The sequence below is a fragment of the Ranitomeya variabilis genome, chromosome 2 (assembly GCF_051348905.1).
Source record: "Ranitomeya variabilis isolate aRanVar5 chromosome 2, aRanVar5.hap1, whole genome shotgun sequence".
Taxonomy (NCBI): domain Eukaryota; kingdom Metazoa; phylum Chordata; class Amphibia; order Anura; family Dendrobatidae; genus Ranitomeya; species Ranitomeya variabilis.
In genome coordinates this window covers 1,001,604,430-1,001,676,518 of record NC_135233.1, presented here as the reverse complement: position 1 = coordinate 1,001,676,518, position 72,089 = coordinate 1,001,604,430, and the positions used below count along the sequence as shown (strand labels likewise).

Here is a 72,089-nt window from a genome sequence, read left to right as displayed (position 1 = left end):
ACTCCCTGGCTATATACCTGCTCCTGTGAACCTGTGTGGTTATCCTGCTACTCTGCTCTGAGTTCCTGCTGCATACACCAGTTTCCAGTAATCCTCCTTCATCTGCTGCTCGTGTTTACTTCCATCTGCATTTGCTGGACATGTAAGCTGTTGCTGCTCTGCTTAAACCTGAGATTATCACCCAGGCCTTCCTGGTTGAGATAAGACATTGCTTGAACTGCCTTATAAGCATATCTATCTGTGTTTGGACTAAAACAAGGACTTATTCGTGTCAAGTATCCTCAAGAATAACTGTGCTTCATAGACTTTCTGCGTGATTGCATTTTCCTCTGTAGTTCCCTATAGACTGCTAAGCTGCATTTAATATTTACACCAAGTGTTGTGGACTTGAGTTTCTCTCTGCACCTGTTTGAATCACTGTGTGATAATATAGACTTTACCACTTATAAAACTGTGTCCTGTAGTTGTCTTGTTCCACGCAAAGAATCTCCTGAGTTATCCCCTATAATTACTACAACGGTCTACTTACTTCCACCAACTTGACGTTCCACACCCCCTGGGGACAGGTCAGGTCAGCTTGGTACAGTTTTACACAGATACCCCCCTGTACAAATGGGCCCAGGATGCACGGGGAGTGAAAGGATGTGGCCCATGCAGTCTCTGACATGGCACCACAGTCATTCACAACCCTGACAAGCTGAGAGGCCCCTTTCACTAGCACCAGTGAAACAGAACCTTATCAGTCCGGTAGGACTGCCACCAGTTCCTCGTTAGATATAGCCCTGTCCGTTAACGGGATTATATCAGGCCAGGAACCAGTCCTGGCAGTATGGAAAGTTAAAGTCATGAACACAGACGTGTGTATTCGTCGATCGAAATAAAGAGGAAGGTCACAGGGTGGCGGTTCTGGTGCCATCGGATTATGGTTGCAGACTGTATGTTATGATCCGGTGGTAGGATCACCAAACTGACCTGATAGGTAAACTTGAATAGTAGGACTAGCTCCGGGAATGTGGGAACTATACCGACCGCAATCCTGAACCTATCCACACACACTAAAGGCAGCCGTGAAGCGTTACCTAAAAACCTAGACGCCTCTTCACAGCCTAAGAAACTGGCTACCCCTAGAGAGAAAGCAAAGCCTCACTTGCCTCAGAGAAATAACCCCAAAGTTTAGACAGCCCCCCACAAATAATAACGGTGAGTTAAGGGGAAAATACAAACGTAGGAATGAAAAACAGGTTTAAGCAAATGAGGCCCGCTAACACTAAATAGACAGAAGAAAGCAAGGGATCTGTGCGGTCGGTACAAAAACTATCAAAAACTATCCATGCAGAAAGTACAAGAACCCCCACACCGACTCACGATGTGAGGGGTGCACTCTGCACCCCAGAGCTTACCAGCAAGCGAAAAATCACATATAAGCAAGCTGGACTGAACACATCATATACTGAGAAACATATTCAAGGAAACAATGAGCAAAAAGAACTAGCAAGACTTAGCTTCTCAGAAATAGACAGGTCACCAGGGAGATACAGGAGAGGTCAGAACCAGTACTGAATACAACGACAGCAGGCAACAAGTAAAGGTCCAGGTGGAGTTAAATAGGAACCAGCATAGCAGGAAATGAGGCAGATGAGCCCAGCTCCAGACCCGCAGTATCGCTAAAGGCCACCAGAGGGAGCCCAGACGGAATTCACAACAGTACCCCCCCTTGAGGAGGGGTCACCGAACCCTCACCAGAGCCCCCAGGCCGATCAGGACGAGCCGAATGAAAGGCACGAACCAAATCGGCCGCATGGACATCAGAGGCGACAACCCAGGAATTATCCTCCTGACCATAGCCCTTCCACTTAACCAAGTACTGAAGCTTTCGTCTCGAAACACGAGAATCCAAGATCTTCTCCACCACATATTCCAATTCTCCCTCGACCAAGACCGGAGCAGGAGGATCAACAGAAGGAACCACAGGCACCACATATCTCCGCAACAATGACCTATGGAACACATTGTGAATGGCAAATGATGCTGGGAGGTCCAAACGAAATGACACAGGGTTGAGGATCTCCAAAATCTTATAAGGACCGATGAAACGAGGCTTGAACTTAGGAGAGGAAACCTTCATCGGAACATAATGAGAAGACAACCATACCAAATCCCCCACACGAAGTCGGGGACCCACACAGCGCTGGCGGTTAGCAAAGCGCTGAGCCTTCTCTTGTGACAACGTCAAATTGTCCACCACGTGGTTCCAAATCCGCTGCAATCTATCCACCACAGAATCCACCCCAGGACAGTCAGAAGGCTCAACCTGGCCTGAGGAAAAACGAGGATGAAAACCAGAATTGCAAAAAAAAGGCGAAACCAAAGTAGCAGAACTAGCCCGATTATTGAGGGCGAACTCAGCCAATGGCAAAAAAGTCACCCAATCATCCTGATCAGCAGAAACAAAATATCTCAGATAAGTCTCCAAGGTCTGATTAGTTCGTTCAGTTTGGCCATTCGTCTGAGGATGGAAGGCCGATGAAAAAGATAATTCAATGCCCATCTTAGCACAAAAGGACCGCCAAAATCTGGACACAAACTGGGATCCTCTGTCAGACACAATATTCTCAGGAATACCATGCAAACGAACCACATTCTGAAAAAACAGTGGAACCAAATCGGAAGAGGAAGGCAGCTTAGGCAAGGGCACCAAATGGACCATTTTAGAAAAACGATCACAAACCACCCAGATAACAGACATCTTCTGAGAGACTGGAAGATCCGAAATAAAATCCATGGAAATATGCGTCCAGGGCCTCTTCGGGACAGGCAAAGGCAAAAGCAATCCACTGGCACGAGAACAGCAAGGCTTGGCCCGAGCACAAATCCCACAGGACTGCACAAAGGAACGCACATCCCGCGACAAGGAAGGCCACCAAAAGGACCTAGCCACCAAATCCCTGGTACCAAAAATCCCAGGGTGACCCGCCAACACCGAAGAATGAACCTCAGAAATGACTCTACTGGTCCATTTATCCGGGACAAACAGTCTCTCCGGTGGACAACGATCAGGTCTATTGGCCTGAAATTCCTGCAGTACCCGTCGTAAATCAGGGGAGATGGCAGACAAAATCACCCCTTCTTTGAGGACACCAGCCGGTTCAGAAACTCCCGGAGAGTCAGGCACAAAGCTCCTAGAAAGAGCATCAGCCTTCACGTTCTTCGAACCCGGAAGGTATGAAACCACAAAATCGAAACGGGAGAAAAACAGCGACCATCGAGCCTGTCTAGGATTTAGCCGCTTAGCAGACTCGAGATAAGTCAAATTCTTGTGATCCGTCAAGACCACCACACGATGTTTGGCTCCCTCAAGCCAATGTTGCCACTCCTCAAATGCCCACTTCATTGCCAACAACTCCCAATTACCAACATCATAATTCCGCTCGGCAGGCGAAAACTTTCTTGAAAAGAAAGCACATGGCCTCATCACTGAGCCATCAGAGCTTCTCTGTGACAAGACAGCCCCTGCTCCAATCTCAGAGGCATCAACCTCGACCTGGAAAGGCAGAGAGACATCCGGCTGACGCAAGACAGGAGCCGAAGAGAACCGACGTTTGAGCTCCTGAAAGGCCTCCACGGCCGCAGGAGACCAATTCGTCACATCAGAACCCTTCTTGGTCAAATCCGTCAAAGGCTTAACTACACTGGAAAAATTAGTGATGAAGCGACGGTAAAAATTAGCAAAGCCCAAGAACTTCTGAAGACTCTTTACCGATGTAGGTTGAGTCCAGTCATAAATAGCCTGGACCTTGACTGGATCCATCTCAATGGTAGAAGGAGAAAAAAATAAAGCCCAAAAAGGAAACCTTCTGGACTCCGAAGAAACATTTAGAGCCCTTCACAAACAAGGCATTGGCTCGCAGGACCTGAAATACCATCCTGACCTGCTTCACATGAGATTCCCAATCATCAGAAAAGACCAAAATATCATCCAGGTACACAATCATAAACCTATCCAGATACTCTCGGAAGATGTCGTGCATGAAGGACTGGAACACAGAAGGGGCATTAGAAAGCCCAAAAGGCATCACCAAGTACTCAAAATGGCCTTCGGGCGTATTAAATGCTGTTTTCCATTCATCGCCCTGCTTTATACGCACAAGATTATACGCTCCACGAAGATCTATCTTGGTGAACCAACCGACCCCCCTAATCCGAGCAAACAGATCGGACAACAGTGGCAAAGGATACTGAAATTTGACCGTGATGTTATTTAGAAGGCGATAATCTATACAGGGTCTTAGAGAACCATCCTTCTTGGCCACAAAAAAGAACCCCGTACCCAAAGGGGACGAGGACGGGCGAATATGCCCCTTCTCCAAAGACTCCTTGATATAACTCCGCATAGCGGCATGTTCTGGTACAGACAAATTAAAAAGTCGTCCCTTAGGGAACTTACTACCAGGAATCAAATTTATGGCACAATCACAATCCCTATGAGGGGGTAGGGCACTGGACTTGGGCTCATCAAATACATCCTGGTAGTCCGACAAAAATTTCAGGGACTTCAGAAGGAGTAGAGGAAGCAATTGACACCAAAGGAGCATCGCCATGAATTCCCTGGCAACCCCAACTTGACACAGACATTGCTTTCCAATCCAGGACTGGATTATGAGCCTGCAGCCATGGCAGACCTAACACGACAACATCATGCAAATTATGTAACACAAGAAAGCGAATCACCTCCTGATGTGCAGGAGTCATGCACATGGTCACTTGAGCCCAGTACTGAGGTTTATTCTTGGCCAATGGCGTGGCATCAATTCCCTTTAGTGGAATAGGGAATTGCAAAGGCTCCAAGATAAAACCACAGCGCCTGGCAAAAGACAAATCCATCAAATTCAGGGCAGCACCTGAATCCACAAAAGCCATAACTGAGTAGGATGACAGAGAGCAAATCAAAGTAACAGACAAAATGAATTTAGGCTGTACAGTACCAATGGTGACAGACTTAGCGAAGTTTTTTGTGCGCTTAGAACAATCTGAGATAACATGAGCAGAATCACCACAGTAAAAGCACAACCCATTCTGACGTCTGTGATTTTGCCGTTCAATTCTGGTCAGAATCCTGTCACATTGCATAGACTCAGGCTTCTGCTCAGAAAATACCGCCAGATGGTGCACTGGTTTGCGCTCCCGCAAACGCCGATCAATCTGAATGGCCAAAGACATTGACTCATTCAGACCCGCAGGCGTGGGGAACCCCACCATAACATCCTTAATGGCTTCATAAAGACCCTTTCTGAAAATCGCTGCCAGGGCACACTCATTCCACTGAGTGAGCACAGACCATTTCCTAAACTTCTGACAATAAACCTCTGCTTCATCCAAACCCTGGGAGAGAGCCAGCAAAACCTTTTCTGCTTGGTCTACCAGATTAGGTTCCTCATAAAGCACTCCAAGCGCCAGAAAAAACGCATCCACATTTTGCAATGCAGGATCTCCTGGCGCCAGAGAGAATGCCCAATCTTGAGGGTCACCACGCAACAAAGAAATAATAATTTTAACTTGCTGAACCGGATCACCAGAGGAACGAGGTCTCAGAGAAAGGAATAATTTGCAATTATTTTTAAAGTTCAAAAACCTAGATCTGTCTACGGAGAACAGCTCAGGAATAGGTATCTTAGGCTCTGACATAGGACTGTGAACTACATAATCCTGAATGCCTTGTACCCTAGCAGTGAGATGATCCACACTAGAAGACAGACTCTGAAGGTCCATAGCTGCAGCTGAATTCTGAACCACCCAGAGATTAAGGGGAGGAGAGAGGCTAGACACACTGCAGAGGAAAAAAAAAAAGTGAACTCAGGATTTCTCTTATCCCTCTTTTGCGATGCATTAACTCTTTACGGGCCTGCTGTACTGTTATGATCCGGTGGTAGGATCACCAAACTGACCTGATAGGTAAACCTGAATAGTAGGACTAGCTCCGGGAATGTGGGAACTATACCGACTGCAATCCTGAACCTATCCACACACACTAAAGGCAGCCGTGGAGCTTTACCTAAAAACCTAGACGCCTCTTCACAGCCTAAGAAACTGGCTACCCCTAGAGAGAAAGCAAAGCCTCACTTGCCTCAGAGAAATAACCCCAAAGTTTAGACAGCCCCCCACAAATAATAACGGTGAGTTAAGGGGAAAATACAAACGTAGGAATGAAAAACAGGTTTAAGCAAATGAGGCCCGCTAACACTAAATAGACAGAAGAAAGCAAGGGATCTGTGCGGTCGGTACAAAAACTATCAAAAACTATCCACGCAGAAAGTACAAGAACCCCCACACCGACTCACGATGTGAGGGGCGCACTCTGCACCCCAGAGCTTACCAGCAAGCGAAAAATCACATATAAGCAAGCTGGACTGAACACATCATATACTGAGAAACATATTCAAGGAAACAATGAGCAAAAAGAACTAGCAAGACTTAGCTTCTCAGAAATAGACAGGTCACCAGGGAGATACAGGAGAGGTCAGAACCAGTACTGAATACAACGACAGCAGGCAACAAGTAAAGGTCCAGGTGGAGTTAAATAGGAACCAGCATAGCAGGAAATGAGGCAGCTGAGCCCAGCTCCAGACCCGCAGTATCGCTAAAGGCCACCAGAGGGAGCCCAGACGGAATTCACAACACTGTAATGCTGGGTGATGGTGAACTGACCTACTGCTAGCAAGAAAGAGCAGTGTGTCGGTGACACTTGGCCCTAGCCGTCCCACTGCCATACACCCTTGAGGGTAAGGGTATTCTCTTCATCCGCCTCCTTGTCCTGGAAAGGGGGAACTTTCGCAAAGCCCTTTCCAGGCAGTGAGCAGCACGAAGGCTGGTGACCAGACACACAAACAGCAGACAGGGCATCACACACAAATTGGATTACAAAAATATTTAAACACAAGTTGTAATTAGTGATGAGCGAGTATACTCGCTGCTCTGGTTTTCCCCGAGCATGCTTGGGTGATCTCCGAGTATTTGTGACTGCTCGGAGATTTCATTTTTTGTCAATTCAGCTGCATGATTTGCGGCTGCTAGCCAGCCTGACTACATGTGGGGATTGCCTGGTTGCTAGGCAATCCTCACATGTATTCAAGCTGTCTAACAGCCGTAAATCATGCAGCTGCGTCAACAAAAATTAAATCTCAGAGCACTCACAAATACTCGGAGACCACCCAAGCATGCTCAAGGAAAACCCAACCAACGAGTACACTCACGCGTCACTAGTTGTAATAGAACAAAATAGGTGAAAAGACAAGGTTGATGAATACTTTCACAATCCACTGTATATCTTTCCTCATGTTGATGACTTCTCCTTAGTGCCAGATATGTGATATTATTAATTTAGTAGATTGATTTAAATAACCATCATTATGTATAAAGGATGCGTGAAGTGGATTGACTGCATTATGAGCTATTATTGTGTTCATCCCATGTTTTAAAACCTTGTGTCTTTTCTGAAAACAGATAATGCCAAATGTTTTATGTGTTATCTTTTATTTTTCAGTTACAAGATTTTAGAATATATGTGCCCTCCTGGCTATTTTCACAAAAATAGAAGTATATTACTAATATTCAGCCCAGTACAATAAATCAAAAAATATAACGTTTCACCTAATATTTGAATAACCATTTGGTTTATTATTTTAGATATACTGCGCTTAATTTCTCACAGAAATATTGTCAATATTTTACTCTGAGTGTGGTGGAACATTCCATTCTTTATCCATGTGTTTAGACCCATTGTACAGTGTATGAGCTGTGGAAACTATTATGTGAGAAAATATTTGATTCTACTATATGTAGCCTTTTAACTAAGTAACATTGATCCTTTATTTTTCCTATAACCAGGGACCATCAGGTTAAGGATAGGTTAACACTTATCTTTTTGTTAGCTAGTTAATTAGTTAGTTCATTCAAGGCCTAGGCACAAGGAGGTAACTCTTTGGTGTAGGGTTCTATCTAAAAGAGTTGCTAGCAGATGGGCATACACACTTTGATCGGAATGTGACATTAAGAACTTCACAATTTTATGTATTTACCAATAGTGGAATTCATGTATTTAACCCCTTAGTGACAGAGACAATTTGGTATTTAATGACCAAGCCCATTTTTACAATTCTGACCACTGTCAATTTATGAGGTTATAGCTCTGGAACATTTCAACGTATCCCACAGATTCTGAGATTGTTTTTTTTCGTGGCAAATTGTACTTCATGATAGTGGTAATATGTCTTCGATATAACTTGCGTTTATTTTCAAACTTTTAATTTTTGTACACTTAAATCAGAGAGATATGTCACACAAAATACTTAATAAATAACATTTCCCACATGTCTACTTTACATCAGCACAATTTTGGAAACAATTTTTTTTTGTTAGGGTGTTATAAAGGTTAAAAGTTGACCAGCGATATCTCATTTTTGCAACAAAATTTGCAAAACCATTTTTTTAGGGACGACCGCACATTTGAAGTGAGTTTGAGGGGTCAAAATAACAGAAAATACCCAAAAGTGACACCATTATAAAAACTGCACCCCTCAAGGTGCTCAAAACCACATTCAAGAAGTTTACTAACCCTTCAGGTGCTTCACGAGAACTAAAACATTTACTTTGGAACCAATTTTTTTTATTTTCACAAGGGTATCAGGAGAAAATGGACCACAGTATTTGTTGTGCAATTTCTCCTGAGTACTCCGATACCCTGTATGTGGTGGAAAGCCACTGTGTGGGCGCATGGCAGAGCTCAGAAGGGAGGGAGCACCGTTTGACTTTTTGAACGCAAAATTGACTGGAATAAATGGCAGGCACCATATTGCGTTTGGAGACCCCGATGCACCTAAACAGTGGAACCCCCTCCAATTCTAACTCCAACCCTAACTCCAACACACCCCTAATCCTAAACCTAACCATAACCCTAACCACAAATCTAACCCTAACACTTCACGGGGGGCTGCAGGGACACCGGAGGTACTTGGGGAGCGGTCAGGGGACCCTATTTCTCTCTTCTCTGATGTGCGATCACATCAGAGAGAGAAATTAAATAGGAAATCTGACTTTTCTTTTTTTGCTGTCGCCGTTACAACGTTAATAACGGCGATCTCAACACTGGGGTCGGTATAAACTGACCTGAATCATGTTCTCTGGGGTCTCAGCTACTCCCTGTAGCTAAGACCCTGAGAAATTACGACTCTGGTGGGCGCTATACACTTATTTCTCAGCGCCGTTAAAAAGTGGCGCTGAGACATAAGTACCCTTAACTGCTGTCGTTAAAAGGCGTATCAGCGGTCGTTAAGGGGTTAATATTGGTAGAGTGCTGTTGCAAAAATGTTTGTATACATACAAGTGCTTCTCACTAAATTAGAATATCATCAAAAACTTAATTTGTTTCAGTTCTTCAATGCAAAAAGTGAAACTCATATTCACATGGTCAAAATTGTTGGTACCCCTCATTTAATGACAGGAAAACCCACAATGGTCACAGAAATAACTTGAATCTGACAAAATTAACAAATTAAAGTCAGACATTGCTTTTTAACCATGCTTCCACAGAATAAAAAAAAAACAAAAAAAAACCTCATGAAACAGGCCTGGACAGAAATGATGGTATCCTTAATTTAATATTTTGTTGCACAACCTTTTGAGGCAATCACTGCAATCAGACGATTCCTGTAACTATCAATGAGACTTCTGCACTTCTCCACAGGTATTGTGGCCACTCCTCAAGAGCAAACTGCTCCAGTTGTCTCGTGTTTGAAGGTTGCCTTTTCCAGACGGCATGTTTCAGCTCTTTCCAAAGATGCTCAATAGGATTTATGTCAGGGCTCATAGAAGGCCACTTCAGAACAGTCCAATGTTTTCCTCTTATCCATTATTGGGTGTTTTTAGCTGTGTGTTTTGGGTCATTATCCTATTGCAAGGACCATGACCCCATACCTAGAGTAGGGATTTTTTTTGCCACAAACCTGATATTAGATTGTTTGAGAACTTCAGAAGTTCTATTTTTATTTTTGTCTTGTCAAATGCTGTTATTAACATATCTTTTTTAATACGTCTTTCCGATATAGGGCTCTATATGTCCTGTGTTTGGGATATTTTGGGGTTAACTTTTCAATTGATTATCCATTTAATTCCCCCCCCTGATTTTTCATATTTCCACGTCTCAATGTTATAAATTCTGTGAAGCACCTATGGGTTCAAAATACTCACTACAACCCTGGATGAATTCCTTGAGGGGTTTAGTTTCCAAAATCGGGTCACTTGTGGGGGGGTGGGGGGTTCTGCTGTTTTCACATGTCAGGGGCTCTTCAAATGCAACGTAATATTCATAATCTATCCCCGGCTGTCATGGCCACTCCTTCTGCGGCCGTGCCTGCTGCTGGGACCACCGCCGCTCCCTCCGCTCATACTTACCCGCTGCGGCGCGCTCCTCCTGCAGGCACGCGTCCTCTCCTTCATTCTTCTCCGCTCCCTGGTTCTCGTCCGGTGTGCGTGCGCACCGCCCACTCCAGCACTTCCTCTTTCTGATTTACAGGCGCTCTGTATCTCCTCTCTGTGATCCTGGAGGACCATGACCCGGATGTCCTTCAGCACTCCATGTATTTAAGGCGATTCCTTCCTCTGCTCCTTGCCTGTCTGTCATTTGTGCTTCTGTGACTCAGGTCCACCTTTGTCTTTGCTCTGCCTGTTCTAAGTCTCCGCTCTGTCCAGCCAGTTCAGCTTCTCTGCGTTTCCCAGGCTTCCTTGTCTACTCGTCCAGTCCAGCCTTCCCAGTGTCCGCTCCGTACTCTGTTAGTCTGGTGTCTCTGTCCTATCCTGCTTCCTTTGTGTCTTCCCCTTCCCAGTGCTCCTTTGGTCTCGCCTGTATTCAGCTCTTACCAAACTGTACTTCATCTTACCCCGCTCTGTCCATCCTACGCCGAGCTTCTCTATTTTGTACCTCTTACTACCTGTCTCTGGGTTCCAGCTTCTGCAGCAATAGTTTCCCTTGGGTCTGCCCCTAACACTCCCTGTATAGGGGGTGGTCTACATGGTCAGCTCACCCTTGGGAGGTTCATTGTCGTGGATTTGTGGGTCCACTCCAGGTGTTCCAAAAGATCTCACACCGGCAAATGGAGCTCTTTCCTTTCCTACCCCTGCCATGTGCCGAAGCAGAAGTTTTTGATGACATATGAGGTTTAGTCGTGTTCGGGAAAAATTGAACAACAAATTATGGCATCCATTTTCTCCTATTATCCATTGTGAAAATTACAAATTTCGGGCAGAAACATTTTCGTGAAAATAATTAACTTTTTCAATTTGACGACCTAATGTTATCATATATTGTTATATACCTAATGTTACCTGATGTTATATATATATTGTCCCACAATTTCTGTTGAATGTAGAAATACTCCATATGTGGCTGTATAGTACTGTTTAGCCATACAGCGAGACTCAGGACAGGCTGAGTGCTATTTTGCCTCCTGGAGAGCAGATTTTCCTAGAATAGTTTGCGAATTCCATACAGAGTCCCTAAGCGCTAGAAGATAAGAATCCCCTTTCAAGTCACCCCATTGTGAAAGTTACACCCCTTTGGAAATTTATCTACAGGTATAATGATGATTTTTGTGAAAATTGCAAACTGTGGTTATAGTGCCAGAATGTTGTAGTCACCAGTACGTTGTAGTGCCCAGTACATTGTAGTCACTAGTACGTTGTAGTGCCCAGTACGTTGTGGTGCCCATCTTATGTTTCTGGAGACACTAACCTGTAAATTAGGCGAGCTGTCATCGCTACAAAAATGCCAAACATATGGAAGCTAAATGTGGTTTAGACACACTGTGGGGCTCAGAAGGGAGGGGGAATTTTGATTTGGGAGAGCATAATTTTTTTGGGGGGTGCAAGGAGCTATAGCGCTTTTACAGAGCCTTTGTACTACCAGTAACTTGGAAGCCCCTATATTTATATTGACATATGAAGGACCTGAGTGGGGACTAGCTTTTTTTGTGGATTGAGCCGAAGCTTGTATATGGGTACAATACATATATTGTTTTATTATTTTGTGATTTTTAACCCCTTTACGACCAATGACAGATCTATCCGTCATTGGACGCCTCCCCCTCATCGCTGGAGCCCGCACTTTTTCGGGCACATGACAGCTGATTCACGATCCTCCCGCAGCTGTTAACCCATGAAATGCTGCTGTGAAATGCTGACAACAGCATTTAACATGCATTTCCGGCAATCGCGCCGGAAATTCGCCCATCGGTGACCCCTGTCACTTGATCGCGGGTCACCGATGGGTTGGCATGACAACTAGAAGTCTCCTGGAGATCTCTATGGTTGTCACTGCTGGATTGCTAAGAACGCCACCCAGTGGTCGGCACTAGCAAGTGAGGTATTCTGCTACATGCAGGCGGTCTGCATGTAGCAGAGTCGATCAGGTTATGGCAGCTTCTAGTCTCCAATGGAGGCTATTGAAGCATGCCAAAAGAGAAAAAAAAAGTTTTAAAAATATTAAAAAAAATAACAGTTCAAATCACCCCTCTTTTGCCCCATTCAAAATAAAACAGTAAAATAAAACAAACATACACATATTTGGTATTGCCGTATTCAGAAGTGCCCGATCAATCAATAAAAAAAAGGATTAGCCTGATCGCTAAACAGCTTAGCAAGAAAAAAAGCCAAAACGCCAGAATTACTTTTTTTGATTGCCGCGACATTGCATTAAAATTAGTGTTGAGCATTCCGATACCGCAAGTATCGGGTATCGGCCGATACTTGCGGGTATCGGAATTCCGATACCGAGATCCGATACTTTTGTGGTATCGGGTATCTGTATCGAAACAACATTAATGTGTAAAAGAAAGAATTAAAATAAAAAATATTGATATACTCACCTCTCCGACGCAGCCTGCACCTTACCGAGGGAACCGGCAGCCTTCTTTGCTTAAAATGCGCGCGTTTACTGCCTTCCGTGACGTCACGGCTTCTGATTGGTCGCGTGCCGCCCATGTGGCCGCGACGCGACCAATCACAGCAAGCCGTGACGTAATTTTCAGGTCCTGAATGCCTAATTCTAGGCATTCAGGATTTGAAAATTACGTTACGGCTTGTGATTGGGCGCGTCGCGGTCACATGGGCGACGTGACCAATCACAAGCCGTGACGTCACGGGAGGCAGGAAACGCGCGCATTTTAAAATTACGTCACGGCTTGTGATTGGTTGCGTGCCGCCCATGTGACCGCGACGCGACCAATCACAGCAAGCCGTGACGTAATTTTCAGGTCCTGAATGCAGAATTAGGCATTCAGGACCTGAAATTACGTCACGGCTTGCTGTGATTGGTCGCGTCGCGGTCACATGGGCGGCACGCAACCAATCACAAGCCGTGACGTAATTTTAAAATGCGCGCGTTTCCTGCCTCCTGTGACGTCACGGCTTGTGATTGGTCGCGTCGCCCATGTGACCGCGACGCGACCAATCACAAGCCGTAACGTAATTTTCAAATCCTGAATGCCTAGAATTAGGCATTGAGGACCTGAAAATTACGTCACGGCTTGCTGTGATTGGTCGCGTCGCGGCCACATGGGCGGCACGTGACCAATCACAAGCCGTGACGTCACGGAAGGCAGTAAACGCGCGCGTTTTAAGCAAAGAACGCTGCCGGTTCCCTCGGTAAGGTCCAGGCTGCGTCGGAGAGGTGAGTATAGCAATATTTTTTATTTTAATTCTTTACACATTAATATGGATCCCAGGGCCTGAAGGAGAGTTTCCTCTCCTTCAGACCCTGGGAACCATACAGAATACCGTCCGATACTTGAGTCCCATTGACTTGTATTGGTATCGGGTATCGGTATCGGATTAGATCCGATACTTTGCCGGTATCGGCCGATACTTTCCGATACCGATACTTTCAAGTATCGGACGGTATCGCTCAACACTAATTAAAATGCAATAACGGGTGATCAAAAGATTGTATCTGCACCAAAATGGTATCATTAGAAACGTCAGTTCGGCACGCAAAAAATAAGCCCTCACCTGACCTGAGATCATGAAAAATGGAGATGCTACATGTATCGGAAAATGGCGCAATTTTTTTTTAACTAAATTTGGAAATTCTTTTTTACCACATATATGAAATAGAACCAAAAGAACCTAGACATGTTTGGTGTCTATGAACTTGTAATGACCTGGAGAATCATAGTGGCAGGTCAGTTTTAGCATTTAGTGAACCTAGTAAAAAAGCAAAACAAAAAACAACTGTGACCCAGATGTCGTCATGACGATGGCGGGTCACCATGGCAATGGTCACCCATGATGATGTCGTGGGGGCGGCTATTGGAGGGCCCCCTCCCTCTGCCTGTCTTCTAAATGCTGTGATTGCTACATTTAGGGGGTTAAAGTGCCGAGAGCGGAGCTGGCGCCGCTCCTGGTAATGAGTGTGGGGTGTTGTGATTTTGGTTTCTGGGCTCCCCCGGTGGTCACTGGTGGTACTGAACTTGTGTGCTTCATCTCCTCTGTTCACCTGTTTCCATCTGGATGTGGGAGTTTTCTATTTAGCCTTGCTCCTCAGTCATTTCTATGCCGGCCAACAATGTTACCAGAAGCCTTTCTGTTGCATGTTCCTGCTCCTAGACTACTATCAGCTAAGTTGGACTTGTAGTCCTAAGTTTGTTTTGCATTTTTGTTCCAGTTCTCTGTGATTGAATATTTCTGAGGCTGGAAGCTCTTGTGAGCTGAAATTGCCACTCTGGTGTCATGAGTTGATATTAGAGTCTTAAAGTAATTTCAGGATGGTGTTTTGAAAGGGTTTTCAGCTGACTGTGAAGTTCCCTTTTCTGTCTTCCTACTATCTAGTAAGCGGACCTCAATTTGCTAAACCTATCTTCATACTTCGTATGTCAATTTCCTCTGAAATCACCGACAATATATGTGGGGGCTACTGTCTGCCTTTTGGGGAAAATTTCTCTAGAGGTAAGCCAGGTCTGTATTTTCCTCTGCTAGGGTCAGTCAGTCCTCCGGCTGGCGCTGGGCGTCTAGGGATAAAACGTAGGCACGCTACCCGGCCACTGTTAGTTGTGCGGTAGGTTTAGCTCACAGTCAGCTCGAGTTCCCATCTTCCAAGAGCTAGTCCTTTTGTATGCTTTACTACGTTCTCTTGCCATTGAGAACCATGACAGTGGGGTGTCAGAATCAGCTGACACCCGGTGGGAATCATGCACATGCAGCCTCTCTGAGGCGCAAAATCACCTGGATCTACTCAATATGGTGGGAAGCACTTTCTAACCGGGACATACTGAGTACTACGCATGTCCAGAAGATTATAAGATAGCTTCCCAAAATGCGCAGTGTGTGCCTCTGAAGCCGGGAAGCGTACACCTGGCTTCAGAGACACAGTAATGCTGCTGGAATGAACGTTGCGCATGCGCTAGATTTGTATGAGTGGCGACAGGGGCCCGGTGAGCAAAAGTACAGAGGGGGCTGCACACATTCAGTATTTTACCTCAGTATTTGTAAACGAAATCCAGGAGTGGGTGATAAATACAGAAGTGGTGACGTGTTTCTATTATACTTTTCCTCTGACTGTTCCACTCCTGGTTTTGGCTTACAAATACTGAGGTAAAATACTGACCAAATACTGAATGTGTGACCGTGATGTCGTTCACATGGCTCCGGCCCCAAGTTCTGACTCTGTGAGGATCCCTCCATAACGTGGATGAGCAACCTGAGCTCCACGCAAAATAGGTCACCTCAGCAATGTGATGCCTGGTCTTAAAACGTCTTGGCTGGTCTGAACTATGCCTTAGCTGTTTTTAATGTTATGATGAACACCATACTGTGATTGGTGTCATACGGTTCCCACAGTTAACCAGAGCGCCGACATAATGATATTCTTTGCCACCAAGCAGCTTATTGAGCTCCAAAGCGCCACGTTCTGCCCACATGGATGTATCTGTGGCCGTCCACTTGTACTGTGTTGGTCCAGCAGTCAGGATGTCAGTGGCAGTGCGCGCCGTGACCTGCAGAGGGCGCGTGTGAGGCGCTGCAGGCTCCATCATGTATTTTTCTGTCTCCTCGGTGAACCAGAATTAGCCGGTATATGAGAGCGCTGATCCCCGAGCAGAGCGGTAATCACCCGGGAGCCGGGAATGAGGCCGGACGAGGAAGAAGTGAGGCTGCTGCTCCCTCCGCAGGGCGGCCGGGGCGGCTCCGGGGACCATGGGGCTAGCAACTTGTCCGTGGCCAAGGAAGGTCCAGAGGGGGAAACCGAGCAGCTGGCACCAGGTACTGCCCCATGTCCTGGCTCTGTGCCCGCGGGTGATGGCAGACACTGATGTCTGTACACTGAGCAATAGCCAGCCATCATCCATTGTCCACCAGCACCATGTCCTGCACCTGCTGATGTCATCAATATGGAGCGAGAGCTGTCACTGAGGGGTTAACAAGCTGGGGCACAAAGAGCAGCAAGAAAAGTCTAACTATATAGTAACATGCGCTGTATATGTGTGTGTGTGTCTGTATATATACTGTGCGTACATATATATGTGTGTGTCTATATACGGTATATACTGTGCGTACATATATATATGTGTGTGTCTGTATCTATACTGTGCGTACATATATATATGTGTGTGTGTGTCTATATACGGTATATACTTTGCGTATATATATATATATGTGTGTGTGTGTCTATATACGGTATATACTGTGCGTACATATATATGTGTGTGTCTGTATATATACTGTGTGTACATATATATGTGTGTGTCTATATACGGTATATACTGTGCGTACATATATATGTGTGTGTGTCTGTATCTATACTGTGCGTACATATATATGTGTGTGTGTGTCTATATACGGTATATACTGTGCGTACATATATGTGTGTGTGCCTATATATATACTGTGCGTACATATATATATGTGTGTGTCTGTATATATACTGTGCGTACATATATATGTGTGTCTATATATACTGTGCGTACATATATATATATGTGTGTCTGTATATATACTGTGCGTACATATATATATGTGTGTGTCTATATGTATACTGTGCGTACATATATATGTGTGTGTGTCTGTATCTATACTGTGCGTACATATATGTGTGTGTGTCTATGTATATATATATATTGTGTGTGTGTATATATATGTGTGATATTTAATATTAAAATATTACATAGCAATTATATATACAAATAAGTGTGTGTGTATATATATATACTAGCTGTACTACCCAGCTTCGCCCGGGTTAATGACTGCTGTTAGCAAAATAGAATGTGTTAACAAAAATTTATTCTGCACACAAAAACCACAAAACAAATAGATAGAAATGTAATTATTAAAAGGCAAAAACTAAGCAAATAGAAGCATTTCACAACATATATTAGCTTTGTTATACTGAGAATGTCTTTGTTGCCTATATTAACCAATCAGAGCTCAGGTTAATTAACTGTAGCAAAATAGAAGCTGAGCTGTGATTGGTTGCTATTGGCAGCCTGATAAATCCCCAGCCAACAGGAAGCCCTCCCCCCTGGCAGTATATATTAGCTCACACATACACATAATAGACAGGTCATGTGACTGACAGCTGCCGTATTTCCTATATGGTACATTTGTTGCTCTTGTAGTTTGCTTATTAATCAGATTTTTATTTTTGAAGGACAATACCAGACTTGTGTGTGTTTTAGGGCGAGTTTTATGTGTCAAGTTGTGTGTGTTGAGTTGCGTGTGGCGACATGCATGTAGCGACTTTTGTGAGATGAGTTTTGTGTGGCGACATGCGTGTAGCAACATTTTGTGTGTTGAGTTGCATGTGACAGGTTAGTGTAGCAAGTTGTGTGCAGCAAGATTTGTGCATGGCGAGTTTTGCGCGTGGCGAGTTTTATGTGTGGTGCATTTTGAGTATGTGCAAGTTTTGTGTGAGGCAACTTTTGCATGTGGTGCAACTTTTGTACATGTGGCAATTTTTCTGTGTGTGCAAGTTTTGCATGAGGTGAGTTTTCCATGAGGTGAGTTTTGCACGTGTGGCGAGTTTTGCGTGAGCCTAGTTTTGCATATGGCGAGTTTTGCATGTAGCGAGTTTTGAGTGGTGACTTTTGTGTTTCGACTTTTATGTGGCGAGGTTGGTGTGTGTGTGTGGTGAAATGTGTGCTGAGGGTGGTATATGTGTTCAAGCACGTGGTAGTGTGTGGCGCATTTTGTGTTTGTGTTCATATCCCCGTGTGTGGTGAGTATCCCATGTCGGGGCCCCACCTTAGCAACTGTACGGTATATACTCTTTGTCGCCATCGCTCTCATTCTTTAAGTCCTCATTGTTCACATCTGGCAGCTGTCAATTTTCCTCCAACACTTTTCCCTTCACTTTTTCCCCATTATGTAGATAGGAGCAAAATTGTTTGGTGAATTGGAACGCGCGGGGTTAAAATTTCACCTCACAACATAGCCTATGACGCTCTCGGGGTCCAGACGTGTGACTGTGCAAAATTTTGTGGCTGTAGCTGCGACGGTACAGATGCCAATCCCGGACATACACACATACATACATACACACATTCAGCTTTATATATTAGATATACCTGTATGTAATCTCCTGTATATAGTATATACCTGTGTGTCATCTCACCTATATATAGTATATATCTGTGTGTCATCTCCTGTATATAGTATATACCTGTATGTCATCTCCTCCTATACATAGCATATACCTGTGTCATCTCCTCCTGTATATACTATATACCTGTAGGTAATCTGCTCCTGTATATAGTATATACCTGTGTGTCATCTCCTCCTGTATATAGTATATACCTGTATGTCATCTCCTCCTGTATGTAGTATGTACCTGTATGTCATCTCCTCCTCTATATAGTATATACCTGTGTGTCATCTCTCCTGTATATAGTATATATCTGTGTGTCATCTCCTCCTGTATATAGTATATACCTGTGTGTCATCTCCCCTGTAAATAGTATATACCTGTGTGTCATCTCCTGTATATAGTATATAGCTGTATGCCATCTCCTCCTGTATTAGCCCTCGTTCACACGTTATTTGGTCAGTATTTTTACCTCAGTATTTGTAAGCTAAAATGGCAGCCTGATAAATCCCCAGCCAACAGTAAGCCCACCCCCTGGCAGTATATATTAGCTCACACATACACATAATAGACTGGTCATGTGACTGACAGCTGCCGGATTCCTATATGGTACATTTGTTGCTCTTGTAGTTTGTCTGCTTATTAATCAGATTTTTATTTTTGAAGGATACCAGACTTGTGTGTGTTTTAGGGCGAGTTTCGTGTGTCAAGTTGTGTGTGTTGAGTTGCGTGTGGCGACATGCATGTAGGGACTTTTGTGAGATGAGTTTTGTGTGGCGACATGCGTGTAGCAACTTTTTGTGTGTCGAGTTGCATGTGACAGGTTAGTGTAGCAAGTTGTGTGCAGCAAGTTTTGCGCATGGCGAGTTTTGCGCGTGGCGAGTTTTATGTGTGGTGCCTTTTGAGTATGTGCAAGTTTTGTGTGAGGCAACTTTTGCATGTGTTGCAACTTTTGTGCATGTGGCAATTTTTCTGCGTGTGGCAATTTTTCTGCGTGTGCAAGTTTTGCGTGTGGCGAGTTTTGCACGTGTGGCGAGTTTTGCATGTGGAGAGTTTTGCGCGTGGCGAGTTTTGAGCGGCGACTTTTGTGTTTCTACTTTTATGTGGCGAGGTTGGTGTATGTGTGGTGAAATGTGCACTGAGGGTGGTATATGTGTTCGAGCACGTGGTAGTGTGTGGCGCATTTTGTGTGTGTGTTCATATCCCCGTGGTGGTGTGATTATCCCATGTTGGGGCCCCACCTTAGCAACTGTACAGTATATACTCTTTGGTGCCATCGCTGTCATTCTTTAAGTCCCCCTTGTTCACATCTGGCAGCTGTTAATTTGCCTCCAACACTTTTCCTTTCATTTTTTCCCCATTATGTAGATAGGGGCAAAATTGTTTGGTGACTTGGAAAGCGCGGGGTTAAAATTTCACCTCACAATATAGCTTTGACGCTCTCAGGGTCCAGACGTGTGACTGTGCAAAATTTTGTGCCTGTAGCTGCGACGCCTCCAACACTTTTCCTTTCACTTTTTCCCCATTATGTAGATAGGGGCAAAATTGTTTGGTGAATTGGAAAGCGCGGGGTTAAAATTTCACCTCACAACATAGCCTATGACGCTCTCGGGGTCCAGACGTGTGATTGTGCAAAATTTTGTGGCTGTAGCTGCTACGGTTCAGATGCCAATCCCGGACATACATACATACATACATACATACACACACACACACATTCAGCTTTATATATTAGACTAGCTGTACTACCCGGCTTCGCCCGGGTTAATGACTGCTGTTAGCAAAATAGAATGTGTTAACAAAAATTTATTCTGCACACAAAAACCACAAAACAAATAGATAGAAATGTAATTATTAAAAGGCAAAAACTAAGCAAATAGAAGCATTTCACAACATATATTAGCTTTGTTATACTGAGAATGTCTTTGTTGCCTATATTAACCAATCAGAGCTCAGGTTAATTAACTGTAGCAAAATAGAAGCTGAGCTGTGATTGGTTGCTATTGGCAGCCTGATAAATCCCCAGCCAACAGGAAGCCCTCCCCCCTGGCAGTATATATTAGCTCACACATACACATAATAGACAGGTCATGTGACTGACAGCTGCCGTATTTCCTATATGGTACATTTGTTGCTCTTGTAGTTTGCTTATTAATCAGATTTTTATTTTTGAAGGACAATACCAGACTTGTGTGTGTTTTAGGGCGAGTTTTATGTGTCAAGTTGTGTGTGTTGAGTTGCGTGTGGCGACATGCATGTAGCGACTTTTGTGAGATGAGTTTTGTGTGGCGACATGCGTGTAGCAACATTTTGTGTGTTGAGTTGCATGTGACAGGTTAGTGTAGCAAGTTGTGTGCAGCAAGATTTGTGCATGGCGAGTTTTGCGCGTGGCGAGTTTTATGTGTGGTGCATTTTGAGTATGTGCAAGTTTTGTGTGAGGCAACTTTTGCATGTGGTGCAACTTTTGTACATGTGGCAATTTTTCTGTGTGTGCAAGTTTTGCATGAGGTGAGTTTTCCATGAGGTGAGTTTTGCACGTGTGGCGAGTTTTGCGTGAGCCTAGTTTTGCATATGGCGAGTTTTGCATGTAGCGAGTTTTGAGTGGTGACTTTTGTGTTTCGACTTTTATGTGGCGAGGTTGGTGTGTGTGTGTGGTGAAATGTGTGCTGAGGGTGGTATATGTGTTCAAGCACGTGGTAGTGTGTGGCGCATTTTGTGTTTGTGTTCATATCCCCGTGTGTGGTGAGTATCCCATGTCGGGGCCCCACCTTAGCAACTGTACGGTATATACTCTTTGTCGCCATCGCTCTCATTCTTTAAGTCCTCATTGTTCACATCTGGCAGCTGTCAATTTTCCTCCAACACTTTTCCCTTCACTTTTTCCCCATTATGTAGATAGGAGCAAAATTGTTTGGTGAATTGGAACGCGCGGGGTTAAAATTTCACCTCACAACATAGCCTATGACGCTCTCGGGGTCCAGACGTGTGACTGTGCAAAATTTTGTGGCTGTAGCTGCGACGGTACAGATGCCAATCCCGGACATACACACATACATACATACACACATTCAGCTTTATATATTAGATATACCTGTATGTAATCTCCTGTATATAGTATATACCTGTGTGTCATCTCACCTATATATAGTATATATCTGTGTGTCATCTCCTGTATATAGTATATACCTGTATGTCATCTCCTCCTATACATAGCATATACCTGTGTCATCTCCTCCTGTATATACTATATACCTGTAGGTAATCTGCTCCTGTATATAGTATATACCTGTGTGTCATCTCCTCCTGTATATAGTATATACCTGTATGTCATCTCCTCCTGTATGTAGTATGTACCTGTATGTCATCTCCTCCTCTATATAGTATATACCTGTGTGTCATCTCTCCTGTATATAGTATATATCTGTGTGTCATCTCCTCCTGTATATAGTATATACCTGTGTGTCATCTCCCCTGTAAATAGTATATACCTGTGTGTCATCTCCTGTATATAGTATATAGCTGTATGCCATCTCCTCCTGTATTAGCCCTCGTTCACACGTTATTTGGTCAGTATTTTTACCTCAGTATTTGTAAGCTAAAATGGCAGCCTGATAAATCCCCAGCCAACAGTAAGCCCACCCCCTGGCAGTATATATTAGCTCACACATACACATAATAGACTGGTCATGTGACTGACAGCTGCCGGATTCCTATATGGTACATTTGTTGCTCTTGTAGTTTGTCTGCTTATTAATCAGATTTTTATTTTTGAAGGATACCAGACTTGTGTGTGTTTTAGGGCGAGTTTCGTGTGTCAAGTTGTGTGTGTTGAGTTGCGTGTGGCGACATGCATGTAGGGACTTTTGTGAGATGAGTTTTGTGTGGCGACATGCGTGTAGCAACTTTTTGTGTGTCGAGTTGCATGTGACAGGTTAGTGTAGCAAGTTGTGTGCAGCAAGTTTTGCGCATGGCGAGTTTTGCGCGTGGCGAGTTTTATGTGTGGTGCCTTTTGAGTATGTGCAAGTTTTGTGTGAGGCAACTTTTGCATGTGTTGCAACTTTTGTGCATGTGGCAATTTTTCTGCGTGTGGCAATTTTTCTGCGTGTGCAAGTTTTGCGTGTGGCGAGTTTTGCACGTGTGGCGAGTTTTGCATGTGGAGAGTTTTGCGCGTGGCGAGTTTTGAGCGGCGACTTTTGTGTTTCTACTTTTATGTGGCGAGGTTGGTGTATGTGTGGTGAAATGTGCACTGAGGGTGGTATATGTGTTCGAGCACGTGGTAGTGTGTGGCGCATTTTGTGTGTGTGTTCATATCCCCGTGGTGGTGTGATTATCCCATGTTGGGGCCCCACCTTAGCAACTGTACAGTATATACTCTTTGGTGCCATCGCTGTCATTCTTTAAGTCCCCCTTGTTCACATCTGGCAGCTGTTAATTTGCCTCCAACACTTTTCCTTTCATTTTTTCCCCATTATGTAGATAGGGGCAAAATTGTTTGGTGACTTGGAAAGCGCGGGGTTAAAATTTCACCTCACAATATAGCTTTGACGCTCTCAGGGTCCAGACGTGTGACTGTGCAAAATTTTGTGCCTGTAGCTGCGACGCCTCCAACACTTTTCCTTTCACTTTTTCCCCATTATGTAGATAGGGGCAAAATTGTTTGGTGAATTGGAAAGCGCGGGGTTAAAATTTCACCTCACAACATAGCCTATGACGCTCTCGGGGTCCAGACGTGTGACTGTGCAAAATTTTGTGGCTGTAGCTGCTACGGTTCAGATGCCAATCCCGGACATACATACATACATACATACATACACACACACACACATTCAGCTTTATATATTAGATATATATATATATATATATAAATTTATATGTTTATATACACCCGCATATATAAACCCACATATATACACACCAGCATGTATACACACATATTTATTCTTTTAAATTCTTCTAGTTTCTAGTGAAGGAGATAGAATATAGGAAGATATGACATCTGTAATGTAACACAGTATATAAATGTAATAGATGTGTACAGTCTGTTATGTCGCTCACAATATCTCTAATTCACCACACATAGTGTGTGTATATGTATATATGGCAGGGAGAACATCTCCGGGGGGCACATCTTCAGGGGGCACATCTTCGGGAGGAGGGGGCACATCTCCGGGGAGAACATCTTCCGGGGGGCACATCTCCGGGGGGAGGGGGGTCACATCTCCGGGGGTCACATCTTTGGAAGGGGGGCACATCCCCAGGGGGCACATCTCCAGGAGGGGGGCACATCTCCGGGGAGCATATCTCCGGGGCACACATCTCCGGGGCGCACATCTCCGGAGGGGCACATCTCCGAGGAGCATTTCTCTGGGGGGCACATCTCCGGGGCGCACATCTTCCGGGGGGTCACATCTCCGGGGGTCACATCTCCGGGAGGGGGGCACATCTCCGGGGCGCACATCTCCAGGGGGGCACATCCCCAGGGGGCACATCTCTGGGGGGCACATCTCTGGCGCTCACGCCTCCTGCCATCAGGCGGCACAGTGGGGTTACTGTAGGATGAGAGGAGCAGCGTGTGCACGGAGATGTCACCACTGGGACGTACTGAAAAGAACGAAGAAAAGGAATAAATAAAAATAATTAACATATATAATATTGGTACAAAAATATAGAAAGTTATAATAGGTTAGATTTTGAATGAGCAGAATATACTGTAGATAATAGGGAAATTAACACATATCCCATATTATACTCCCTGTACTTGTCGCTGGGGAGTGAACATGAAATATATGTAGATAATAGGAGAAAGAACACATAAATTCCATGTCTACGATACACAAGAAGCATATCATTCCTCTCCATATTTTTGGACTGATTTATTATTATTTTCATTCTTTTTATTTATTCCTTTTCTTCATTCTTTTTATTACGTCCCATCCCCCTTCCCATTATGTGCTGTGTAGGATGTGGCTGTATATGGCACCGTTACTCCAGAGAAACTTGTGTAATGGCCGCTCAGTCCCCGACATGATGCTGCACGTACAGAACATGTCTCCAGGGCACATTGCACAGGATGGATAAGACTTCCTCCCTCATGTTCTGCATCCGCTTCTGTGCTCTAAGGACAATTGCACAGTCACAGGATCATCTACCTACCTACCTATCCATCCATCCATCCATCCATCTATCTATCATCACTATTGAGTAAAATATTGTACGTTCTCAGGACCCAGGTTTAGTGTTGATGTCCGTTCTCAGTGGCAGCTGGAGCTTTGCGAACTTCCTTGTCCGGTACTCCAAACACAGGCGTCCTGGGTGTCTCTAGTGTCTACATGACCCTCAGAATGTCATGATGTTGCAGGGGCTTTTGTAAACACCCAGTACCCAGTGTGCTGAGGAGGATCGCAGGACGTTAGCCTGACTACCCGGCATACTGACATGGATCCTTGACCAGGGCCATGCAACTCTTTTTGTGCAATTCCACAATTGTTTTTTTTTATTTACCATACTCACTATATGGCCTGACGATATGATTCTCCAGGTCAGCAGGAGTACGCAGATGCCAAACATGTATAGTTTTTTATTTATTTAAGTACTGAAACATTATTTGGGAATTTGTATGAAAAACCATTTTTGCCGTTGTTGCCATTTACTGAGACCCGTAGCATTTTAATTTTTCAGGATCGGAAGCTGTGTGAGGGACTATCTTTTGTTCACTGAGTTGAAGTTTTTACTAAAATAATTTTGGATAGATACGATATTTTAATTGCTGCATGTTACATTTTTATTGCAATATTGCGGTGTCCAAAAAAACCATAATTCTCGCATTTCGATTTTTTTTCTTGCTATACTATTTAACGATAGGATTAACTTATTTTATATTTTCATAGATTGGACTTTTATGAAAGCAGCGATTCCAAATGTGTCTTTTTTATTTTTAAATAAATAGGAGGGTGATTTGAACTTTTGTGTTTTTTTTTTCTAAATATTTTTTAAAACTTTCTTATTTTTAAACTTTTTACTGTTTTTAATAGTGCCCTTAGGAGATATGAAGCTGTGATCATCCAATCTATGATCACCCAATCGCTTGTAATGTACAGCGGCATGTAAAAGTTTGGGCCCCCTTGGTTACTGTTATTGTGAACAGTTAAGGAAGTTGAAGATAAAATCATCTCTTAAAGGGCTAAAGTAAAAGATAACACATTTCCTTTGTAAAACTGTTGTAAAACCTTCAGCTAGTGCCTTTTGAGGTCATCTATTGTGGATTTTGACGTGTGTTTAGGATCATTATCCATTTGTAGAAGCCATCCTCTTTTCAACTTCAGCTTTTTTACAGATGGTGTTATGTTTGCATCTAGAATTTGTTGACATTTCATTGAATCCATTCTTTCCTCTACCTGTGAAATGTTCTTTGTGCCATTGGCTGCAACACAACCCCAAAATATGATTGATCCACCCCCATGCTTAATGGTTGGCGAGATGTTCTTTTCCTAAAAATTCTGTGCCCTTTTTTCTCCACACATACCTTTGATCATTATGACCAAAGAGTTCTATTTTAACCTCATCGGTCCACAGGACTTGTTTCTAAAATGCATTAGGCTTGTTTATATGTTCTTTTGCATACGTCTGAAGCTGACTTTGGTGAGGACGAAGGAGAGGTTTTCTTCTGATGACTCTTCCATGAAGGCCATGTTTGTGCCTCTGAACAGTAGAACAATGTACCATAACTCCAGAGTCTGCTAAATCTTTCTGAAGGTGTTTTGCAGTCAAGAGGGTTTTCAGGTTTGCCTCTCTAGCAATCCTACAAGCAGCTCTCACTGAAAATTTGCTTGGTCTTCCAGACCTTATCTTGACCTACACTGTTCCTGTTAACTGCCATTTCTTAATTACTTTTCACACTGAGGAAATGTCAACTTGAGAAAACTTTGCTCTCTTCTTATAGCCTTCTCCTGCTTTGTGGGCCTCTGCCATTTTCATTTTCAGAGTGCTAGGCACCTCCTTAGAAGAACCCATGGCTGCTGTGTTTTGGCACAAGGTTAGAGGGGGCTGGATTTTTATAAAAGTGGGAAATTTGTTTCACCTGACGTCTCCTAATGATGATAGTGAACAAGCCATAACCCTAACAGACCTCTTAAGGTCTGAAACCTTAGTCAAATTTATCTGAGCACACATATCTCCAAGGGTGCCCAAACTTTTGCATCAGCCGATTTTCTTTTTTGCAATTTTTAATAAGTAAAAAAATTACAATATATATATATTTTTTTTCCTAAAATATAAAGGAAATGTGTCATCTTTAACTTTAGTCGTTTTAGAGATAATTTTATCTTCAACTTGCTTAAGTGTTCACAATAACAGTAATTTTGACCAGGATATCAAAAATTTTACATAACACTGTACATTGCAGAGCCTCAGCACTGCTATATACACTGCTCAAAAAAATAAAGGGAACACTAAAATCCCACATCCTAGATATCACTGAATGAAATATTCCAGCTGTAAATTTTTATTCATTACATAGTGGAATGTGTTGAGAACAATAAAACCTAAAAATGATCAATCAGTGTTGCTTCCTAAGTGGACAGTTTGATTTCACAGAAGTTTGATTTACTTGGAGTTCTATTCTGTTGTTTAAGTGTTCCCTTTATTTTTTTGAGCAGTGTATAATAGAAATCACGATCTCCTATGAACGACGACCACAAACGTTCACAAGGGCCCTGGGTGTCTGCCCCCCGCCAAACTGATTTTAATGACCTATTCCAAGGATAGACCATCGGTAACTAAGTCTTGGAAATATTAATATAATAATACTAGAATCACAGCAGCAGCACATTGCCCCCAACATTGATGCAGAATGTAATACACACCCACTGATTGATTGCAGTTGTAGTATAACGCCCAACATTACCACATGCCACCACCAGTCATTCAGCTCTGTTCATTGACATGTAGTATTGCTGGTTCTTCAACCCCCTATGATCCCCAACCCACTTCTCTCTTGCATTAAGGGGTTAACCCAGAGTCTGTTTTTTAGCCTTAAGCAATGATTCACGATGCAATTTTTCACCAGAACTTTATACCATTTTTGTGACTTTTGGCATTTTGATGCCAGATCCGAGCAACTCCGCAAGCGTTTTGAAAAAAAAAGTTGGGGTCTGGCCAATCATGACCGAAAAATTCATAATTATTTACACCAACATAAGTGGAATAAATTGCTGCAGAGATGTACCCCAGCCCCTGACTGCCACACATTCCAGGTGATGGCGCACCAAATTCATTAGGTGATGTACACCTCTTAATAAATTTTGTGCTAATTACTCCATCACTCCCTTCATTAAGACTGACATGTAAAACTTCAGGGGAGTATGTCAGAGAGTGACATAGTTATCCAAAATAGTGCTAAACAGTGTTCACGTACAGCTAGACAATGTTCATATAGAATCCTTTGAGGCCATCATTTGTCTCCAAAGACCCCTACGTTATCTACATGGAACCAAATACTACACAGAGAAGGATTTGCTCAAGTAAGTAGTGTACATAGTGCTGGGAGGAAATAGCTTCATTTTCTCCCAGGTGCCGCACTTTCAGTAAGGGGCCAAAGCAGCATTGTAACCCTGCAGATTTGCCCATTATCTGCAGTTAAATAGGATTTTCTGAGATACCAGTTCCCTGATGCCATTGAACTATGTGTTTTTGGTGCTTTTTCCCTATAGACTCCTATGCCAAAATTTTGAAAAACACATGTAAATTGCAATTACCTTTTTAAAGTTGTCGTTGGCTACTAGGACAACCCGTTCCCATTCTGAACGTTTGCCGGTTAAGATAAAAACACTTACACTCATCTCTCATCTATGCCGACACTGCTGGGACTGCCCTGGAATAGAAATAGAGTATGAGTGTTGGGGGTAAACGCTCAGAATGAGAAGGGGTTGTGCATATAGTGGAAACCCCTTTAAATGCTGAATTCCAGCTTTCTTACAGATTGCTATAGTGTATTGTGTTGCAGACACTTGCAGGAAACATTCCACTTGTGAATATGGCTTTGGACAAGTCAAAGAATCTGCACAAAAGCTACCATAGAAAAAGTGTGAATTTGCAGCATTGCCTTAAAGGGAACCTGTCACTATAGTCATACTGCCCGGACCACAGGCTTTATGACGCAGAGCCTAGCTGCAGGATTGCAGGCAGGTATGTCTTTCTCTGAAACTCATGGTCCTTTCAGGAGAAAAGACATGCTCCCTAGCCGGATGTTTAAAGTCTAAGGAGAGACCTGTCTAGTCTCCCTACATCACGCTGGTTGATTGACAGGTCACTATGTGCACACATGGGAGAGACCTGTCACCTGGAGCCAGCAGGGACTAGTCACGTCTCTCTATGGCCTCGGCCTTTTCTTCAAACCATGTTTTCAATCAAATGCTGCGGAGATGTAGCCATACTGATTCATGCTGTCCGTAGTTGGGGCAGCATGTATCTAGTGACAGGTTCTCCTCGAAATATAGTTTTATTCTACTGTATGTGATAGTAAAACCCCGTACACTTACATTATCCTGTACTATATAATGGAGTGTAATTGTAGAATTTACGTAAAAACAATTGTGAATTGCAGAATCAACCGTAGACGCTCGCTTTCTGCTTCTGGCCCATATTGGCCCTTTCTGGGGACCATTTGGTGTGCTATGCTTTCTATAGGGCACCGTACAGACACTCGGATGGGATCCTAGGCCAGGCGAGGCACCAAAGGAACTGTATATTAGCAGAAAGAAAAGCTCAAACCTCGGTAAGCAGATTGTCCTAATCTGATTTTTAGAATTATTGGTAACATTCTTACATTTGCTGGCAAAGCAAGCTCCGAGCAAGGTCCGTGACCATGTAGCCTGAGAATGTGCACCTGCTCTTGCTTTTTTTTTTCCCCTTTCTAATCCGAGTGTAGGGGTTTGGGTTGTTCTTAGAGGTGACGTGGGAAGGACCCCTCCGTCTGGAATATAATGGATCACCTACAGTCTGGCATTTTAGCTGACTCCAAGTGTCAGAGTCACAGCCGTCTGAGTGCAGGACCATGTCACACAGAAGTGGGGGAAAGGTCAGCCCTGTTTTTCTACTTTACATTGTGCTGTAAAAATTAATAAATGATTTTAACTGAGATGTTTGCAAGTAAGGATCGGAGCCCTGAACATTGTACCCTGTGTGGCCGTGTGGCAGATGGGTCGTATAAAAAGTTTCATGCAGGTGTATAGATCCAGACCGTAAAATAAGCAGGCAGACAAGCCCCAGATGATACACTGTATAGTAATAGCACAATGATACGCAGTATAATATACTGTATAACAATAACACAGATGATTGCACCTAATGCGGCAGACAAAGGCAAGGCTGAGATGAACTAAACGGAGCTGGTTCTAGCCCACAATTGTTTTCCTGCTCAGTCTCTATGTACATATCTGACGGGGTTACATAACAGCACTCTCATTTCTAATATTTCATTCATAATGCCGATGTCCTGTTATGTGTTTATTCTGACTCATCTGTGACCCCCAGATCTGTTGCCCCTCACCCAGCGCTGTCTTTTATAGCAGATGGACAAACACATATAGACTATCATCACACATGCTCCATTTACTGACTACAATGGCTTTTTACCTATGTTTTTTACATTACAACCTGTGTGTAAATATTTTTGTAATGCGACTTGTGCGTGATACATCAGCACTAAATAGCCTTAAATTGGTGAAGTGAGAAAAATATAGGCACCAATTAAATTTGTGGGATCAATTAACTAAAAATTGGCATGTGCATATGTATTCACCCCTTTTGCTGTGAACCCCCTAAAAATTTCTGGTGCAAGCTTAGTGAAAGGAAGTCCCCCTGTGTGCAATCTAAGTGTCACACGGTCGGACAGTATATACACACATTTTCTGAAAGGCCACAGAGGCTGCAACACCATTAAGTTAGAGGCACCACTAACCAAACGCCACCATTAAGACCAAGGAGATCTCCAAGCAAGTCAGGGACAAAGTTGTTAGAAAGCACAAGTCAGGGTTGGGTTATAAAAAATATCCGAATATCTGATGATTCCACGGACCACCATCAAATCCATTATCATCAAATGGAAAGAACATGGTACCACAAAAACCTGCCAAGAGAGGGTCGCCCACCAAAACTCTCAGCCAGGGCAAGAAAAGCATTAATCAGAGAGGCAGCACAGAGACCAAAGGTAACCCTGAAGGAGCTGCAGAGTTCTCAAGCAGAGACTGGAATATCTGTCCATACGACCACAATAAGCCGTACACTCCATAGAGGTGGCCTTTCATGGAAGAGTTGGCAGAAAAAAGCCTTTACTAACAAAAATTGTAAGGCTTGTTTCGAGTTTGACAAAAGACATGTGGGAAACTCTCCAAATGTGTGGAGGAAGGTGCTATGGTCAGATGAGATCAAAATTGAACTTTTTGGCCACTAAGGTAAATATTGTATCTGGCGCTAAACCAACAGCTCATCGCCCCAAGAATAACCATCCCCACAGTGAAATGTGGTGGCAGCTTCATGTCGTGGGGATGTTTTTTTCAGCAGCAGGAACAACGAAAATGGTCCTAGTCAGTGGGAAGATGGATGGTGCAGAATGCAGATATATTCTTGAGCAAAACCTGTTTCAGCTTGTCAAAGTTTTGAGACTGGGGCAGAGGTTCACCTTCCAACAAGACAATGACCCAAAGCATACTGCTAAAGTAACACTCAAGTGGTTTAAGGGGAAATGTGTAAATGTTTTGGAGTGGACTAGTCAAAGCCCAGACCTTAATCCAATTGATAATCTGTGGTCAGACTTGAAGATTGCTGTTCACCAGAGGAAACCATCTAACTTGAAGGAGCTGGAGCAGTTTTGCCTTGAGGAATAGGCAAAAATCCCAGTGGCAAGATGTGGAAAGCTTATAGAGACTCATTCAAAGTGAATTGCTGTAATTGCTGCAAAAGGAGGCTCTACAAAGTACTGACTTAGGGAAGGTGAATAGGAGGCATTACAAAGTACTTACTTTAGGGGTATGAATAGTAATGCACACTACAGTTTTCAGTTTGTTTTCCTATTTGTTGTTTTCTTCACAATAAAAAGAAAATCAAATGTTCACAGTTGTCGGCATGTTCTTCACATGAACTGATGCAAATCGTAAAAAAAACAGTGAAATTCCAGTTTGGATCTTGGAAAATGCCGAAGGGGTGAACACTATCGCAAGCCACTGTATGTCTGTTATAATGGAGACTTGAGGGTGTTTTACGTTACCGCTTTTCACCATGTTCCAAGTGGATATTTAATAAATTAACCCCTTTCTGCCATTGGACGTACTATTCCGTCCATGTGGGGTGGGCCCTAATTCCCAAGGACGGAATAGTACGTCCAGCAGGATCGGCCGTGCTCACAGGGGGAGCGTGGCCGATCGCGGCCGGGTGTCAGCTGCCTATCGCAGCTGACATCCGGCACTATGTGCCAGGAGCGGTCACGGACCGCCCCCGGCACATTAACCCCCGGCACACCGCGGTCAAACATGATCGCGGTGTGCCGGCGGTACAGGGAAGCATCGCGCAGGGAGGGGGCTCCCTGCGTGCTTCCTGAGACCCCCGGAGCAACGCGATGTGATCGCGTTGCTGCGAGGGTCTCTTACCTCCTATCCCTGCAGGCCCCGGATCCAAAATGGCCGCGGGGCTGCATCCGGGTCCTGCAGGGATTACTTCCGGGTGCCATGCAGGTGCTGGTAAGCCTGCACGGCTGTAAGTGAGATCGGTGATCTGACAGAGTGCTGTGCACACTGTCAGATCACCGATCTGTGATGTCCCCCCCTGGGACAAAGTAAAAAAGTAAAAAAAAAAAATCCCACATGTGTAAAAAAAAAAAGAAAAAAAAAATTCCTAAATAAAGAAAAAAAAAATATTATTCCCATAAATACATTTCTATATCTAAATAAAAAAAATCAAACAATAAAAGTACACATATTTAGTATCGCCGCGTCCGTAACGACCCCACCTATAAAACTATATCACTAGTTAACCCCTTCAGTGAACACCGTAAAAAAAAAAACGAGGCAAAAAACAACGCTTTATTCTCATACTGCCAAACAAAAAGTAGAATAACACGCGATCAAAAAGACGGATATAAATAACCATGGTACCGCTGAAAACGTCATCTTGTCCTGCAAAAAACGAGCCGCCATATAGCATCATCAGCGAAAAAATAAAAAAGTTATAGTCCTCAGAATAAAGCGATGCCAAAATAATTATTTTTTCTATAAAATAGTTTTTATCGTATAAAAGCGCCAAAACATAAAAAAAGATAGAAATGAGGTATCGCTGTAATCATACTGACCCGAGGAATAAAACTGCTTTATCAATTTTACCAAACGCGGAACGGTATAAACGCCTCCCCCAAAAGAAATTCATGAATAGCTGGTTTTTGGTCATTCTGCCTCACAAAAATCGGAATAAAAAGCGATCAAAAAATCTCCTGTGCCCGAGCATGTTACCAAAAAAAACGTCAACTCGTCCCGCAAAAAACAAGATCTCATATGACTCTGTGGACTCAAATATGGACAAATTATAGCTCTCAAAATGTGGTAACGCAAAAAATATTTTTTGCAATAAAAAGCTTCTTTCAGTGTGTGACTGTTGCCAATCATAAAAATCCGCTAAAAAACCCGCTATAAAAGTAAATCAAACCCCCCTTCATCACCCCCTTAGTTAGGGAAAAATAAAAAAAATTAAAAAATGTATTTATTTCCATTTTACCATTAGGGTTAGGGCTAGTGTTAGGGTTAGGGTTAGGGCTAGGGTTAGGTTTGGGGCTAGGGTTAGTGTTGGGGCTAGGGTTAGGGTTGGGGCTAGGGTTAGGGTTGGGGCTAGGGTTAGGGCTAGGGTTAGGGTTGGGGCTAGGGTTAGGGTTGAGTCTAGGGTTAGGGTTGGGGTTAGGGTTAGGGCTAGGGTTAAGGCTACAGTTAGGGTTGGGGCTAAAGTTAGGTTTAGGGTTGGGGCTAAAGTTAGGGTTAGGGTTTGGATTACATTTACGGTTGGGATTAGGGTTAGGGGTGTGTCTGGGTTAGAGGTGTGGTTAGGGTTACAGTTGGGATTAGGGTTAGGGGTGTGTTTGGATTAGGGTTTCAGTTATAATTGGGGGGTTTCCACTGTTTAGGCACATCAGGGGCTCTCCAAACGCGACATGGCGTCCGATCTCAATTTCAGCCAATTCTGCGTTGAAAAAGTAAAACAGTGCTCCTTCCCTTCCGAGCTCTCCCGTGCGCCCAAACAGTGGTTTACCCCCACATATGGGGTATCAGCATACTCGGAACACATTGGAGAACAACTTTTGGGGTCCAATTTCTCCTGTTACCCTTGGGAAAATACAAAACTGGGGGCTAAAAAATAATTTTTGTGGAAAAAAAATATTTTTTATTTGCACGGCTCTGCGTTATAAACTGTAGTGAAACAATTGGGGGTTCAAAGCTCTCACAACACATCTAGATGAGTTCCTTAGGGGGTCTACTTTCCAAAATGGTGTCACTTGTGGGGGGTTTCTACTGTTTAGGTACATTAGGGCCTCTGCAAACGCAATGTGACGCCTGCAGACCATTCCATCTAAGTCTGCATTCCAAATGGTGCTCCTTCCCTTCCGAGCCCTCCCATGTGCCCAAACGGTGGTTCCCCCCCACATATTGGGTATCAGCGTACTCAAGACAAATTGGACAACAACTTTTGGGGTCCAATTTCTCCTGTTACCCTTGGGAAAATACAAAACTGGGGGCTAAAAAATAATTTTTGGGGAAATTTTTTTTTTTTTTTTTCACGGCTATGCGTTATAAACTGTAGTGAAACACTTGAGGGTTCAAAACTCTCACAATACATCTAGATGAGTTGCTTAGGGGGTCTACTTTCCAAAATGGTGTCACTTGTGGGGGGTTTCTACTGTTTAGGTATATTAGGGCCTCTGCAAACGCAATGTGACGCCTGCAGACCATTCCATCTAAGTCTGCATTCCAAATGGCGCTCCTTCCCTTCCGAGCCCTCCCATGCGCCCAAACGGTGGTTCCCCCCACATATTGGGTATCAGCGTACTCAAGACAAATTGGACAACAACTTTTGGGGTCCAATTTCTCCTGTTACCCTTGGGAAAATACAAAACTGGGGGCTAAAAAATAATTTTTGGGGGAAATTTTTTTTTATTTTATTTTCACGGCTATGCGTTATAAACTGTAGTGAAACACTTGAGGGTTCAAAACTCTCACAATACATCTAGATGAGTTGCTTAGGGGGTCTACTTTCCAAAATGGTGTCACTTGTGGGTTTTTTTACTGTTTAGGTACATTAGGGGCTCTGCAAATGCAATGTGACGCCTGCAGACCATTCCATCTAAGTCTGCATTCAAAATGGCGCTCCATCCCTTCCGAGCCCTCCCATGCGCCCAAACAGTGGTTCCCCCCACATATGGGGTATCAGCGTACTCAAGACAAATTGGACAACAACTTTTGGGGTCCAATTTCTCCTGTTACCCTCGGGAAAATACAAAACTGGGGGCTAAAAAATAATTTTTGTGGGAAAAATGTTTTGTTTTATTTTTACGGCTCTGCATTATAAACTTCTGTGAAGCACTTGGTGGGTCAAAGTGCTCACTACACCTCTAGATAAGTTCCTTAGGGGGTCTACTTTCCAAAATGGTGTCACTTGTGGGGGGTTTCAATGTTTAGGCACATCAGTGGCTCTCCAAACACAACATGGCGTCCCATCTCAATTCCTGTCAATTTTGCATTGAAAAGTCAAACGGCGCTCCTTCCCTTCCGAGCTCTCCCATGCGCCCAAACAGTGGTTTACCCCCACATATGGGGTATCAGCGTACTCAGGACAAATTGTACAACAACTTTTGGGGTCCAATTTCTTCTCTTACCCTTGGGAAAATAAAAAATTGGGGGTGAAAAGATCATTTTTGTGAAAAAATATGATTTTTTATTTTTACGGTTCTGCATTATAAACTTCTGTGAAGCACTTGGTGAGTCAAAGTGCTCACCACACCTCTAGATAAACTCCTTAGGGGGTCTACTTTCCAAAATGGTGTCACTTGTGGGGGGTTTCAATGTTTAGGCATATCAGGGGCTCTCCAAACGCAACATGGCGTCCCATCTCAATTCCAGTCAATTTTGCATTGAAAAGTCAAATGGCGCTCCTTCGCTTCCGAGCTCTGTCATGCGCCCAAACAGTGGTTTACCCCCACATATGGGGTATCGGCGTACTCAGGACAAATTGTACAACATCTTTTGGGGTCCATTTTCTCCTGTTACCCTTGGTAAAATAAAACAAATTGGAGCTGAAGTAAATTTTGTGTGAAAAAAAGTTAAATGTTCATTTTTATTTAAACATTCCAAAAATTCCTGTGAAACACCTGAATGGTTAATAAACTTCTTGAATGTGGTTTTGAGCACCTTGAGGGGTGCAGTTTTTAGAATGGTCTCACACTTGGTTATTTTCTATCATATAGACCCCTCAAAATGACTTCAAATGAGATGTGGTCCCTAAAAAAAAATGGTGTTGTAAAAATGAGAAATTGCTGGTCAACTTTTAACCCTTATAACTCCCTAACAAAAAAAAATTTTGGTTCCAAAATTGTGCTGATGTAAAGTAGACATGTGGGAAATGTTACTTATTAAGCATTTTGTGTGACATATCACTGTGATTTAATTGCATCAAAATTCAAAGTTGGAAAATTGCGAAATTTTCTAAATTTTCGCCAAATTTCCGTTTTTTGCACAAATAAACGCAGGTAATATCAAAGAAATTTTACCACTATCATGAAGTACAATATGTCACGAGAAAACAGTGTCAGAATCACCGGGATCTGTTGAAGCGTTCCAGAGTTATAACCTCCTAAAGGGACAGTGGTCAGAATTGTAAAAATTGGCCCGGTCCATAACGTGCAAACCACCCTTGGGGGTGAAGGGGTTAATACATACTAAAAAAAAAATTAACGAACCCTAGAAATTCAGTTCTGCTGCAATAAGGCAACAGAGCATTTTGTGAACTCCTTTGATGACACCTTGGTTTTATTGAATCCAATGATTTTCCTCATTTCCATTAACCCTAATGACATCACTTGGATGCAGATTGTCCTGTTTGCCATTGGTACAAGATCTCAGAGAATTCCTTATCACCAGATGTAAGCACGGGACTATGAAAACCTAGAAAATCATTATACATCCAGTACCTCCTGTCTCTTCCATATGTTTGTTGAGTGCCAGTCATATTTTAACGTTTCACTTTGCATCGGGTTTAACCATTAAATTACCTACATTGGATAGTGGAGCATGGACTTTGCATCCTGCTGATGACGTTGTGCTGTTAGTGCTCATCCCGACACCCCGGCAGTCATCCCTTACGCTTGTGCATTCTTTAACACTATGATCCACGGTCGGTGCCCACCCCAATTCTGGGAGGATACAGAGTCTCCTACACACCGCTGTGCACTTATAAGACCCATTAGGTGTAAGGTGATCGCTCCAGTCATTGGATCAGTTGCTATATTAGCATCAGGTAAGAAGCCTTTACTATATATATACATGTGATCTATCGTCTGCAATACATCACATCCATTCAGAAGGACATGGATCAATTAGAGATCAGTGCTAGGCAGGAGATATTGTTGATGTATATTTGTGCATAAATGTAATGTGCATCCAAATAACACTTTTAAGTCCCGTTGCTCATTGTCAATTTATCAACTATTTCACACAACTTTTAGCTTTACCCATTTTACAAAATGTTTTTCTTTTCAATTTTTGCATTAAGCATTTTTTCTTATTAGATCTACAGCTAAATATTGCACGAGTAAGAGATTTTTTTTCAATACTTTATCCTGATTGTGTAGGGAATATATCATATTTAATGTAATGCAATAACATTTATTATGTCTAATGCATCACTATTGACTTTATCTGCATCCACTTTTGTAACCTTCATTGTTCTTCTTTGATTTGATAGTTTTTTTTTAAATTTGCTTTGTTTGGATGTACTCTACAATTCTCTGTGATAATTGTCTGGAATGTATGCATGTTTGTATGCTCATACAGTGGAGCGTGCCTGTCTGTGTTTTGCATTTATGTCTGTGATTAGAAGAAAGTTGAGCAGGCTATGATGTGTGACATACTGCTGACCCTCTTTAATCTGTGCCCTTTGTGTCTCGGTATAATCTTCACACATCCAAGCTACATATGGGGTGTGCTGTTGTATATAGATTTTTACATTACATATTTTATGGTAATGGGTTTCTGCTCCAGATTTTCCAGATCATTTATTTTAGAGAAGTAGTGTCTTAGTTCAGAACATTATGGCGGCATTTTGCATGCCAGTGTTGATGAATGGAGCACTGAAGTAAGACGCACAAAATGTATCAAAGGAACATGTCACTTTGGGAAACACCATTTACCTGTAGATGTAACCTGCAAGTAAATAAAGTTATTATGTTGCCTGGCCTTCTTACTGAAAATACAGCTTCCAGGAAAAATAAAAATTTCTCCTGTGAGCTGCCAGCTATCAGTCATATAGAATTGTGTATGGAGCAGTTAGGGTATGTGCAGATGATCAGTAAATACTGCGGGTTGGACGCTGTGTTCTTGTGCAGCATCCAACCCGCAGCGTCAAGATGTTACAGCATAGTGGATGGGATTTCAAGAAATCCCATGTCCACTATGCGTCCAGAGACACTCACGGCTCACCTGCGAAAACAGACATGCGGCGCGTCTCTCCAGACCGCGACATGTCTATTTATCTTGCCGTTATCTCACAGCACCATACATAGCTGTAAACACATCCTGGCACTTTGATGCATAGATGCTCTGCACAGCCAGCTATCAATAAAAGTGTCGGCGCTTGACTTATAGTGAGCAGTTCTGTAAACAGTGACTTGTAGTAGCCGCTCTTTGTATGCCTCTGTGACTGAAAGCTGGAGCTCCCAGGAGGAAAAATGTTCATTTTCTCCCTGTAGCCTGACTCTCAGTAAGAAGGTCGGGCAGCATTGTAACACTATTTACTTGCAGATTAACCCTATTCCTGGCATTTTCTGAAGTGACAAGTTACCTTTAAAAACCCTGTAGATCAGTAGTCCTGAGTCCTGAGACCACTACCGATTAGTAATGAGCGAGTATACTCGTTGCTCGGGTGGCCCCCGAGTATTTGTAACTGCTCAGAGATTAAGTTTTCATCGCCTCAGAAGCATGATTTGCAGCTACTAGACAGCTTGAACACATGTGGAGATTCCCTAGCAACCAGGCAACCCCCACATGTACTCAGGCTGGGTAGTAGCTGTAAATCATTAGCTGCGGCGATGAAAACTAAATCTCCGAACACTAACAAATACTCGGAGACCACCCGAGCAACGAGTACACTCGCTCATCACTACTACCAATCACTTAAACAACAGGGAAGAAGCTCTGAGTACATGGATGAACATGCTCACAGCAGTGTACAGATTGCACCTCTTAATGAATTTGGCACACATTTCATCTGGAAACACCAGAAATCTACCCCAGTCATGGTTTGTGGTGTAAATTATGATACATCTGTCGTGTACACTCAGTCACTTTACAAAAAGTTGGGGAAGCTAGCTGCAGGCGGTGTAAGAACGCTCAAAATGTTGCTACATTTCAAATAGTTTTATGCCAGAATTCTAGCAAAAAGTGTATAATGAATTGGGGTCTGTTTCATAACCCATCTTATGTGCATTATACTTTATGAATACATGGTAAGATGATGAACAGACCAGATATGAGCCCTTATGTCAACTGTTCAAAGAATTAAGACTCCATCATTTCTAATTTCTTTAAAGAAGCTCTCCTCCCGTCAAAAATGTTATCCTCTTAACATATTGCAGTCATCATATTATGTAGCACTGTCTCCTTCCAATTACTAATTTTGCCTTTCTACCTAGTTAATACTTCTCTCTTCCATTAGGTCTGTGACATCACGTGATTAAAAACTGACTAGCTGAATCCTTCTAAGCTCTATGTAGAAATAGGAAGTCTCTTCCCTGCACGAGTCACTGCAAAGTTTGTGGCAGAGGGAGGCTGGATCAGCTGGGTCAGGAGTAGGAGATGGGAATGATAAATGGAGGGACAAGAGACTTCCTGTTTCTTCTTAGAGCAGAGAAAAGAAAAAAAATACTGGGTAGAAAGGCAAAATGAGCAATTGTAAGTACACACTTCTATATACTATGATGAATGCAATATATTAAGAGGGTAAAGACTTTTATGGGAGGAGGGCTTCTTTAAACCAACCAGGATGAATGCAGTACATGTTCATAGGCATGGTTGCAGCCCCACAAAGATTGATGTAATATAGATGTACAGAAGTATGAGCATTTACCAACAAGAGAAAGTCACCAAATATCTTTGGCATTGTGCTTCATGACATTTTCTGTTTACAGCTAGAGAAAAACAGTAGAACAAACCTAAAAAAGGAGAATATTGGGAGAGAAGGAAAAAGGGAGAGGTGGTGGTCAGTCATGCATCCAGTGTCAATTTGAGTAGGTTGGGTCAATAACAATAGCAGTTGTTACCTTCCACCTCTCGTGTCTCCCTTATTTCCTCATAGATTGTAAGCTTGCGAGCAGGGCCCTCATTCCTCTTGGTATCTGTTGATTTATGTATTATTGTTAATCTGTAATGTGGTTTATTGTCTGTACAAGTCCCCTCGAAAATGTAAAGTGCTGCAGAATATGTTTATCGCTATAGAAATAAAATTATTATAATAGCAGTCGCGGATCGGAGTTTCTTAGATAAAGTATAGCTGGGCCAGTAAGTTTTCTGAAATGTGTCTATGCTATCTTAGAATGGAAGCAGACAGATTTTCTTTCTGTATTATATAATTTCTTTTTAAGAAACATTGTGGGTGGCTGGGGTTGTTACAAAAAGAATTGGACACATATGTGTGCTGTCTGAGCAAACAGGTCCAGTGTCATGTGCTTCTCAGAGAAGTATGACTGAGAAGGATGACTGCTGAGTTTGGGGAGACTCTGACACCTGGCCACTAACTTGTGATCTTCTTTTCTTTTTTTGTTTACTTTGATTATTTTGTTTACCTAGTTAAATTTACCTATAATAAAGTTTTGCTTGTGATGTTGACCCTAAATGGGATTTAATAATCATACATACCATCAGTAATATCGTGTCACTTGGTCTGTGTTCCCCTGCTTGGATTTTTAATATTTTTAATTTTTTTTAGTAATTTTGAAATAAAAATTTATGGTTTATTAAACTTTTCTGCAATGGATCCTCATTTCCCTAGAACATTTTTTTAGGTTCGTGGTGTTATCATATGGTTATGTAAAGGAACTTATTGCCTCACAAAACACGTGATTCAAAAATAAGTGATTTAAGACTATTTATACATTTTTAAATAAAAAAGAACCTAGACATGTTTGGTATCTACGAAGTCGTCATGACCTCTAGAATCATAATGGAAGGTCAGTTTTAGCATTTGGTGAAAATGGTAAAAAACAAAACAAAAAAAAAAACAACAATTGTGGAATTGCACCTTTTTGCAATTTCACCGCACTTGGAAATTTTTTCTCATTTTCCTGTAAACTGGTAAAACCAATAGTGTCAAGTACACCGCATCCCGCAAAAACAGGAACTCACATGGACATATTGTTGGAAAAATAAAAAAGAAGAAGGGGAGCAAAAACCAGAAAAGCAAAAATGAAAATGGGCTGCGGCGTGAAGGGTTTAAAGTGTAACTAAAGTCAGGCCTAATGGAGGAGCTTCCAGTAATCAGATAGGTGTTATAGTGATTGCTCACTATACAGTCAGTGTTTATATGCAGTGAGCAGGTGCCGAGTTGGCTGTCAATCAAAGTGCCAGGGAGTGACTACAGCCTGCTCACTGTATAATCAGTGGTGACTGGAGCAGAATATAGCTGCATTTTTCCCTCTCTAGCTGCTTCTCTTTAGGTCACATAGGCATGAATTAAACACTACCTATAGGTACACTACTGTAGGTAAATAGCATTTCTGGAGATTCTCTTCAAAGCCCTGTAGATCAGTAGGGGACTGGGTCCTGAGATCACCACCAATGGAAGCAGCGCCCACCGCATACATGAGCATGCTCACAGCAGTGTACGGACTCATACACATTCTGTTGAGCCTGTGCATTGCTGTGTGCGTGATAATGCATACCCTGAGTGCTGCTTTCTTGTGGTTTAGACAATCTTTGGGGGTCTTGGGAAAATGACAAACTATAACCAAAAAAAAATAAAAATCAAATGTTTAGTGATACTTTATGTTCAGTCACTAATAAAACGTCTAGCCAATATTCCCAGGCTCCAGTCATTACACCTTGGATACTGAGAGGTTTGGTTAAATCGAACTTGTCACCAGGTTTGGCCGATACAAGTTACGGCCACCAACTTTCAGTGTTTATTTACAGCATTCTATAATGCTGTAGATAAGCCCCCGATCTGACTTGCAAGAGAAGAAAAATAAGGGTACCGTCACACAGTGCAATTTTGATCGCTACAACGGCACGATTCGTGACGTTCCAGCGATGCATTTACGATATCGCTGTGTCTGACACGCTACTGCGATCCGGTTCCCCGCTGAGAATCGTACGTCGTAGCAGATCGTTTGAAACTTTCTTTCGTCGTCTAGTGTCCCGCTGTGGCGGCATGATTGCATCGTGTGACACAGGTTGTATACGATGTGCGCACAGTGACCAACGGCTTCTACATCGCAAATACGTCATGAAATTATCGCTCCAGCGCTGTGTATTGCAACGTGTGACCGCAGTATACGACGCTGGAGCAATACTTATACGACGCTGCAACGTCACGAATCGTGCCGTCGTAGCGATGAAAATGGCACTGTGTGACGGTACCCTAACTTATTATACTCACCTGGGGGCAGTCCGGTGTCGCAGGTCTTGGTCCGGTGCCTCCCTTTTTCTTACGATGCCGCCCTCCTGTTGCTTCATGGCTCTCTGGCATCCTGCGCAGGTGTACTTATCAGTCCTGTTGAGGGCAGAGCAAAGTACTGCAGTGCGCAGGCACCGGAAAAGGTCAGAGAGGCCCAGCGCCTGCGCACTGCAGTACTTTCCTCTGCCCTCAATAGGGCAGATAAGTACGCCTGTCCCGGAGCGCGATGCCGGGCAGCCATGAAGAAAGCAGGAGGGCTGCATCGTAAGAAGATGGAAGGCACCGGACCAAGACCTGCGACACCCATCGGACCAGACCACCCCCCAGGTGAGTATAATAAAGCTTATTTTTCTTCTCTTGCAGGTCGGATCGGGGGCTTATCTACAGCATTATATAATGCTGTAGATAAGCCCTGAAAGGCGGAGGCCGTAATTCGTATCTGCCAAATCTGGTGACAGGTTCCCTTTAAACTAAATTTTATAGAGAAAAAAGGTTAATAATCAACATAAAGTCAATTGTTCATTTTGTGATCCAAAAAAGAAAGCGGAATAAAATGTAACATCGGGTATTTTATGATTGGAGAAAGCATCAAAGTCTATTGCTATGGCTAAAGTCATCTTCAGAAGATACGTGATTATTAAAGGGGTTTTCCTACCAACAAAAGTTAACTTTAATCAATAGTTATTGGAATAATAACTTCCACAATTGGATGTATTTAAAGAAAATGTTCCAGTGCTGAGATAATCTTATACATGTGCCCCTGCTGTGTACTGTGTAAAGTTTGTGTCTGACTGTGCAGGAACATGGTCTGATCATACCACAGCTCCTGGGCAGGGGAGGACGCAAAAGAGTATACATATATTACAGCACGGGATCACTGCTGATTGTTTCTTTTAAGTAAAAAAATGTTTAAAACAGACAGGGAAATGTTTTACCTTACAAAAAGAATCAGCTGTGATCCCCTGCTGTCCTGTCTGTATTCCATGTCAAGTGAACCAATGATTTTTACCACTATATTTTTAATTCTTTTGAGATTTTGTTATTTGGTAATAGTGTGTCAGAGAATGCAAAATGTGAAGAAAAAAAAATTCTAGATGTTTTTTTTTTTTTTTTTTATTGATTTTCAAAGTTCGGAAAAAGTGCGAATTTCGGTGTTGCCTGCCTTTACATTTCTCCCCATAACTCAGGCTAAAAAAGAGATAGAGAAACAAAATAAACACCATTCTACTCAGAACTGTACAGGCTTTCACCAGATATGTCACAAGAGTATCTTTAATAATATTTTACCTATGCGAACGCAAGCGCAAAACTTTAAAACGCATTTACGAAAAAAACGTTTAATTTAAAAATTTCAAAAACTGCACATGTGCCTGTTATGCTCCTAGCCACTTCTGCACCAAAATACAAGCTGGGATCGTGATGGGATTATATTTTAAAAAATAAAACTATTACAGTGTCAGTTCAAAAATCTTGATTTCAGGTCTGTTCAGCCTGTGGTGTAGAAGTGTGGGATCTATATTTACCAAATAATCCATGATTGCTAGATATTACTGTATTACTTTATTATGTTACCACTTAGAAGCAGGAGAGGACAGAGGAGAAGCTTTGTTAGGGCTGAGGATGAGCAGGGGTAGACGGTGAATGCAGAGCAGATGACCGGCCGGCAGCTCGGGTCTCCAGAGGCCGTATTCACACCAAATCTGAACACCCAGGCAACTCCTCAAATGGAGGGAGAAAAATATTCCTAACATCCAGTTCATGTATTGTACAAACCAGGACTACGGGGAGGAGGAGAGTTTGTTACATCGGTTACAGGAAGCAGAACCCATCACAGGGACTCAGCAATACCGGACTGTCATTCCATGTAGTGGAAATAAAGACAGTGACGTCCATGAAGTGGTAGAAGGCGGCACAAGATCGGCAATGGATGACACAACTGGCTATGTCACCTGTGAATATGATCGGCGCTGGCGGCTACTAGACTCTCCAAAGATTGGGAAAATGAAGATGTAGAAGTGACTTTTCTGCACCGTCTGGTCCTTTGTGTATCCAAGAAAATCAGACATTGTAAAAGTGAACAAAAAACAGATATAACTCAGGTGGAGCCGAGCACCATGACAGCCACACATACTCTGACACAGAAGGAAACGGCCATTGCTAGTGAGCGCTTATGGGCAAGATGACATTTCACCCACTAGAAGGGACACATTGATGATAACAGGCCAGTGTAAAAACCTACTATTGTTTGATTAGTTCATATTTTATAGTACGAGGATTTAACTACCGTACTATTCTTCTTAAACAGTTCATAAATTACATGTTTAGTGATATAATAGAAAAAAAATTGTTCCATGTATAAATAGGTGGTAGAAATATTGGTTCTTTTAATCTTGTTTTTAACATATAATTAGGATCAGACTGTATTTAGAAAACCAAACTTGAGGATGTGATCACGTTTTTTCTTTTGGCTTGTTCAATGAATTCAGGTTGAAAATGCTGAGCAAGTTGTGTTATGATGATTAAGATGTATTTATTCTGGCACTTTGGTATTTGTTTTTTGTGTTTCTTTATTGTTACATATAAATGTTGAATGCAGTAAGTTGTAATTTGAGAAGAAAAAGGGAAGAAACTCACACAAAGCTAAAAATCAGATGATTCAAGGCTTAAAAAAAAATACAAATTTGATAGGTCCCAAGTTGAATCCCTGTACAAATATAAACAAGGACACAAGTAACACACATGCATGTTTTCACAATTTTAAAACATACGTTTTTTTTCAGAATTGCGCATCAAAATGTTTAATTTGATTTCACCAAAACAAAATATAAAGAAACATAGTCTTGTGACATATCAAATGAAAGCCGGTACCGTTCTGAGAAAAATGATGCCTCTCCCACCTCTATATCTTAATTCTAGCCCGAGATATGATAAAAAATGTAAAGCCATACCAGGCCAAAATCTGCGCTTTTTTAAAACTTTAAAAATCTGTAAAAAATTAACTGAAGAAAAAAATTCTAAACTTTTAATTTGTAATTAACTAAAGTTGTTCTTCATAAAAACGAAAAATAAAAAAAATCTAAAGACGTAAGGTAAAAAAATATTCATATTTGGATCACTTGATATGGAATGACCCTAATACTCCTATGCTTCCTCCCCTGTCCAGGAGCTGTGGTATGATAAGACCATGTCCCTGTACGGTCAGACACAGACATTACACAGTACACAGCAGGGGCACATGTATAAGATTATCTCAGAACAGGAAACATTTATTTAAACACATCCAATTGTGAAAATTATTATTATTCCAAGATCTATTGATTAAAATGAACTTTAGTGTGTGGGAAAACCTCTTTAATGAGGTTCAATGCCATAATCTACACTGCTTGCATTTCTTCATTCTCTATGAGTTTATTACAAATCTTGTCAATTCGTTTACATTTCAGATTCAAAGTTTGTACAATGATCCCTAAAGCGGCTGGGGTGTTTTAAGCACTGAATCTGCCAGTCACATGAGTGGCACAGAGACAAATGGTAAGCAATATTTACCCTTTTTACAGATCATAGAGATATGAGTGAGTTATACAGCAAAATCAGATTTTTTGTTTCATTTAGATATTCACTAAGCCAAATATATATATATGCAGTTGTGCTCAAAAGTTTACATACCCCGGCAGAATTTGTCTTTCTTGGCCTTTTTTCACAGAATATGAATGATAACACCTTTTTCTCCACTTATGGTTAGTGGTTGTGGTTGGGTGAAGCCATTTATTGTCAAACTACTGTTTTCTCTTTTTAAATCATAATGACAACCCAAAACATCCAAACTACCCTGATCAAAAGTTCACATACCCCATTTCTTAATACCATGTATTGCCCTCTCTAACATCAATGACAGCTTAATAATAATAATTTTATTCCTATAGCGCCGACATATTCCGCAACACTTTACATTTTAGAGGGGACTTGTACATACAATAGACATTGCAGCATAACAATAAACACATACATCAAAACAGATACCAAGAGGAATGAGGGCCCTGCTCGCAAGCTTACAATCTATGAGGAAAAGGGAGACATGAAAGGTCGATGGTAACAATTGCTTTCGTTGTTCGGACCAGTTAAAGTGTAAGAATATGGTATTCATGTAACGCTGCATGAACCGGTTATCAGCCTAAGTATGTAACAATACAGAGGGCTATTAAATGCATGTGAGAACATGATGTGAGGAACCTGGTTATGATAAAGAAAATTTTGAATGGGCAACACAGGGATAGTTAGGTTAATGCATTGAGACAGTAGGCCAGTTTGAACAAATGCGTTTTTAGGGCACGCTTAAAACTGTGGGGATTGGGGATTAATCGTATTAACCTGGGTATTAACCTGGGTAGTGCATTCCAAAGAATTGGACAACTTGAAGCCTTTTGTGGTAGTTGTGGATGAGGTTCTTTATTTTCTCAGATAGTAAAGCTACCCACTCTCCTTGGCAAAAAGCCTCCAGTTCCTGTAATTTCCTGGGCTTTCTAGCATCAACTGCACACTTGAGATCTCCCCAGAGTGGCTCAATGATATTGAGGTCAGGAGACTGATATGGCCACTCCAGAACCTTCACTTTGTTCTGCTGTAGCCAATGACAGGTCGACTTGGCCTTCTGTTTTGGATCGTCGTCATGTTGGATCGTCCAAGTATGTCCGATGTGCAGCTTCCGAGCTGATGAGTGCAAATTTGCCTCCAATATTTGCTGATAACATGCTGCATTCATCTTTCCTTCAACTTTGTCCAAGTTTCCTGTGCCTTTATAGCTCACACATCCCCAAAACATCAGCGATCCACCTCCGTGTTTTACAGTAGCAATGGTGTTCCATTCATCATAGGCCTTTCTTACCTCTCTCCAAATGTAACGTTTATGGCTGTGGCCAAAAGGTAAAATTTTGGTCTCATCACTCCAAATTACCTTGTTCCAGAAGTTTTGAGGCTTGTCTCTGTGCTGTTTTGCATATTGTAGGTGAGATACTTTGTGGCATTTGCACAGTAAGGGTTTTCTTCTGGCGACTCGACCATGAGGCCCATTTTTCTTCAAGTGACTCCTTATTATGCATCTTGAAACAGCCACACTGCTAGAGCCCTGTATTTCAGCTGATGTTATTTGTGGGTTTTGCTTTGCATCCCGAACAATTTTCCTGGCAGTTGTGGATGACATTTTGTTGGTCTACCTGACTGTGGTTGTTTTTACAGAGCCCCTCAATTTCCATTTGTTAATCACAGTTTGAATGCTGCTGACTGGCATTATCAATTCCTTAGATATCTTTTTGTATCCCTTTCCTGTTTTATACAGTTCAACTACCTTTTCCCATAGATCCGTTGACAATTCTTTTGCTTTCCCCATGACTCACAATCCAGAAACATCAGTGGCTGGATGAAAGATACTAGAGTCTGTCTGAATCCCAGAAACTCACTCAGCTTTTATGCACACACACTGATTGCAAGCAGGTCACATGTGAGGATGTTACCTTTCGTAGCTATTCAAGCCCATTTGTGTCAACTTCTGTGCATGTTATCAAGCCAAAATCACCAGGGTATGTGAACTTTTGATCAGGGTCATTTAGATGTTTTGGGTTGTCATTATGATTTAAAAAGAGAAAACACAGTAGTTTGACAATAAATGGCTTCCCCCAACCACTAACCATGAGTGGAGGAAAAAGTTTGGTGTTATTCATATTCTCCGGGTATGTAAGCCTTTGAGCACAACTATATATATATATATATATATATATATACATATACACAGTACAGACCAAAAGTTTGGACACACCTTCTCATTTAAACATTTTTCTGTATTTTCATGACTATGAAAATTGTAAATTCACACTGAAGGCATCAAAACTATGAATTAACACATATGGAATTATATACTTAACAAAAAACTGTGAAGCAAGTGAAAATATGTCTTATAGTCTAGGTTCTTCAAAGTTGCCACCTTTTGCTTTGATGACTGCTTTGCACACTCTTGGCATTCTCTTGATGAGCTTCAAGAGGTAGTCACCGGGAATGGTTTTCACTTCACAGGTGTGCCCTGTCAGGTTTAATAAGTGGGATTTCTTGCCTTATAAATGGGGTTGGGACCATCAGTTGTGTTGAGCAGAATTCTGGGGGATACACAGCTGATGGTCCTACTGAATAGACTGTTAGAATTTGTATTATGGCAAGAAAAAAAACAGCTAAGTAAAGAAAAATGAGTGGCCATCATTACTTTAAGAAATGAAGGTCATTCAGTCCGAAAAATTGGGAAAACTTTGAAAGTGTCCCCAAGTGCAGTTGCAAAAACCATAAAGCGCTACAAAGAAACTGGCTCACATGAGGACCGCCCCAGGAAAGGAAAACCAAGAGTCACCTCTGCTTCTGAGGATAAGTTTATCTGAGTCACCAGCCTCAGAAATCGCAGGTTAACAGCAGCTCAGATTAGAGACCAGGTCAATGCCACACAGAGTTCTAGCAGCAGACACATCTCTACAACAATTGTTAAGAGGAGACTTTGTGCAGCAGGCCTTCATGGTAAAATAGCTGCTAGGAAACCACTGCTAAGGACAGGCCACAAGCAGAAGAGACTTGTTTGGGCTAAAGAACACAAGGATTGGACATTAGACCAGTGGAAATCTGTGCTTTGGTCTGATGTGTCCAAATTTGAGATCTTTGGTTCCAACCACCGTGTCTTTGTGTGACGCAGAAAAGGTGAACGGATGGACTCTACATGCCTGGTTCCCACCGTGAAGAAAGGAGGAGGTGTGATGGTGTGGGGGTGCTTTGCTGGTGACACTGTTGGGGATTTATTCAAAATTGAAGGCATACTGAACCAGCATGGCTACCACAGCATCTTGCAGCGGCATGCTATTCCATCCGGTTTGCATTTAGTTGGACCATCATTTATTTTTCAACAGGACAATGACCCCAAACACACCTCCAGGCAGTGTAAGGGTTATTTGGGGTGCTACGCCAGATGACCTGGCCGCCACAGTCACCAGACCTGAACCCCATCGAGATGGTTTGGGGTGAGCTGGACCACAGAGTGAAGGTAAAAGGGCCAACAAGTGCTAAGCATCCCTGGGAACTCCTTCAAGATTGTTGGAAGACCATTTCCGGTGACTACCTCTTGAAGTTCATCAAGAGAATGCCAAGAGTGTGCAAAGCAGTCATCAAAGCAAAATGTGGCTACTTTGAAGAACCTAGAATATAGGACATATTTTCAGTTTCAGTTGTTTCACACTTTTCTATTAAGTATATAATTCCACATGTGTTAATTCATAGTTTTGATGCCTTCAGTATGAATTTACAATTTTCATAGTCATGAAAATACAGAACAATCTTTAAATGAGAAGTTGTGTCCAAACTTTTGGTCTGTACTGTATATATATATATATATATATATATATATATATATATATATATATATATAATCAAACAGTTAATTTATTTCAGTTCTTGAATACAAAAAGTGAAATTCATACAGTATATTATATAGAGTCATTACAATCAGAGTGATCTATTTCAATTGTTTATTTCTGTTAATGTTGATGATTATGGCTTACAGCCAATGAAAACCCAAAAGTCAATTTATCTCAGTAAATTAGATTGCTTTATAACACCAGCTTGAAAAAATGATTTTAAAATCCGAAATGTTGGCCTACTAAAATGTATGTTCAGTAAATGCACTCAATACTTGGTCGGGGCTCCTTTTGCATCAATTACTGCATCAATGCGGCGTGGCATGGAGGAGATCAGTCTGTGCCACTGCTGAGGTGTTATGGAAGCCCAGGTTGCTTTGATAGCAGCCTTCAGCTCATCTGCATTGTTGGGTCTGGTGTCTCTCATCTTCCTCTTGACAATACCCCATAGATTCTATGTGGGGTTAAGGTCAGGTGAGTTTGCTGGCCAATCAAGCACCTTGATATTGTTGTTTTTAAACCAGGTATTGGTACATTTGGCAGTGTGGACACGTGCAAGTCCTGCTGGAGAATTAAATCTCCATCTCCAAAAAGCTTGTCAGCAGAGGGAAGCATGGAGTGTAAAAATTCCTGGTAGACGGCTGAGCTGACTTTGATCTTGATAAAACACGGTGGACCTACACCAGCAGATGACATAGCTCCCCAAACCATCACTGATTGTGGAAACTTCACACTAGACCTCAAGCAGCTTGGATTGTGGCCTCTCCACTCTTCCTCCAAACTCCAAACTCTGGCACCTTGATTTCTAAATGAAATGCAAAATTTACTTTAATCTGAAAACAACACCTTGGACCACTGAGTAACAGTCCAGTTCTTTTTCTCCTTGGCCCAGGTAAGACACTTCTGGCATTGCTTATTGGTCATGAGTGGCTTCACACAAGGAATGCGACACTTGCAGCCCATGTCCTGGATACATCTGTGTGTGGTGGCTCTTGAAGCAATGACTCCAGCAGCAGTCCACTCCTTGTGAATCTCCCCCCAAATTTTTAAATGGCCTATTCTTAACAATCCTTTCAAGGCTGCGGTAATCCCGGTTGCTTGTGCACCTTTTTCTACCACAGTTTTTCCTTCCACTCAACTTTCCATTAATATGCTTAGATACAGCACTCTGAACAGCCAGCTTCTTTAGCTATAACCTTTTGTGGCTTACCCTCCTTGTGGAGTGTGTCAATGACTGCATTCTGGACATCTGTCAAGTTATCAGTCTTCCCCATGATTGTGGAGCCTACTAAAATAGACTAAGGGACCTTTTTAAACGCTTAGGAAGCCTTTGCAGGTGTTTTTTGTTATTCTAATTTACTGAGATAATGACGTTTGGGTTTTCATTGGCTGTAAGTCATAATCATCAACATTAACAGAAATAAACACTTGAAATAGATCACTCTGTTTGTACTGACTCTATACAATATACGAGTTTCACTTTTTGTATTGAAAAACTGAAACATTAATTTTTTGATGATATTCTAAATTTGTAAGAAGCACCTGTATATGTATATGTAGTATATGTATATGTATACTGTATATACTGTATATATATATATATATACAGTTAGGTCCATATATATTTGGACAGAGACAACCTTTTTCTAATTTTGGTTATAGACATTACCACAATGAATTTTAAACAAAACAATTCAGATGCAGTTGAAGTTCAGACTTTCAGCTTTCATTTGAGGGTATCCACATTAAAATTGGATGAAGGGTTTAGGAGCTTCCGCTCCTTAACATGTGCCACCCTGTTTTTAAAGGGACCAAAAGTAATTGGACAATTGACTCCAAGGCTATTTCATGGACAGTTGTGGGCAATCCCTTCATTATGTCATTCTGAATTAAGCAGATAAAAGGCCTGGAGTTGATTTGAGGTGTGGTGCTTGCATTTGGAAGGTTTTGCTGTGAAGTAAACATGCGGTCAAAGGAGCTCTCCATGCAGGTGAAACAAGCCATCCTTAAGCTGCGAAAACAGAAAAAAACCATCTGAAAAATTGCTACAATATTAGGAGTGGCAAAATCTACAGTTTGGTACATCCTGAGAAAGAAAGAAAGCACTGGTGAACTCATCAATGCAAAAAGACCTGGGCGTCCACGGAAGACAACAGCGGTGGAGGATAGAAGAATAATCTCCATGGTGAAGATAAACCCCTTCACAACAGCCAACCAAGTGACCAACACTCTCCAGGAGGTCGGCGTATCAATATCCAAATCTACCATAAAGAGAAGACTGCATGAAAGTAAATACAGAGGGTTCACTGCACGGTGCAAGCCACTCATAAGCATCAAGAATAAAAAGGATATACTGGACTTTGCTAAAAAACATCTAAAAAAGCCAGCACAGTTCTGGAAGAACATTCTTTGGACAGATGAAACCAAGATCAACCTCTACCAGAATGATGGAAAGAGAAAAGTATGGCGAAGGCGTGGTACAGCTCATGATCCAAAGCATACCACATCATCTGTAAAACACGGCGGAGGCAGTGTGATGGCTTGGGCATGCATGGCTGCCAGTGGCACTGGGTCACTAGTGTTTATTGATGATGTGACACAGGACAGAAGCAGCCGAATGAATTCTGAGGTATTCAGAGACATACTGTGTGCTCAGATCCAGCCAAATGCAGCCAAACTGGTTGGTTGTCGTTTCATACTACAGATGGACAATGACCCAAAACATAAAGCCAAAGCAACTCAGGAGTTTATTAAAGCAAAGAAGTGGAATATTCTTGAATGGCCAAGTCAGTCACCTGATCTGAACCCAATTGAGCATGCATTTCACTTGTTAAAGACTAAACTTCAGACAGAAAGGCCCACAAACAAACAGCAACTGAAAACCACCACAGTGAAAACCTGACAGAGCATCAAAAAGGAGGAAACACAGCGTCTGGTGATGTCCATGAGTTCAAGACTTCAGGCAGTCATTGCCAACAGAGGGTTTTCAACCAAGTACTAGAAATGAACATTTTATTTACAATTATTTAATCTGTCCAATTACTTTTGGTCCCTTTAAAAACAGGGTGGCACATATTAAGGAGCTGAAACTCCTAAACCCTTCATCCAATTTTAATGTGGATACCCTCAAATGAAAGCTGAAAGTCTGAACTTCAACTGCATCTGAATCGTTTTGTTTAAAATTTATTGTGGTAATGTCTAGAACCAAAATTAGAATAATGTTGTCTCTGTCCAAATATATATGGACCTAACTGTGTATATATATATATATATATATATATATATATATATATATATATATATATATATATATATATATATATTACAATGTAGCTTTCAAAATTTGAGCAGCTTAAACGAGAGTCCTGCACTGTGCACAATCCCAGCTTATTAGAAGTGCCTCTTACCAATAAGCTGATCACAAAGTGTACCCCTTCTGGATCCCCCAGTAATCAGCTGTAATATCTGGCCAAGAGATGAGGATGCCGAACAAGGACTCTTTTTATCTACTCTTTTAACTTAGAATTCCCTAAAAAATTTTTAACCTGACGACCCAGGTTATGTCCTTATGAGAAGATGCACAACTTGTTGAATACTTCAATGTATTGGAAACATCTTGTAAAAAGAAGAAATTTTGAAGTCTACTATTTATTAACAATTCTGATTGCACAAAGTTTGTAGTCTGTGACTGTAGAGACATTATAGCAGCTAGAGACATTAAACTCTTAACAAAACTGTTTTATTTTTCATTTTCCACAGAATGGAGCATTAAAAAAACCCAACATTTTTGTGTCCATTGCCTTTCGGCATCCTCAAGATCCATTACATTCTTAAGAACCATCGTTTCACAAAAATGTTTTCGTGTGAACAGGCTGCTTATCACCCAGTAAATGAGCAAACCGCTCGCTCAATGGGTGAAACAATCTTTTATGCAGCAAAATCAATGGTGCATCATGTGTAAGCAGAACTCGCACTGCCGATAACAATGGCAGCCTCTGCACACTGAACTATCTAGTACGGATCTCTCAGTGCGCATTGTTTACTGCTATCGATGTGTGTAAACAGGCTGTTAAACCACTGACGATCGGTTAATGTTTAGTGCTGCCGATTGGTCCACTTCCTCTCGCCATCAGCACTGTTGCCATTCATCAACAAGAACAATAGTGTCTTATGGGTGTTTGTATTGAATAAGCCCATTTGCGCATTGAACTACTGTATGTACATCTTCCAATATATGTAGTAAAACGGATACTGCCAATTCAATTTGGGTTTTTCCTATTTTGAAGTATGCAAATTGCCAAATATAGGATAAAAGCCTTGTGAAGTGCATTTCAAGTGGTTCAGCACGTGACCGCGATCCCGCTTGTTGGATGAGGACATGGAATAGTCTTAGCCAATTATTCCAAAACTGTGCCCTGACTGGAACACTACTCTTCCCTCATACCTCCCTTGTGTAGCCCTAGATACATTATTGCACACTGCAAAAACGTTGCATACTGCTCCAATACAATGCTTATAAACAGAAAATAATCAGAGGAAGGTTAGGGACACATCACAGTATTTTTTCTGATCCAAAATAATCAGTCCGATTGTGCTAATCACACTTTGATCAAAGTGTCATCATAGCGTGATCCAATCTTCTCAGATGAAGATAAGATGGGAAAAAATGCCCATCTTCTCCATTTTGTCAGTCCACGAAAATCGGACTGCACTCCAATGTCATTAGAGTGCAGTCTGATGGTTTCCACGCACTCATTGACTTAAGTGTGAGCTGAATATTGGATGCACATCGGACTGTGTCCAAGGAAAAAACTGAACATATGCCTGACCCCATAGAATAACATTGGTCCAAGTGTGATCTGATGTTTTTGTTGGATCGCACTCGGACCGAAAATACGATTGTCTGCACTAACCCTATATGTGTGGGTATGGTTTGTTGACATAACCAAAAAATGGAGTAGACTGTACCCTGTCCTGTCAAAAAATAGTATCCAAATGTATATACGGTAGTTTTAAAAGGAAGTCAGTGACAGCAGGATCCGACAGAATAGATTTTCTGTTGTGTCCTATTCTCTCGGCATCTCATATGGTTTTTTGAGCATGCACTAAAAAAAGCCAGATATAAAAATTGTAGCTTCCCCTAAACAAACTGCTGACTGTGATTAGATAAAAATCTCTTGTTATGTAATAAATCAGGGTCTGCATAAATACTAATATTAGTGATTAAGTATTTGCATCATATTTGTTTCTTTTTTTGTTTTAGCTAATTTTGTCAGTTTCTCGTTTCTGCAGCTTCTACGTGGTTGATTTTCTGCTTGGTTGTGATGTACTGATTTAATGTACTCTAACGTAGGTCAAGATGTGCAGTGAAGGAGCAAAAATGGAAAAAAAGCTGGACGGGAAGATGAAAAGCAAAGTAGACAAGCCAAAATTGGACCCAAACATCGATGGTGGATGGGCGTGGATGGTTGTACTCTCCTCATTTCTTGTCCACCTTTTGGTAATGGGATCCCAGATGGCACTCGGGATACTTAACATGGAATGGCTTGAAGAGTTCGACCAAAGCAGAGGTCTGACAGCGTGGGTCAGCTCCCTGACAATGGGCATTACCCTGATTGTAGGTATGGAACTGCACAACTGGCTGAGGATGCAAAGCCTGTCCTACCAAATGTATGTTAGAAAAATCAAGACACAGATCAAAGATAGGGTAACTGTGGAAACAGACTACGCAATTGTAGTCTGTTACCATGAAGACGTATAAGACCTGCATCAGAGCTATAGACAAAACAAAACCATAGAAGGATCTTAAAGGGGTTGACTATTAGGGTACTGTCACACAGTGCAATTTTCGTCGCTACGACGGCACGATCCGTGACGTCGCAGCGTCGTGTGATTATCGCTCCAGCGTCGTAGACTGCGGTCACACTTTGCAATCACGGCGCTGGAGCGATGCCGAAGTCCCCGGGTAACCAGGGTAAACATCGGGTTACTAAGCGCAGGGCCGCGCTTAGTAACCCGATGTTTACCCTGGTTACCAGCGTAAACGTTAAAAAAACAAACAGTACATACTCACATTCCGGTGTCTGTCCTCCGGCGTCTCAGCTTCTCTGCACTGTGTAAGCACAGCGGCCGGAAAGCACAGCGGTGACGTCAGACGTCACCGCTGTGCTCGCTTTCCGGCCGGCAGGCGCTCACAGTGCAGAGAAGCTGAGACGCCGGGGACAGACACCGGAATGTGAGTATGTACTGTTTGTTTTTTTAACGTTTACGCTGGTAACCAGGGTAAACATCGGGTTACTAAGCGCGGCCCTGCGCTTAGTTACCCAATGTTTACCCTGGTTACAAGCGAACACATCGCTGGATCGCTGTCACACACAACGATCCAGCGATGTCAGCGGGTGATCAAGCGACGAAAGAAAGTTCCAAACGATCTGCTACGACGTACGATTCTCAGCGGGGTCCCTGATCGCTGCTGCGTGTCAGACACTGCGATATCGTAACGATATCGCTAGAACGTCACGAATCGTACCGTCGTAGCGATCAAAATTGCACTGTGTGACGGTACCCTTACTGGACAAAGCTATCGACTCCTTACAAAGAACGGCAGTGGTAGACATACTTTACAGAGTAAGGAAGTTGTTCGGGCTCACTGTAATATATTTTCTCTGCTACGTATGATAAACATTGCCTTAGATTTCCAGCCTCAGATGTATGAATAAATAATGTACTAAAAGACCAAAGCAGTAATAGATGACGGCACTCACCACTTTGTGGACAAATTTCATAGCAAGCAGTAGGAGGGGAGAGCAGCGGCAAACAGCAGCGGGCTACAGACATTATGTGTTTCTCTAGCGGTAGCTTGTACTCTCCTCACCTGAGTTTTATTGCTTGCTATGAAACCATAAAGATGATTTTTCCATAATAGGGTTAATGGTGTTCTCTTCACTTCTACTACTTGGGACTTTATTGACTTTTTTTCATGACAGAGCGCTGCTAATTGTTATGGCAGCTTGCTATGTGCATGGATTACACCTGCGTGCTTCATCGTGCATGTATGGAAGGAAGATGGTAGTGCCAAGCGGTTGTTTCCTTTGCTTTTTTCACATTGCAATATATTTAATATATTATTTGCAAAAAAATGTAAGGAATGGTGCTGGTTGCAATATGTTCCGGATTTTAATTTAACTGCCCTGATAGTGTAAAGAAGGGGGAGGGGTCAATTCAGGCACGAAGGTAGAATAGGAAGGCAACAGATTGTTAGTGTTTCTCTGCATTCTGTACACTCTTTACAGCACACACATATACACATTACTGCTGCATGTGCTGTACATGCACACTCAGCTCTGCTATACTTGCACACACGTATGGCTGCTACATGTACACCTGCTACATAGACCTAGCGCTCGTACACACATAGAGCTCTGCTGATTACAAAGCTCTGACTGGAAATTATGACCACTTCTCCAATGATAGTGGCACGCTCCAGGGCCCAATCTCAAGATGGATGCAGGTCCTATTGGTGCGAGCCAGCTCTACATATAAACATATAAACTTTAACCTGTGGGAATGTAATAAATGTACAAGATGGGAATATTCCTTTAAGTTAAAGGGTACGCACACCAGGTCTGAGAGGACTTGAGTATACACTGGCTTAAAGAGACTGAGCACTACTTTTATACTCGCCAATCTATCCTCCTTCTAAGGCTATGTTCACACGGTGCGGTTTTTGCTGCGGATCCGCAGCGGAATTGCAGCTGTGGATCCGCAGACGTTTTCCATGCAGGGTACAGTACAATGTTACCCTATGGAAAACAAAATCCGCTGTGCCCACGATCCTTTTTTCCACTCGAAAATCCGCGCTGATTTTCTGCGGGAAAAAAAGAAGTAGCATGTCAATTCTTTCTGCGGATTCCGCAGCGGGTTTCCACCTGCCCCAATAGGAAAGTGCAGTTGGAAACCCGCAGCGGAATCCGCAGTAGAAACAGGACCAAAACCCGCAGTGGAAAACCACCGCGGATTTGCACTGCGGGTTCACCAAATCAGGACCTGAAAAATCTGCAGCACAAAAAGGATCGTGTGAACAAGCCCTTACTGCTGCCTATTCCCCATCAGTCTTCAAGCAGGGAAAACAATTGAGGACAATCAGGGGCTGCAGAAGTTAACATGTATGATTGAAATTGGATATAAACAGTTTGCAATCGACCCGTGACCAATCATTGGCCACAATATCTGTATATCTGATTACTGTCGTACAGACATGTGACTGCTACAACCAGTGACTGGAAGCAGCAGCTGCACATAGCTCGCTGCTGCCATCACTGATCTGCTGCCACTGTCAGATGATGTTCCCACCAGAAGACAAGGGGACCAGTGGGGAATTCAGCAGCGGTGCAGACAGAGCTCGACAGGTGAGAATGTTTTTTTACCTGTTCTGGCCATGCTGGAGCATTTTTTTTAGAAAATCAAAAGTATTGAGCAACCCTTATAAGCTGGTCATACATGAGAATGCTTTCTCATCTGACAGGTGTTTCCTTTAACCCCTTTCTGCCATCGGACAGAGTAGTATGTCCGATGGAAGAACCCCCGCTTTGATGCGGGCTCCGGCGGTGAGCCCGCATCAAAGCCAGGACATGTCAGCTGTTTTGAATAGCTGACATCTGCCCGCAATAGGCACCGGCATCGCGATCCGCCGGCGCCTATTAACTAGTTCAATGCCGCTGTCAAACCCTGACAGCGGCATTTAACAAGCGCATCTGGCCAGAAATGCGTGCGCCACTGACCCCCATCACGTGATCGGAGGTCATCGGTGCGTCGGCATAACAACCACAGGTCTCCAGCAGACCTCTATGGTTGTTGATGCCGGATTGCTGTGAGCACCACCCTGTCATCGGCACTCAATGCTGTAATTCTGCTGCATAGAGGTGATCTGAGCATCGCCCCTATGTAGCAGAGCCGATCAGGCTATGCCAGCTTCTAGCTTCCCATGGAGGCTATTGAAGCATGGCAAAAGTAAAAAAAAAAAAAAGTTTTTTAACCCCTTTCTGCCAGCTGACGGAATAGTACGTCAGCTGGCAGATCCCCTGCTTTGAGGTGGGCTCCGGCGGTGAGCCCACCTCAAAGCCGCGACATGTCACCTGTGTTGTACAGCTGACATGTGCGCGCAATGAGCGCAAGCGGAATCGCGATCCGCCCGTGCCCATTAACTAGTTAAATGCCGCCGTCAAGCGCTGACAGCGGCATTTAACTAGCGCTCCCAGCCGCGTGGCCGGAAGTGCTCACACTGCTGACCCCCGTCACATGGCCATATTGACAGAAAAATAAAGTTATGGCTCTGGGAAGAAGGGGAACGAAAACGCAAAAACGAAAAAAGCTCCCAGGGTTAAGGGGTTAGACTCCACCAGGTGACTGTGCGCGTTTTATTGTAATGTGGAGGAAGAATACACTGCTGCCAGTCTCATCTGACAGCAACTGATCTTCTGTGGAAGCAAAGGGTCGGAAGCAAACATACCCAATCCTTCCTTGTCTGAACATCTAGCCTTGGGTGAAAGTAGGGACGCCCATTTACTTATTAAATATTTGGTTTATCTTGACCAAATATGTGCTTTTGAGTGTCTGTACAGCGATCCAGTTGCAAAACTATTTTTAACTATGATTTTATATTCAAGGTCCCTTCATTGGCTTATTTATTAACACTTGTGGATGTCGGAAGACAGCAATGATTGGCGGGTTCCTCACTTCTCTTGGTTGGGTGCTAAGCGCATTTGCCACCAATGTGCACTTTCTATTCTTTACATTTGGAGTGACAGCTGGTAAGTAAAAGATTCATGTTGTCACACTGGTTGTAGGGATGTCATACACGGCTCACAACAATTAAGGGAACACTTGCCCATCATGCTGTACCCTCCGGCCAGTTAAATGTATGGGAGCTCGTTCTGTCCAGTTAGGAAGTACAGGTCCTTCTCAAAAAATTAGCATATAGTGTTAAATTTCATTATTTACCATAATGTAATGATTACAATTAAACTTTCATATATTATAGATTCATTATCCACCAACTGAAATTTGTCAGGTCTTTTATTGTTTTAATACTGATGATTTTGGCCTACAACTCCTGATGATAACCCAAAAAACCTGTCTCAATAAATTAGCATATTTCACCCGTCCAATCAAATAAAAGTGTTTTTTAATAACAAAAAAAAACCCCATCAAATAATAATGTTCAGTTATGCACTCAATACTTGGTCAGGAATCCTTTGGCAGAAATGACTGCTTCAATGCGGCGTGGCATGGAGGCAATCAGCCGGTGACACTGCTGAGATGTTATGGAGGCCCAGGATGCTTCAATAGCGGCCTTAAGCTCATCCAGAGTGTTGGGTCTTGCGTCTCTCAACTTTCTCTTCACAATATCCCACAGATTCTCTATGGGGTTCAGGTCAGGAGAGTTGGCAGGCCAATTGAGCACAGTAATACCATGGTCAGTAAACCATTTACCAGTGGTTTTGGCACTGTGAGCAGGTGCCAGGTCGTGCTGAAAAATGAAATCTTCATCTCCATAAAGCATTTCAGCCGATGGAAGCATGAAGTGCTCCAAAATCTCCTGATAGCTAGCTGCATTGACCCTGCCCTTGATGAAACACAGTGGACCAACACCAGCAGCTGACATGGCACCCCACACCATCACTGACTGTGGGTACTTGACACTGGACTTCAGGCATTTTGGCATTTCCTTCTCCCCAGTCTTCCTCCAGACTCTGGCACCTTGATTTCCGAATGACATGCAAAATTTGCTTTCATCAGAAAAAAGTACTTGGGACCACTTAGCAACAGTCCAGTGCTGCTTCTCTGTAGCCCAGGTCAGGCGCTTCTGCCGCTGTTTATGGTTCAAAAGTGGCTTTACCTGGGGAATGCGGCACCTGTAGCCCATTTCCTGCACACGCCTGTGCACGGTGGCTCTGGATGTTTCCACACAAGGTCTGGAATCGGTCCGTCTCCACAATCTTCCTCAGGGTCCGGTCACCTCTTCTCGTTGTACAGCGTTTTCTGCCACATTGTTTCCTTCCAACAGACTTACCATTGAGGTGCCTTGATACAGCACTCTGGGAACAGCCTATTTGTTGAGAAATTTCTTTCTGGGTCTTACCCTCTTGCTTGAGGGTGTCAATGATGGCCTTCTTGACATCTGTCAGGTCGCTAGTCTTACCCATGATGGGGGTTTTGAGTAATGAACCAGGCAGGGAGTTTTTAAAAGCCTCAGGTATCTTTTGCATGTGTTTAGAGTTAATTAGTTGATTCAGAAGATTAGGGTAATAGGTCGTTTAGAGAACCTTTTCTTGATATGCTAATTTATTGAGACAGGTTTTTTGGGTTATCGGGAGTTGTATGCCAAAATCATCAGTATTAAAACAATAAAAGACCTGACAAATTTCAGTTGGTGGATAATGAATCTATAATATATGAAAGTTTAATTGTAATCATTACATTATGGTAAATAATGAAATTTAACACTATATGCTAATTTTTTGAGAAGGACCTGTATAAGCAATTGTGAATCAATTTCACCTGCTTTGGTGCAAATGAAAGTGACAACCAGTGCACTCGAGAGGAAATAAATATAAACCTCCCGTAGAGGGACAACCACTCTTTCCTTATCTTTCCTGACTAATTCTTATCCAGTTTTGCATTTTGCTCGTGTCCTTGTCACTTGTCCTTGTCACTACTAGTATCATGAGGCTCCAACTGCACCCCATTCAGGTTGCACAAGTAGACAAGCTACTGCCAGGGCCTAGTGACCCTAGGAGGACTACTAGTGTCCATAACAGTAGCCCATGGGCCTGATGTCATGTAGTGGAACCAGTGTTTATAACCCAACACAGTGCAACTCAATTGGCATTCAGATACACGGACTGGGACCTGCTCCATTGACATCTTGTTCTCGTCGCAGATCAGGGCAGGTTCGTACTGAGCACAGGTGACAGATGTGAAAGATTCTAGAGAGGCAAGGTGAACATTACACTGCCTTCAACATCATCCAGCATCTAGGTTTGGCAGTGGGTCAGACCCACAAATGTTACCCTGACTGCAGTTAGGTACCGGGATAAAGTTTGGACAAAGTGTGTAGACATTTCCTGGATGACAAAGGCATTGATGCAACTGACTGTCCCTCGGGTTCCCATTCAATGCTGCCAAGTAGTGCCTTACGCTATCCTGTGGCTCACTGATGCTCTGATCAAAGTCTAGGAGTAGACACAACAGGAAACCGTCCACCATCTCATCCAGAACATGCCCAGACGGTGTTGAGAGTGCATAGAGGAAAAGGGGGCCATACAGACTACCGAGTCACATGAGTTGCTATGATGAAATTCACACAAATTGGATCCTCCTGTGATTTCAGTTTTGATTTTGATTTTCATAGTTGAAGACTTCGGATTCCATTGATTGTTGTTACGTCATTTTGTTCTCTGCAAATTGCACCATTAATATCACAAAGGATGTTCATTAAGATCCGATTACTGATTTGAGTGTCCCCTTAATTTTTTTGGGAGAAGATGGAAGATGCTTTTTCATTGATCATAAACCATCTTCTTGTGATAATTTAAGAAGGTGTTTTTCTCCACACTTGTTATAACATGTAGTGGCTAGTAAGAAAGTGGGGACACGTTTTAGAGAATGCTAGCAAAGCCAAGTATCCACTTACTAAAGAGGTTCTCACAGGTTTCTTCTAAGATCAAAATCCTCATAGATCTAATCAAGGTTGATCTGGTTGTGTGTGGTAAAAAAAGAGAAGATTCTCATGCACATTTGGGTATGTTTGTGCTTACTCTGTATAGCCTCTCGACAAGCCAGGCATCTAGATAATCTTCAAAAGAAACCAAGGCACCGGACTAATAATCTTTTGTGAAAAAAGACCTTAAGTTTTATTCTATTCTTAGAAACTCATAACAACAGACATGCATGGCAACGTTTCTGCAGTAGCCAGCCTATTTCAAGCCAAAAATTCAGAAATAGAATACAATCTTAGGGCTCAAGCAGACGTCTGTGAAAATCAGTCCGATCCTGAACCGCAATGCACAGACTGGCCACGAGTATCACAACTGTAGCGTTACAGCTTCATATATTTCTATGACCGTCACACTCTGGTCGGGAGGGCCACTGCCAGTCCATGCATTGCGGCCCAAGATCGGCTGATTTGCACGGACCTCTGTATGAGCCCTTACTCATTTGATCAAAACAATATCTTAATGAATTCCCCCCCCAAGGTGTTTTAATGAAAGTTCTGTGTGTGGTAGTTAGTGAATGGGACCAAGCTTCTGTGAGGCACGCCTGTGTTAAAGGGTGGCTTTTTTATCTGAAGGACATGATTGAGTTAAAGATAATAAAGTACTAGAATTTTGTTTTGTTGTTATTCCCAATTATCTATTCAAGGAAAAGGATGTTGCTATAAATTTTGTATCCTTTCTTTAGGTATCGGAAGTGGAATGGTATATCTACCTGCAGTGGTGATGGTGGGTCAGTATTTTCAAAAGCGCCGAGCTCTGGCACAAGGACTGAGTACTACAGGGACTGGGTTTGGGACATTTCTTATCACTGTTCTCTTGAAGTACTTGTGTGTAGAGTTTGGCTGGAGAAATGCCATGATAATTCAGGGAGCAGTCACCCTCAATCTGTGTGTATGTGGAGCGCTCATGAGGCCATTAGATTCAAGAAGGCAATGCACTGTGGAAAATCAAGATAAAAAGGAAGCCTCGCTGCTAGATGCCAATGCTGTGAAACCCAATAATGTGCTGCACCATGAAGACGATGGAGAGGTGAGAACAGACACTGCAGGTTCATGGAGCAAGGAGGACACAAGTAACGAGGTTGTCATAACAGACATAAGCAGACTTGGAATCCTGAAGTCCTTGACGCGAATGACCGTGACTGTGAGGGCCGGCTTCTGGATCTGGTACTCTAGTTACTTTGGGGCAGCCTCTCTTTTCACTAACAAGGTGTTTGTAGCATTTGTCTTATGGGCCCTGCTGGCCTATTGCAGCTTTGTCATTCCTTTTATACACCTCCCTGAGATTGTAGAGCTGTATGGTTTGTCAGAACAGAACAGCATCTTTCCTCTGACCTCAATTATTGCTATTGTGCATATATTTGGAAAGATCATCTTAGGTTTTCTTGGAGACCTGTCTTGTGTCAGTGCCTGGAATGTCTTCATTGCTTCCAATTTTACCCTCGGTATCTGCATCCTTATTCTCCCTCTTATGCAAACATATGCCGCCCTGTCTGTGGTCTGTGCACTTATAGGATTCTCAAGTGGCTACTTCTCTCTCATGCCTGTTGTGACTGAAGATTTAGTGGGCATCAAGCAACTCGCAAATGCCTATGGGATCATCATTTGTGCCAATGGGATATCTGCACTTTTGGGGCCTCCATTTGCAGGTAAATAACACTATATCTTTTTGTATTTAAATTGAGGCTTGAAAATTTGTGAACCCTTGAGCTTCAGAATTTTCCATATTTCTGCATAAATGTGACCTAAAACTTAAGAAATGCTAGAAGTGTTATTATTTATCAAGGGCTCTGTGCACACTGAGTTAAAGCTTTACTTTGGAAAATTTACCTAGAAAAGTTCACTGTTGTTACATCCCATCAAATGTAAAAGAATGTCCAGGGTGGTCTGCAAAGGCATACTTTTTTGTGACATAGACAAGCTCAACAGAATCGCTTTTTTTGAATGAAACCCTATGGGAGATATCGTCTACTGATTGTCCATGCAGTGAAATGCGTCAGTATTTCATCAGAGGTGCACATCATGAAATCATATTGACTTATAATACAGATGAAAGACTTAGATGAAGATCTATATTTCTGCTGGGCATGAATGGCGCCGGATGATTTATTGGGACTGTGAAGATGGAAGTGCAGAACTTCTTTCTTCCACAAGTAATGATTAAGGGTTATTCTCATATTTAGAAGTTATCACCAATCCATGGGCGTCATCTAGTGTCCAAATAACATCAACGAATCAATGAAATAAGAAATGTACTGGATGCAGAGGCCATTTCATAAGTGATAAGCAGCCAATTTTAAAGAGTTGGGGTACAAGAGGTCGGTACCCAGACCTTCAGGACTGGTGCCCCCGTCAGTAGGCAGCTGATGCACCCTGACATCTTCATTGACCTTCAGGATTGTCAGGCAAACACTCCTGAGGCCAATTCTCATCTTGTACATACTAGCAGTCATACAATTTTTAAATAACAATTACTGCTTTATTTTATTTATTTTTTTTATATAGAGCAATATTTTAGCTTTTAGATTAAACAAAGTTGTTTAAAACAAGTTTTTACATTTTGTTCCAGAATCAAGCAGGCTTAGGGTTGTCCCCTGTAAAGCCACCTATGGATATTAGCAAGAAAATACCTTCAACGTGAACATGCTGTAAAAACTCCCTGTGTATGTGAGAGGTCAGCTGATTACTGTGATATGTTGAAAGACATTTTGGAAGGGATTGAGCTACTAACGCTATTAAGATATTATTTAGTAATACTGTGAACCAGTCAGCAATCAAGCTCCCGGTACGGCCTTTAATTAGAAGCTTTAGAAAAAATGAAACCAGAATAAAAGAATGTGTTATAGTAAATCAAGGTCAGCTGCGGTCTGCACAGACAAGATGCGGTAAACCTGGCCCTCACCGATAAACAGTTTATGGGCGAGCTATCACTATTGACGCACCATATACAGTTGAAACTAGAAGTTTTTGTACACTATATAAACACATATGCATGTTTTTCTCAATATTTGACATGAAATCAGAGTAAAGCCTTCCCGTTTTAGGTCAGTTAGGATTACCATAATTATTTATGTTTGTCAAATGCCAGAATAATGAGAGAGAAAGAGTGTTTAAGGCATTTTTATTACTTACTACAAAGGCAAAAGTTTACATACACTAAGATTACTATGACTTAAAACAATTCTGGACTTCCTATATGATGATGTCATGTGTTTGGAAGCTTCTGAGTTATTTAGAGACAACCCTGTGGATGTATTTTAATGCACACCTGAAACACGCTGCTTCTTTGTGTAGCATCATGGGAAAGTCTAAAGATATCAGCCAAGATATCAGGAAGAGAATTGTGGACTTGCACAAGTCTGGAACATGCTTGGGTACAATTTCATGATACCTGAAGGTGCCTCGTTCATCTGTACAAACAAGATGAGAATGTCCAGCCATCATACCGCTCAGGAAGGAGACGGGTTCTCTGTCCAAGAGATGAACGTGCTTTGGTCTGACATGTGGATAGCAACCCAAGGACAAAAGCAAAAGACCTTGTGAACATGATGGCAGAAGCTTGTAAGATTCTGTCAATATCTACAGTGAAATGAGTACTGTATCAACATGGGCTGAAAGGCCACTTTGCCAGAAAGAAGCCATTGAGAAACATAAAAAGCCAGATTAATGTTTGCAAATGCACACAGGAACATAGACCTTAATTTTTGGAGAAATGTCCTGTGGTCTGATGAAACTAAAATTGAACTTTTTGGGCACAATGACCATCATTACGTTTGGAGGAAAAAGGGAGAAGCTTGGAAGCCTAAGAACACCATCCCAACTGTGAAACACGGGGGTGGCAGTATCGTGTTGTGGGTTTGTTTTGCTGCAGGAGGGACTGGTTCACTTCACAAAATAGATGGCATCATGAGAAAAGAAGATTATATGGCAATACCGAAGCAACATCTTAAGACATCAGCCAGGAAGTTAACACCTTCATGACCTTGGGATTTTCTGTTTTTCCATGTTCGTTTTTCACTCCCCTCCTTCCCAGAGCCATAACTTTTTTATTTTTCTGTCAATATGGCCTTGTGAGGTCTTATTTTTTGCAGGACGAGTTGTACTTTTGAACAACATCATTGGTTTTACCATGACGTGTACTAGAAAATGGGAAAAAAATTCCAAGTGCGGTGAAATTGCAAAAAAAGTGCAATCCCATGCGTGTTTTTTGTTTGGCTTTTTTGCTAGGTTCACTAAATGGTAAAACTGACCTGCCATTATGATTCTCCAGGTCAGTACGAGTCATAGACATAACACATGTCTAGGTTATTTTTTATTTAAGTGGTGAAAAAAAATTCCAAACTTTGCTAAAATAAACTAAATTGCGCCATTTTCCGATACCTGTAGCGTCTCCATTTTTCATGATCTGGGGTTGGGTGAGGTCTTATTTTTTGTGTGCCGAGCTGATGTTTTTAGTGATACCATTTTGGTGCTGATACATTCTTTTGATCGCCCGTTATTGCATTTTAATGCAATGTCGCAGTGACCACAAAAATGTAATTTTGGCATTTCGAATTTTTTTCTCACTAGTCCGTTTAGCGATCAGGTAAGTTAATCCTTTTTTTTATTGATAGATCAGGCGATTCTGAATGCGGCGATACAAAATATGTGTAGGTTTGATTTTATTTTTATTGTTTTATTTTGAATGGGGCGAAAGGGGGGAGATTTAAACTTTTATATTTTTTTTATTTATTTCATATTTTTTTAAACATTTGTTTTTACTTTTGCCATGCTTCAATAGCCTCCATGGGAGGCTAGAAGCTGGCATAGCCTGATCGGCTCAGCTACATAGCAGCGATCATCATATCCCTCCTATGTAGCTTAATTACAGGCTTGCTATGAGCGCCAACCACAGGGTGGCGCTCACAGCAAACCGGCATCAGTAACCATAGAGGTCTCAAGGACCTCTATGTTTACTATCCTGATGCATCGCTGACCCCCGATCATGTGACGGGGGTCGGCGATGTGCGCATTTCCGGACGCGCGGCCGGAAGGGGTAGTTAAATGCCGCTGTCAGCTTTTGGCAGCGGCATTTAACTAGTTAATAGTGGCGGGTGGATCACGATTCCACTCACCGCTATTGCACGCACATGTCAGCTGTTCAAAACAGCTGACATGTCGCGGCTTTGATGTGGGCTCAGCGCCGGAGCCCGGCATCAAAGAGGGGGATCTGACCTCAGACGTACTATCCTGTCCGAGGTCAGAAAGAGGTTAAAGCTTGGGCGGAAATGGGTTTTCCAAATGGACAATGACCAGAAGCATACTGCCAAAATAGTAATAGAGTGGCTTAAGAATAACAAAGTCAATGTTTTGGAGTGGCCATGACAAAGTTCTGATCTCAATCCTACTGAAAATTTATGGGCAAAGTTAAAATAGGCCGGTGTGAGCAAGGCGACCTACAAACCTGGATCAGTTACACCAGTTTTGTCAGGTGGAAAGGGACCAAATTCCAACCAACTATTGTGAGAAGCTTGTGGAAGGATATCCCAAACGTTTGACCCAAGTCATTCAGTTTAAGTGCAATGGTTCCAAATACTAATGAAATGTATGTAAACTTTTGATTTTCCAGTAAGTAATAAAAATGTCTTAAAACATTCTCTGTCTCTCATTATTCTGGCACTTGGCAAATATTAATAATTATGGTAATCCTAATTGACCTAAAACGGGAAAGGTTTATTTTGATTTCATGTCAGATATTGAGAAAAACATGCAGATGTGTCATTTTATATAGTGTATGTAAACTTCTAGTTTCAACTGTAAGGGTCAGACTAGCCCCCTATGCAGCATGCTTTGGATTCTGCAAAAGAGTGCATAGAGAAAAGATAAAATAGGACCTGTCACCTCATAAAAACTGGCCAGTTTCTGCTCATATTTTGCTCCTGCTGCCCTCCTGGGTATAGTTTTTGTTTATTTGTTTTAATTCACCATATGGTTCCAGACATATGGGCCTTTTCCATCTACTGCAAATTTTTTTACCAAGGGGGAGAATTACTCAAAGGGTGATAATACAAAGCAATAGGATTCCCCTAATATCCTTAAGTGAATCTCATAGACTCTGTTATGTGTCTATAGAACACCTCAATTTCTATCCGAAATTGGATTTACCGTAGATCACATTCTCTATGTGCTAGATGTAAGACAAACTCAGCCGACTTATTACATATGCTTTGGTCTTTCCCTAAACTAGAGCCCTTTTGGAAGGGTGTACTACTGGACATTATACATAGAATCTATCTAGTACAAATAGACACATCACCCTTGTTATGCATATGTGTGAAGACCTGACCACCTACGAATATGGTAAAATTGCGGTTTTATGAATGTTGTATATGGCAAGGAATGGCTCAATGTTGGATAACAAGCCAGATTCCCACAATTGAAAAAATCATAAATAAGATTAACTGGTTGTTTACTGTGGAAAAATACATTTATTTAAAGAGAAATGCTATCACTAAATTTGAAAAACTATGGGCCCTCTGGATTGATGGATCCCGTTTGCAAAACCATCCACTGCATTTTTGTTTATTTTTATTGATTTCCATCAATTTCAAATCTGTTTCATTGTAATGCAATGTGGATTGGTATGAAGGAATTAGTAACTTACTGAATAAATGTAACATCTAATTTGTCTCCTATAGGCTGGATTTTTGACATCACACAGAAATACGACTACTCGTTCTACGTGTGTGGCTTGCTCTACATGTTGGGAATTATCTGTTTGTTGCTGGAGCCTTGCCTACAACCAAAGAAGAAAATGAGTGAAAAACCTGTAGAGAACCATGAAGTCTGAAAGTGAAGGCAACCAGTATCATTGCCAAAAACAGACATGATTGCCAGTAAATACTGCACCAAGCGAAACCGGACAAGTGCGAGACCAACGCTCCTCATACCTGTAGTTCTAGAAGGGCTGTAAAGCCACAAGTCGCCATATTGCGTCTTTCTGCATGGACACCTTGTACCTTCTGAAAGAGAGGCCATTACAGATATATCATGTTCAGTGCACTTATAACCTGTGGCTGCGCCTTCAGACACCGCTTACTATTATGCATATTCACAGTCTAAGCCAAATCTAAAGCTGGAAGCTCGGTTCACAGGGCGATCACAGGGTCAAGGACAAGTGTGGGATTTATGGTTAGGACATGTCCGGATGATACAATGAGAAGTGCAGAGAATTACTGTTTGCAAAACATATTTTTATATGATAATGGACACATTTTTTATTTTAAGATAATGCCTCACTTTACTCATTGGTGGTTATTATCAAGCTCCAATATAACCGGGTGCCATTACTGAAGGTGATTTTATAGAAGACGGATTACAAGTTCTACTGTATCAAATAGAGAAGCACAAAGTGAAAATCACGTGAAGCGTAATTCCACTTTTGTAGTACAAATCTAATGAGTGGTTTGTTTTATTTATTTTGTATTGTCTTTTTCTCTGTTCACATAAATAGGTAAAGCTTCTTTTAAAATCCTTCAGGTTGCCCTTGGAAACAGACAGCGGTCTATCGCTGCATTGTTGTCAGGCATGTGACTTTAGAGATCTGTGTATTGCCGAATTCAGACATCTGTGAAACATGGTCAGCGTACAGACTGACCGCTGATCAACTGACCCGTTCTCCACTGCCTCATAGTCCGTACATCATGTCCATACACAGAATCGTGTGTCACTTAAGTCTGAATTCTACCTGTATTTAAACCTCCACAATGCCCTCTAGTAATAGGAAGTCTAAGATATGTAACTTTGTATCAAAATGGGGCTGTATCAGTTTAAAGGGGTGATATGCCTCAACAAAAGTTTTTACAGACTGTATGAATGTGTTAAAAATACGAAATTAAGGCAAACTCTTCTGCTGTAACCTCATGAATCCTGCCAGGCCGTTCTGGTGGTCTACATCGGAACTGGAAGCAATAACGTCAGTTTCTTGGGCCACCTGATCGCTCAGGCCTGTGATTGGCTGCAGCGGTCATTGGATCACATTCACATCATTGGATTTGTCTCTGATGATGCACAACCCAGTCCTGTGGCCTGACCCGGATATATGAGTATGCAAAACTTAGATTATTTTTCTTATTACTGGAAGTTTACAGAAAAAAAATATTGTTAGAGAACAAACAAGATCCCCACACAGAGGGTTTTTAGAACACAAGGATTTTTCTTTTTTTTACAAAATAAAAGTATAATAATAATTTTTTATTTTTATATAGCGCTAACATATTCCGCAGCACTTTACAGACATTATCATCGCTGTCCCCAATGGGGCTCACAGTCTAAATTCCCGATCAGTATGTCTTTGGAATGTGGGAGGGAAATGGAGAACTCGGACGAAACCCACGAAAACACAGGGAGAACATACAAACTCCTTGCAGAAGTTGTCCTTGGTGGGATATGAACCCAGGACTCCAGCGCAGCAAGGCTGCAGTGCTAACCACTGAGCCACCGTGAGCATTTTGTACAAAACAGTACAATCTTTAAAGACAAGCAAAGAATGGAAAGGAGTGACCAAAATGAGAGTAATTAGAAGGTAGGTAATGTAGTGGGGCCCAGGGATATAGACCTCAGACATTGGGGGTGAAGGTAAGTACAGATACCAAGAATATCAATAAAACCCACCCAGAGCTGCCAAGTTGTTAGAAAGAGCTCAATCGAGTCTGATAACTTTTTTAACACATCCATGCCCATCTGTATAGTTTTTGTTGGGTCCAGACAACCCCTTTTGGTAAAGCAAAGTATTTGCTAAATTTGACATGTAACATGGTACTCTTTTATATTGTAAAGTTTTACGTAGAAGTTGAGTTTGCTTTTCCTCACTTTGTAAAAGCTGTTACCTATCAGTTTTCATGACATTCCTAATTATTGTTTAGCAAATATTTCGGAATAAAATAACAATTCTGGAGCATCTTCATTTTTTTAGAAACATGTTTTGTTTTTTTTTCTGTCAACTGGGTTTTACTATTCCCCTAATGCCACAGTCACACGTCCTTGTGTCAGGGTCCAAGTGTGAACAGTGATGTACAGCCACGGGTTTCCTGATCCGAACTTTATTGCTTCATATGTGCCTGCGAGGTTGTGTCATTTTGGTCTTGAGACCTGCGACCAGTCCTTACATTATGGTTCATACACGGACCCTGACACGTGGATGTGTGAATTGGACGTTAATGATGGGCTTGTCCCAATACACTCTGCCATTGTTAAGTCAGTGCTGTCAGTATTGGGTTGTACAGGCAAATTGCCTCTTCAGAGAGGAAGAGGACTAGAACTCTAGAGCCACCCATTGGAAGTAGCAATGCTAAAAGTCAATGTCGACCCTTTA

The 72,089-nt window shown here is 42.2% G+C and overlaps 1 protein-coding gene across 6 annotated transcripts; it reads left to right on the top strand.

Moving 5' to 3' along the window:
* The first annotated feature begins 16,038 nt into the window (after positions 1–16,038).
* SLC16A14 (solute carrier family 16 member 14) lies at positions 16,039–71,680 on the top strand. Of its 6 annotated transcripts, none has more exons than XR_013221964.1 (7): positions 16,162–16,299; positions 45,970–46,057; positions 55,316–55,583; positions 59,628–59,771; positions 63,424–64,386; positions 65,307–65,411; positions 69,415–69,551. XR_013221964.1 is itself a non-coding variant. In XM_077291199.1 (7 exons), the coding sequence occupies exons 2-7, from the start codon at positions 46,055–46,057 to the stop codon at positions 69,564–69,566; spliced, it is 747 nt and encodes a 248-aa protein (XP_077147314.1). In that variant the 5' UTR covers positions 16,162–16,299; positions 45,970–46,054; the 3' UTR covers positions 69,567–71,680. The 6 variants fall into 6 exon arrangements, 5 of the variants coding, with proteins under 5 accessions (XP_077147311.1, XP_077147314.1, XP_077147312.1 ...); XM_077291199.1 differs by lacking the exon at positions 65,307–65,411 and having other exon boundaries at positions 63,424–63,468; positions 64,252–64,386; positions 69,415–71,680; XM_077291200.1 differs by lacking the exons at positions 16,162–16,299; positions 65,307–65,411 and adding an exon at positions 37,030–37,156 and having other exon boundaries at positions 63,424–63,468; positions 64,252–64,386; positions 69,415–71,680.
* Positions 71,681–72,089: the final 409 nt, after the last annotated feature.

Coding starts and splice junctions, on each gene's coding strand:
- SLC16A14 (XM_077291196.1), top strand. Junction 55,584..59,627: donor GGGCATTACCCTGATTGTAG/GTATGGAACTGC, acceptor TTTATATTCAAG/GTCCCTTCATTGGCTTATTT. Junction 59,772..63,423: donor TACATTTGGAGTGACAGCTG/GTAAGTAAAAGA, acceptor TCCTTTCTTTAG/GTATCGGAAGTGGAATGGTA.